General features: G+C 48.0%; 2 protein-coding genes across 2 annotated transcripts; one reads left to right on the top strand and one right to left on the bottom strand.

The window, feature by feature from the left end:
* Positions 1-4,704: 4,704 nt before the first annotated feature.
* PEX11A (peroxisomal biogenesis factor 11 alpha) lies at positions 4,705-15,208 on the bottom strand. The gene is made up of 3 exons (XM_048519623.1): positions 15,091-15,208; positions 11,113-11,228; positions 4,705-5,450 (listed from the first exon to the last, which is right to left on the bottom strand). Exons 1-3 carry the CDS (start codon positions 15,144-15,146, stop codon positions 4,882-4,884), a joined length of 741 nt encoding a protein of 246 aa, XP_048375580.1. The 5' UTR covers positions 15,147-15,208; the 3' UTR covers positions 4,705-4,881.
* Positions 15,209-15,306: 98 nt separating this feature from the next.
* WDR93 (WD repeat domain 93) lies at positions 15,307-48,851 on the top strand. The gene is given in 20 exon segments (XM_048481644.1): positions 15,307-15,375; positions 17,118-17,456; positions 19,324-19,519; positions 20,220-20,284; positions 28,510-28,592; positions 30,567-30,714; positions 33,601-33,657; positions 34,614-34,695; positions 35,747-35,930; positions 36,419-36,489; positions 37,126-37,212; positions 38,598-38,729; positions 39,347-39,548; positions 41,171-41,231; positions 43,005-43,040; positions 43,042-43,114; positions 44,464-44,553; positions 45,284-45,455; positions 47,316-47,437; positions 48,559-48,851. Coding segments are annotated over 18 exon segments (2,106 nt in total). The 5' UTR covers positions 15,307-15,375; positions 17,118-17,189; the 3' UTR covers positions 47,416-47,437; positions 48,559-48,851.
* The last annotated feature ends 16,407 nt before the right edge of the window (positions 48,852-65,258 follow it).

Below are 65,258 nucleotides of genomic sequence, written 5' to 3'. Positions count from 1 at the left end.
CTGAATGAACAGGGGTAGAATTGCAATATAAAGCACCACGTATCTCCAGGCTACGGTAACAGCATAAACCGACTTCCCTGTGCAGGTTAGGTTAAAAGTCTCCAGTTGGTGAGCTTTTGAGCTATGGAGAGACAAACAGCGCCCCTCCAATACGTCACCTCTTGGTGATGGAAAGTGTCATCCAGTCACAGCTGACCTATGGTGACCTCTGGGGATGTTCAAGGAAAGAGATATTCTGAGGTGGTTTGCCACTGCCCGCCTTCCTGAGGGCTGAGAGAGTTCTGAGAGAACGGTCACCAAGAAGACTTCACATGGAGAAGTGGGGAATCAAACCTGGTTATCCAAACTAGAGTCCACCACTCTTAACCACTCCCAGCATGGTGTAGTGGTTAAGAACAGGTAGATTCTAATCGGGAGAACCGGGTTTGATTCCTCCACCTGAGTGGCAGAGGCTTATCTGGTGAAACAGATGCATTTCCACACTTCTACATTCCCGCTGGGTGACCTTGGGTTCGTCACAGTCCTTCAGAACTCTCTCAGCCCCACCTGCCTCCCAAGGTGTCTGTTGTGGGGAGAGGGAGGGAAGGAGCTTGTAAGCCACCTTGAGCCTCCTTACAGGAGAGATCCAAAGTCTTCTTATACCTTCACTCAAAACCACTCTCTGCAAGGCCTGGTTTCTTTCTGTTGTGCTCCTCACCCAATTATTCACACACATGTGGGTGAAAAGCAACACAGCTGTAAGCCTGGGGGAAATGTCTTTGCTAAGCCTGAGAATGAATCACTCCTTTCTCCAGACAGAAGTCCAAAGGGCAGCTGGAGCCCAAAACAGCTGCTTGGGTACTTAGCAACCAGCTGGCACTTGGCACTGAATGCAGTTAATTACAAAAAGCCACAGCACAAACTCGTCGTCCAAGAAGGAAGAGGGGTTAAAGAGCACCACCAACTGCAGACCAGCAATAGGCAGGGGCAGAAATACCCCAATAACTCTGCTTGGCTGCCCCTTGTAAGCAGCCATGTTGGCCATTTGCCATTTTGCTGTTCCCATTTGGTTCCATCCCCCTTTGTTCCTGACTCCGGTTCTTTCTCCTCCAGCACTGCTGTGTCAGTCTTGTTCAAGCCCCGCGGAGGCGCTGGCACTGTGTTCGGATCCTCAGATGTAGCTGAGGGAGGCCTAGTCTTAGAGCCAGCGTGGTATAGTGGTTAAGAGCAGGTGCACTCTAATCTGGAGAACCGGGTTCGATTCCCTACTCTGCTACTTGAGCTGTGGAGGCTTATCTGGGGAACTAGATTAGCTTGTGCACTCCAACATATGCCAGCTGGGCGATCTTGGGCTAGTCACAGTTCTCTCCACTCTCTTTCAACCCCACCTGCCTCACAAGGTGTCTCTTGTGGGGAGAGGAAGGGAAAGGAGTTTGCAAGCCTTCTTGAGTCTCCTTACAGGAGAGAAAAGCAGGGTATAAATCTGAACACGTCGTCGTCGTCATCGAGCTCAGCCTGTGTTGTGGTAGCAGCTGCTGTCCAAGCAACTTTCTAAAAAAAACTGCACAGCCAATCACAGCTCCTGTAGCAATTAGATTAAAACTCTTGTGGCACCAGTGGGGTCACTGGGTGCAATGGGACCCCCGGGTACCACATTGGACCCCTGACATAAGGGTTCCTCCCTTAACCATATAAAGTGCAATCCTGTGCCGTCATTTGACATTAGCCCTGCTGAACATATTGCTCTTTCCTGGTGAGAAATCCATACAGCATTTGGGACCATCGCTCCTCATGAGACATTAAACATGTTATCCAAGTGTTGTTCTGTAAACACATGTCTGATCTTTGACCTTGTAAGACAATATGGAAGAGAAGTTGCTCAGGGAAGGATCACTGTCGGCTGCAATGCCCAGATGTACCAGGACGTGCCAGTACCTTCCTGATCGGCTTCCAAGATTGTAAAGAGTCAACTCCATTGGGGCGAGACAGCAATTCGCTTTACAAAACAAGGGAGAATTATCTGGGAAACCTGTCTTCTTTCTTCCATTTTTGGACACGGACTTGACCAGAATCCACTTTCAATCCACTTCCACAATTGTTTGCAAGTGGATTTTGCTATTCCACATATTAAATCCAGCTGCAAAGTGCATTGAAAGTGGATTAAAAGTGCATTATTCTGCATGTGTGGAAAGGCCCCAAGACAGTTTTAAATATACAGAGTAGATTATAAAGCCCATAGCTCAACAATGGAGCATATATTCTGCATGCAAAAAGGTCCATCTTCAGTTAAAGACTGAATGGTGGGAAAGACATTCCTCTGAAGTGGCATACAATCTTCTTCCCTTCCGTTCCCCACAACAGACACCTTGTGAGGTAGGTGGGGCTGAGAGAGTTCAGTGAGAACTGTGACTAGTCCAAGGTCACCCAGCTGGCTTCATGTGGAGGGACAGGGGAAGCAAATCCAGTTCAGCAGATAAGAATCCACTAATGAGGTGGAAGAGTGGGGGAATCAAACGTGTTTCAATTGAGTCCACTGCTCTTAACCACCACCCCACACTAGAATACTAAGCTAGACAGTGTATGGCAGCTCCTTATAAAGGATTACATTCCATCGTTTTTAAAAAACAAACAAATACCCTTTAAAAAAATTTAAAGTAAAAAATGAATACATCGGCTATAAGATTGATAGGATGGTTTATTGCTGCATGAGCTCTTCTTTTGAAAGGAGAGAATTTGGGAAGATTCCCTTACAAGCCCCGTGCTCTGCAGGAAAGTAGAGCAGTTCTATAGGAAGGCCCAAGAAAGCCAAAGAGATTTTGGTACCCAAGGTAGAAAAGCCAGAACCCCTGAGAACTAACACACACACACACACACACACCCCACACGCAATAATTGGCAATTATTGATGGCTTTTTTTAACAGAATCATCCCATATCTGCTTCCTACTTTAGCCTGGTGTGGCTAGGATAGTACCCAAGTTAGGCAGATTATCCAACAGATGTGGATGAATAAACATCAGTGGGAACTGAGGAGGTAACACTGACTGGGAAGATATTCCCTGGGCATTGTAAGTGCTCATGGTGTGAATATAAGGCACAGTTGCATAAGAGAGAAAGAGCATTTTGTCCAGGTGAGCCACAAACGAACACAGCTCCTACGTTTCAAACACCACAGCACATAAAACATCTGAGTGGCTGAACAAGTTTTGTTCCATTCCCTCCAAAACGCAACAAAACCAATTTGGCCAGAGGTACCACTGTGACAAAAGGTGGCAGGAGATGGTAAATCTGTCGAGGGCTTTCACGGCCAGATTCAACTGGTTGTTGTGGGTTTTCCAGGCTGTGTGGCAGTGGTCTGGTAGATCTTGTTCCTAACATTTCGCCTGCATCTGTGGCTGGCATCTTCAGACACAGACTTTTCTCTGTGATACACCTCTGAAGATGTCAGTCACAGATGCAGGTGAAATGCTAGGCACAACATCTACCAGACCACGGCCACACAGCCCAGAAAACCCACAACCAGATGGTAAATCGGTTTTAAGAAAACTGGACCACAGCTTCACTTTCCTTGGCATTTTTGGCTGTCAAATCACTAGTTAGCTTACCCTGTAGGGTTTTTAAGGCGAGTTGTACTGAGGTGGTTTGTGTTGCCTGCTTCAGTGTAGCAAAACTGGACTTCCTTGGTGGTCTCCTACCCATGTCCAAACCAGGGAAAACCTTACTTAGCATCTGAGATCTGATGAGATCAAGCAAGTCTGCTAGCTCTTTGCCCCCATTATTACCTCTGGTCAAAAAGCTTTGCAGGTTTTGGACCATTACCAAACAGAAACAAAAAGCCTGCAGCACCTGTTGCAAAAATGGGAGGGGCATACAGGCCCCATGCAGAATTTTTGTCTTTCTGATCATCACCCACTGCTGCCCCACCAATACCACGATATCCTACGATGTTACACACCATCTCAACCGGGGGCAGGTTGTATAGTGTTTTGATCTGTCCATTGCATAGTTCAAAGAAGTTTTTACTCCATCTTTTACAAGCCACAGATGACTTCATCCTCTCTTCTGCTTGGGAACAAAACCCGCATTCATAAAGCCAAGAGGAAACATGGCAGAAAAATACAGCCTTCTCAGAACAAGCCCCACTGGTGGAGGGGAATCCCAATGTGTTTTGCAGTCATCCCTTCCCCATCGCCACTTCCCCCATCACACCTTTGATATATGGCAGGTCAGGATAAGGAATTAAATGGGAATTTTCAGGAAGTTTTGCAGAAGCTGCAGACAATGCACGACGGCCAGAAGACGACACAGAAACAGTTTAGAAAACTCAGAAATGCAGAAAAAAATATGTCTAATATTGTATAATATCAACATTTTTTCTCTTTTAATATCATAAATATACACCATTTCTTTTTCAAAGCTAAAAGAAAAGAAAAAAAATTCAAACTTATTCTCTGGTACAAAGGGAAGGCCAAAATTTTTCTACACGGATTTCCAGTTTGCGGAGGGCACCTTGGCCCTAATCACAGCAATGTGAGATGGATAACTGTATAGAGAGTTTGGATTTATATCCCCCCTTTCTCTCCCATAAAGAGATTCAAAGGGGCTTACAATCTTCTTTCTCTTCCCCCCATCCCCACAACAAACACCCTGTGAGATGGGTGGGGCTGAGAGAGCTCCAAAGAACTGTGATTAGCCCAAGGTCACCCAGCCGGCATGTGTTGGAGTGCACAAGCTAATTCAGTTCCCCAGATAAGCCTCCACAGCTCAAGTGTCAGAGCGGGGAATCAAACCCGGTTCTCCAGATTAGAGCGCACCTGCTCTTAACCACTAAACCACGCTGGCTCCCAACAAAGGGTTGCACTGGAAAGCGAGGAGGAAAGAGGCTATCCAGGGAACCCCGGAGTCAATGCTTCAGCCTCAGACTCGGACTGGCAATTGTCAGGATCCCGACCAGGGAGGAGATGATACCGCAAAGCCCGATGACTCCCTGGTTGGTCTTGTAGATTCCCAGCCGGTCCAAGGGGCTCGAGAGATCGCAAAGGTTCTTCAGGGTGTCGAGCAAGAGAGGGGGGTGCTTCCTCAAGGTGAGGCAGAGAAGGAAAAGGAAAGGCTGCAGCCCCCCTGTGAGATGGGAAAGGAAACTCCGGAGTCGCTGGCCACACGGCGGCAAGTCCTCCTGGTCCTTCTCTGTCCGTGCTGTCTGCTCCATGCAGCGGCAGAGCTCATACAAGTCCTCAGCCAGGTTCATCACCAGGGAGTAGTAATAACATTTGGTGGCCCGTTTGCGCCATTTCTTCTTGTTGATGTTCGGGAGGAGCCCCACGCTTCTCACCCACAGGAGCATGTCGCACACGAAGTACAAGGCCCGGTTCAGGTTGGAGACGGTCAGGCAGAAGCGGGGGACCAGCTCCGGCAACTGGTTGGACTGCCGGGCGGCCACGACGGCGTGCACCATGTTGCCGAGCCGGAATACTGCAAGAGAATTTGCAGAAGTTACAACCTGTTCGTCTTGGGCGACGGCTCCTCTCTGCCAGCCACTAGTTCCATGTAAAATTATTAGGTTTAATAGGCTGCCCCTCCCCTCTGGGCCTGGGGTGGCTTGCAACACAGATATAAATATACGTATAAATTAAAAATCTAAAAAAGTTAAAACATTCCAACAATATTTAATCAGTTGGTTGTTGTGGGTTTCCAGGCTGTGTGGCTGTGGTCTGGTAGATCACAGAGAGAAGTGTGTTATACACTGTGTCCAGTATGTGTTACACACTGTGTCCAGTGTATCACAGACAGAAGTAACACACTTCTCTCTGTGATACATCTCTGAAGATGCCACAGAAACTTTAGGAACAAGATCTACCAGACCACGGCCACACAGCCCGAAAAACCCACAACAACCAGTTCAATCTGGCTGTGAAAGCCTTCAACAATACAATATTCAATCAATTCAACTACTAATCTAAGAGGCAGATATAACAGTCTTATGGGGTGGGGGGTAACACAGTAATGTCCCGATAAGAGGAAGGAAAAAACAGGAAAAGAGAAGCAAGAAGGGTGTGGTGGGGGGAGAGGAAGGGGACGGGGTCGGATGACACCAAAACTGACTCAACCAGAATGCCTGGTGGAATTGCTCTGTTTTACAGGCCCTGCAGAATTGCATAACGTCCCATAGGGCCCTCTGGTCTCACTACACAGCGTGTTCCAGCAGGCTGGGGTCTGGGCTGAAAAAGCCCTGGCCACAAGCGAGGCCAACCAAACGTCTCTGGGGCCACAGACCACCAGAAGGCGACTATTTCCAAATCTAGGTGCTCTTTGGGGAATGTACCAGGAGAGACAGCCCCTAAGGTACGCAAGCCCCAAACCATTAAGGGTTTTGTACATGGGTACCTGATTCAGCGCTCTACCGGGAGTCAGTGCAGTTAGTTGAATATCAGAGCAGGGATTCCCACTTGTAAAGGCTGCAAGCACCGTTGTAAGTTTGAGCACCACCCCAAAATGGCTTCCATCAGAGGCGGACTCAAACCCAAAATGGAAGCCTCAGGAAGCGGAGCCAAACAGAATACCACCCTCCTCATACCTCCTGGAAAGAAGGGAATCCTGGAAGGGAGATAGAACCACACTCTGGCTAGCCAACCAGCCAACTAGCCCAAGGTCACCCAGCCGCCATGTGTTGGAGTGCACAAGCTAATCTAGTTCACTAGATAAGCCTCCACAACTCAAGTAGCACAGTGGGGAATCAAACCCGGTTCTCCAGATTAGAGTGCACCTGCTCTTAACTACTACAGCATGCTGGCTCTCCTTAGAAAACCAAGCAGGGTCTATATAAGGGGGAGCTCCCCCCCCCCCCCCCCCAATATACATATTTTGCCTTGCAGACTCAAAAGGGAAAGGAAATTATAAGCCCCTTTGAGTCTCCTTACAGGAGAGAATCCAAACTCTTCTTCTTCATTTTACACAAATCTATACTGATAAAATTTACGCAAAGAAGTAAGAGAGGGAGACTAGGGAGCTATGAATGAAAACACTCAACCCTCCCTTTGGAAATCTTTGCCAGCAACCCCTTCCTGCCTTCTGCAGACGTCCTCCTTCGCCAGTGAGGGAAGCCACTAGCAAGCCCTGCCTTACAATGGACGCCCCCACTGCTTTCGGAAAAATGTGGTGGGTGCCAAGCAAAAGACAAATAGGTGCCAGGAGTGCCCTGTAAGGATGAATATCCTCTGCTGACTTCTCCCCACCGAGACTCACCTGCATTCATTCCCCAAGATTTACGAATATCCAGATTGCAACCAACATGCAAAATATGAAGCAGAGTTATATTAAGAACATGAGAAAGAGCCTGCTGGATCAGACCAGAGTCCATCTAGTCCAGCACTCTGCTACTAGCAGTGGCCCACCAGGTGCCTTTGGGAGCTCACATGGAGAATGTGAAAGCAATGAGCCTTCTGCTGCTGCTGCTCCCGAGCACCTGGTCTGCTCAGGCATTTGCAATCTCAGATCAAGGAGGATCAAGGTTGGTAGCCATAGATCGACTTCTCCTCCATAAATCTGTTCAAGCCCCTTTTAAAACTATCCAGGTTAGTGCCCATCACCACCTCCTGTGGCAGCATATTCCAAACTCCAGTCATGCGTTACGTGAAGAAATGTTTCCTTTTATTAGTCCTAATTCTTCCCCCCAGCATTTTCAATGGATGCCCCCTGGTTTCAGTATTGTGAGAAAGAGAGAAAAATTTCTCTCTGTCACCATTTTCTATCCCATGCATAATTTTATAGACTTCAATCATATCCCCCCTCAGACGTCTCCTCTCCAAACTAGAGAGTCCCAAACGCTGCAGCCTCTCACCGCCCTGAGCCCTCCGGGGGAGGGCAGTCTATAAACCCAATAAATAATGATAAAATAATAATAAAGGTGCTCCAGTTTGTTTGTGTGCCTCTACAAGATAACATCAGGGTGGAGAATACCTTTGTTTCTTCTTGAACAGGTGTTGCCATCCCAAGCACGTTTACCCAAGAAGTCGGCTCACTGAGCCTCTCAGCTCATCACTTCATCACTGTGTTGCAGCAAACGGGGGTTGGCAGATTAACAACCCAAAGTGAAAGATCTGTAATCATGCAGCTGTCTGGCAGCTTGGATTGGTTACTAAGGCAAGAGAGCGTTTCAGTCTGTCCTCCCAGGGAAAAGAAGAGGAACAGTTTAGATCATTTATACCCTGCTTTTCTCTTCTGTAAGGAGTCTCAAAGTGGCTTACAAACTCCTCTCGCTTCCTCTCCCCACAACAGAAACCTGGTGAGACCAGTGGGGCTGAGAGCGTTTGAAATGTGACTAGCCAAAGATGACCCAGCAGGAATGCAGGAGTGGGGAAACACATCTGGTTTGCCAAGAAAGAGTTCGCCACTCATGTCCAGGTATGGGGGATCAAACTTGGTTCTCCACGTAAGAGCCCACCTGCTCTTAATCACTACACCACAAAGGACACGCCAAAGCTGAAGATAGTTGAAGCTACAGAGAAAGACAAGACTAGGAGCTAGTGTCAGTCTTTTGAGAGCCAGTAGTATAGTGGTTAAGAGCAGATGGACTCTCATCTGGAGAATCGGGTTTGATTCTGCATTCCTCCACATGAGTGGCAGACTCTTATCTGGTGAACTGGATTTGTTTCCCCACTCCTCCACATGAAGAAGAAGAAGAAGAGTTTGGATTTATATCCCCCCTTTCTCTCCTGCAGGAGACTCAAAGGGGCTTACAAGCTCCTTGCCTTTCCCCACTCACAACAAACACCCTGTGAGGTAGGTGGGGCTGAGAGAGCTCCGAGAAGCTGTGACTAGCCCAAGGTCACCCAGCTGGCGTGTGTGGCTAATCTGAATTCCCCAGATAAGCCTCCACAGCTCAGGCGGCAGAGCTGGGAATCAAACTCGGTTTCTCCAGATTAGATACCTGAGCTCTTAACCTCCTACGCCACTGCTGCTGAGTGGCCTTGGCCTAGTCACAAATTTTCCGAACCCTCTCAGCCTCACCTACCTCACAATGTGTCTGTTGTGGGGAGGGGAAGGGAAGTCGCTTTGAGACTCCTTCCAGGCAGAGAAAAGCGAGGTATCAACACCAGTGGTGGGATCCAAAAATTTTAATAACAGGTTCCGATGGTGGTGGGATTCAAACAGTGGCGCCGCTGCACACACGCACCTCCAGTCCCTATTGGACAGGGAGGTTGCTTTAGTAACCCCTTCTTGGCACTCAGAAAAAAATAGTAACCACTTCTAGAGAAGTGGTGAGAACTGGTTGGATCCCACCTCTGATCAACACCCTCTCTTCTTCTTCTTCACATATTATAGGAGGGTCTCTCTGCCTGAGTCTATGTTCTGGCTTATTTGCCCCTTCTGCAAAATTCCTGGGTGCTTTATGCCATCAAGTCACGTCCTGCTTATGGAGGGGTTACCATAAATGAGCTGTGAGTGAGCCTACAGTACACATGTCCTCCCAAAACTGGTTGTTGTGGGTTTTCCGGGCTGTGGGGCCGTGGTCTGGTGGATCTTGTTCCTAACGTTTCGCCTGCACCTGTGGCTGGCATCTTCAGAGGTGTATCACAGAGAGAAGTCTGCTACATACTGTGTCCTCCCAAAAGTTCTCCCGTTAACAGCCTTGCAAACTGAAGACCATGGCTTCATTGACTGAGTCAATCCATCTCAGATTACTCCACTGAGTTCAGCGTTTCCTAGCATTATCATCATTTCTAGTGAGTCTTTTCTTGAGCACGTTACAATCTGTCCCCCCTTCTCCTCAATCCCAGTGTGGTAAAATTGAAAACTAATTTAAATTGGGGGTGGGGGGAACATTGCTTTTATAGGAGGACCAACAGTGGAGCCTCAGAAATTTTTAAATTGTCGGTGGCCATCACCGGCCAGATGATTAATTACATTTTTAATTGAGATGGTTAGTGATTATTTTATGTTGAACTGTGTTACTGTACATTTTAATTATGTGAGTAAGCTGTTCTGAGCCCGGCCTTTGACTGGGAGGAGCAAGGTACCAAACTTAATAAAATAAATAAAATTGTAATTGTCGGTTGCCATCACTGACCACATGATTAATTAAATGTTTAATTGAGATGGTTAATTGACATTTTATGTTGAACTGTGCTACTGTATATTTTAATTATGTGTATACGCTGCTCTGAGCCTGCACTTTGGCTGGGAAGAGCAAGGTACCAAATTTAATAACATAAATAAAGTAAAAGTGAGTTTTATTTTTATAATTTGTTTTCCTGAAAGCGAGAAAGGAGACTTCCACCAGCTCGCACAGCTGGTCGCGGAAATGCTGTCTGTTGTTCAATTGTTCAAACAAAGGAAGCATTGCAAAGAAGAAGAAGAAAGAAGAAGAGTAGGATTTATATCCCCCTTTCTCTCATAAAAGGAGACTCAAGGGGGCTTACAAACTCCTTTCTTTTTCCCCCGTCACAACAAACACCCTGTGAGGTAGGTGGGGCTGAGAGAGTTCTAAAGAACTGTGACTAGCTCAAGGTCACCCAGCTGCCATGTGTTGGAGTACACAAGCTAATCTAGTTCACTAGATAAGCCTCCACAGCTCAAGTGGCACAGCGGGGAATCAAACTCGGTTCTCCAGTTTAGAGTGCACCTGCTCTTAATCACTACACCATGCTGGCTCTCCATAGAAAACCAAGCAGGGTTTATGAAAAAAGGAGCTCCCCCCCCCCCCCCCCCCCATACATATTTTGCCTTGAAAATTCAAAAGGGAAAGGAGATTATAAGCCCCTTTGAGTCTCCTTACAGGAGAGAAAGGGGGGTATAAATCCAAACTCTTCTTCTTCATTTTACACAAATCTATACCGATAAAATTTACGCAAAGAAGTAAGAGTGGGAGACTAGGGAGCTATGAATGAAAACGCTCAACCCTCCCTTTGGAACTCTTCGCCAGCAACCCCTTCCTGGCTTCTGCAATTTCAGCAGGCACCCACCTCCAGGCATACCTTTGCAGACATAAGGACTAGTAACTTGGGGTGGGTGGCACGTTAAAGCCAAGCTGGCCGCCTCAACAGTTGCAGACGAGTTTAGACGGAAGAAAAACGACGAGGAGGGCAAGGAGGAGAGAGAGCGCACGCACACACTTCTCAGACGGTGACATACTTACGCTTGCGGCCAGAACTCATGCTAGTTTCCAGGTGTTTGAGCTTCATTACCACCTCTTCTCTGCCACGCTTATTCTCTAACACATAGCTAAGCAGCATGCACGAATACTGAGTTGCACTAGAACAGGGGAAAATATTCATATCACAGGTAAGGCAGGCAATTGGCAAAAGACAAGGAACGCCTCTTTGCAGGCAAAGCAGAAACAAAGGCACCCAGGGGTGAAACCTCTAGCAAGTGTGGGACGCCAAGTTATTGTTGCCTAACTATAAAAAGCACCCCGGTCAATTTTAAAATCCAAGCTGGTTTTTAAAATTACAAGCAAGCGCCCCGGAGAGAGAAGGAAGGCCTCATTGATCCCGGAATGCATCAGTCAAGACTTATAGATTCCTTCCTAATAAGCAGTTTCTTAATCTCTTGGAATCCACACGTTCACTGATGCCAAAACAAGATACTCTCCCTATGAATCTTAGTTGTGCCAGTGGCTACGCAGAAATAATGGCAGTTCAATCGCTACACTGTCCTGGCAGCTAATAAATTAATGATTTTAAGGCATTTAATAAATATAACTTGCGCTGATTAATAAAATAAATGTCTCTGTGGGTGCACGTGCGCAAAGCATCACCAGGTCGCAGCCGATTTTTGGCAACTCAGTCGCAAACTGCTCCAGAATTAGAAAAGCTGAATCTGCTCCCAGGTTTTGCCCAGGGCTTGAGCTGCGGGGGTGGCTCTCTTTTTCCACGCTTGGAGCTGGCTCTGCGCGTGGGAAACATGGATGGATCTAGATCTACAGCCAGGGTGGTGTAGTGCTTAAGAGCAGGTAGATTCTAATCTGGAGAACCGGGTTTGATTCCCCCTCCTGCACCTAAGTGGCAGAAGCTTATCTGGTGAACCAGATGTGTTTCCACATTCCTACATTCCTGCTGGGTGACCTTGGGCTATTCACAGTTCTCTCTGAACTCTCTCAGCCCCACCTACCTCCCAGAGTGTTTGTTGCGGGGAGAGGGAGGGAAAGGATATTGTAAGCCACCTTGAATTTCTTTACCGAAGATAAAGATGGGGTAGAAATCCAAACTCTTCTCAGTTTAATAGCTAAGAGGCAGCATGGTGAAGTTGTTGAGAGCAGGTGGACTCTTATCTGCTGAACTGGATTTGTTTCCCCACTCCTACACATGAAGCTTGCTGGGTGACCTTGGGCTAGTCACAGTTCTCTCAGAACTCTCTCAGCCCATCTACCTCACAATGTATCTGCTGTGGGGAGAGGAAGGGAAGGAGTTTTTTTGAGACTCCTTACAGGAGAGAAAGGGGGGGTATAAATCTAAACGTCTTCATCATCGTCTCTCAGAGTTCATCCAGCTCTACCAACTCACAAAGATTCCCAAGTTATCTTGTTCCATATGAGGCCAAGACATCCTATCATCTACTAGATCAGTGGGATGCTGTGAAGATGGCAGCCACAGATGCAGGCGAAACATCAGGAGAGAATGCTGCTAGAACACGGCCATACAGCCCGGAAACCACACAGCACCCCAGTGATTCCAGCCGTGAAAGCCTTCAAGAATACATCTACTAGATCAATTTAAGACCTGGCGTGGTGTAGAGTTTAGGAGCAGTGGACCTTAATCTGGAGAACCGGGTTCAAGTCTCCATGGTGAATGTGTTTCTCTCTGTGACATGCCTCTGAAGATGCCAGCCATAGATGCGGGCAAAACATTAGGAGCAAAAACTACCGGACCAGGGCCACACAGCCTGGAAAACCCGCAACAGCCAGTTGATGCCGGCTGTGAAAGCCCCACACCAGTCTGAAAAGCCTCACACAGCTTTACTAAGACTGAGTTGGGTGTATGAGCACATACATGGATCTATGGGAAATGGCCTACATTTTGGCCAAGTACAAAATCCAGAGTTTGCTAAGCACTGCGTCAAAATCCTTGTTTTCACTGTGTCTGCTGAACAACTTGTTTTGTCCTTGAAAGTGCTGGAATTCGAGTCTATCCCAGTGAGTCAATCCTTTGCATGCACATAAATGACTCAATGGAATCCAAATCCCGCATGCCTCTGTTTCCTTTGATAGCATTTCAGTGATTGTTTGAGCTTCAGCCCGTTCCACTTAGAAAACACACTGCCGATTCACCTGCCCAGGTTACCTGTCCCACAAGCATTTCAACATCATGGTGTTAACTGATGCATACCCAAGATGGTTCCTCCCACTGAGGAGGATGCCAGATGTACCTGTGCAAATCAGAAGTATAGGTCACCATTTTTCCAGGGTGCTGCATGCACAGCCACATTGATCATCGCAGGCGGAACATGCCACATAACAGCACTAAGCACACTGTTACATTCTTGCCTTGAAGATAGGCAGAATTTTAACTCACATGCATCAAAGATGCAAAACAGCGTTTGCCGTTGCTTACTGATAACTTACTTATAATTACCCTGTTTCTCCGAAAATAAGACCTACACTGAAAATAAACCCTAGCGTGATTTTTTGGGATTTTTGGAGGATGCTTGAAATATAAGCCCTACTCCAAAAAAAAAAAAACCCTAGTTACAGATTCCCTGGCGCAGTTGATCTGGTCACATGGGGGGCGCAAGAAATAAGACATTCCCTGAAAATAAGCCCTAACGCATCTTTTGGAGCAAAAATTAATATAGCACCCTATGTTATTTTCAGGAAAACAGGGTATATTATTTTTTTAAAAATTATTAGGAGGCCCTCTCAGCTGCAAGTCTGCACCATGGTCCACTATAAATCCGGCACTGGAAAAAAAAACTCTATGGGGCCCTCTTAAGTCGGGGCCCCAAGTACGTGCTTCTTTTGCTTAAGGGTTAATAATAATAATAATAATAATAATAATAATAATAATAATAATAATAATAATTAATTGGATTTAATATACCGCCCTATCCCAGAAGGGATAGGTTGCTCCGTACCGCCGCAGTGACTCAGGAAGAGTTGTGTCAGGCCCCCTCTTCAGTTATTTCATCGGAGTTATTTCAGCCATTGATTCATTCGATTTTACATTATTACGGCCCAGAGAAGAGTTTGCGAAAGGGTGCCCGAGAGGGCAGGATTTTGATGCGAAGCAAAGCAAATGTGAATTCCGCACAGCACACTGATCAGAGTCATCTGTGCCAGCGGAACTACACAGGCAGTGCTTCAGGAAGGAACTACAGATTAAAGACACTGGGCCCACTTGACGACCCTGCAGCACCTGCTTGAACAGGAGAAGATGAGGATTAGTCACTGGGGGAGGGGGTTATAAGAGGGCTAGTTGAGAGACAGGGAGATGTGGAGGCAAAATGCAACATTATTGGTGCCTTACTGACACCTACTTTGTTGGATCTGTGGAGGCTCTGACCCTGGAACAGACTAACCAGACCCTCACTATTAGCAGACTTTCAACACTATGGTGTCTTCCGCACATGCAGAATAGTATACTTTCAATCCTCTTTCACAAAGTGGATTTTGTTCTTCCACACAGTATCAGCTGCAAAGTGCACTGAAAGTGGATTGAAAGTGCATTATTCTGGGTGTGTGGAAGAAGCCCTTGCTTTTTGGATTCTCCGTTTTGACTTCTTCCTCCTTCCTCCTCTGATGCTCCAAACTTTCTCAGCCTCCAAGAAGTCAGCTGTCTGGCTCTGTTTCTCTCAGCTGATTAAAACTATGAAGCCTGCCAACAGATGCCTGCAGCCTGACTCAGTACAAAACAACTGGGAAAGAAACGCAGACATTTAGAAAACTTTAAAAACCAACTTTGCTACGGATGCCAAGGTGATGTTATTAGGCGAGTTCATTTATAACGACTGCCACTCGTTATAAATATGCTGTGCGGAAGCCACAAAAGAGAAGAGAAGTGAAGCAAAACCGAAGCAAAACTCAATCCCAGTCTGGCAATTATTGCTGGGGGGCAGCCCCTCTCCGCCCACCCCACCCCCCTTTTGGGCAGGAGACCCCGCGCCACCTGTTGCCCCTCACCGAAAGAGCCGCTCCCGACCCTGCGTCTGGTTGGAGAAACGCACAAAAGCCTCCATGGTCAGCGGTTCCCACCTGGCAGCCACCTGCGGGGACTCCGCGCGTGCGCACACGGCTCCTGGGAGAGCCAGGCGCTCGGGCGAGGAGGAGGGGCAGCGACGGCCACGCCCCCTCAGCCCAGCCGGCCACGCCCTACCCCGGCACGGGTTGCCGTAGCAACGGGGCGACTCGGGAACCGGTCCAACCTGGCCTTGCGGAGCCTGCAGAAAGGGAGTAAGCCAGAGCCAGGTTTGGAAACGAAGCAGTTAATCGCAGCATGCACATGAGGAGGGCTTTTAGGGGTGGTGGGAAGGGCTTGTTGCAAGGCTGGAGCAATCCAGGGCTCTCCCCTAGTTGCTGCACTACACAACAACCCTGCGAGGTCGTCTAGGCGACAGATTGGTGGCTGGCCAGGTGATTGTCAGTTAAATTGAGTTTACAGTGGTGGTTGCCAGCTTAGGGTGCGCCCCAGAGCGTTTCGGGGGTGCATTAAAAGAATTATATGGCAGGTTTGCTAAGATGGTGGTACCATTTTAGGGATGTGAGTTGCCCCAGGGTGGACGAGCAAAGAAGAAATGTTCAGGATTTTGATGAAAGCCAGTAGTGTTATATTACACTGGAAAGTGCTTTTTGCAATGGATGAGGTTCAGGAAAGTGTTTTTTCCCCAAAGGATGTGAACTCCACTGAATACATAAAGTTCTTGTGTGTGTATTAGGCTCATTCCGCACATGCAGAATAATGCACTTCCAAACTGCTTGCAGTGCTCTTTGAAGCTATGCGGAATGGCAAAATCCACTTGCAAACTGTTGTGAAAGTGGTTTGAAAACGCATTATTTTGCGTGTGCGGAAGGGGCCTTAGAGCCATCTCCTGTTGTTTTCTGCTTACATTGTCTGCACTACTTGGCAAACCACGTCTCCGAGGAAGGCAAACTATAAATTCAGTAAATAAACAAACACGGTAGAGTTCAAACGGTCATTTTCAGATACATTTATGTCACTTTTGCAATGTTTAAAACATCGAATACTTGCGATTTGCTTCTGCGTAGATTTCAGGTTGGTTCCAGATTTCTTCAATCCAAATTCCATATGTTTATTTTATGACTTTTTTTTTTTTTGCTGGGAAGAAGAGGCATCTCTGCAGACACGAATTCCCAATTTTGAGAACTGCAAAATTGGGAATCTACATAGAACTGCCCAAAATACTCTTACAGAAACCACTGGAAGAGCATGACATTGTGAATGGAATTTAATCACAAAGAAAGAAACATTGCATGACTATATGCCTCATGCGATGTAATTTAAAACTAATCCTTATTTTTAATGAGTAAATAACCTTTGAACTGTAATGTATCTTGAAACAGAAAACTATCTTTAGATAGATTTTTTTCCTCCAAAGCATTTTGTTTTAAAAACTCTGATTTAAATTTAAAAAAACCAGATTTTAAAATTATTTTAAATCATTGATTTCTATCCACCCTTATAAAAAAAAAAATTCAAGGCACTAAATTACAGCTCTCAGGCCCTTTCTGCACAAGCCAGAATTAAGCACTTTCAATCCACTTTCACAATTGTTTGCAAGTGGATTTTGCTACTCCACACAGTAAAATCCAGCTGCAGAGTGTATTGAAAGTGGATTGAAAGTGCATTATTCTGCATGTGCGGAAGGGGCCCTTAGTATTTCTCCTCCCAGGCTGAAAACAGGCTTTGAAAGTGGCTCCCATTTCCTTACTCTTTTGACGTGCTGCTAGAACAGAACAAAAACAAACATTACCTGTTCTGAAAGTATTACCTTAGAACCGATCATGCACTTTATTTGTAGCCATGCGCCGATTATGTCTAGCACACCTGCCCCTTGGGCAGTTAAAGAAAATGGGAAACACAGAAATGGGGTTAGCATAATAGCCACGAGGCAGATAATGGCCTCTTTAAACACAAGCAAGAACCCCTTTTTAAAAACTTGGTCAATAATTCATTTGCAATTTTCTTCCAGGACTTTTTTCGCATTTGTAATTTTCAAGCAAGCTCATCTGCCCTGCCCACATTTGCAGAATAACACCAAAAGATGCCTTTCTACCTCCGGAAGCAGCCCCTGGAGATCCCTCTCCCCACCGAAAAGGAGTGGATTAAAAAAGATGAAGGGGAGGCTTTCTTCCTGAACGATCCCGACCAAATAATCGATTATTTGCCCCAGCCTTTCCGGATGATCAACAAGCTGGTGACTGTCTTGTTTGAACAGGCCTGGGATATTATTGAGAATCGAGAGCAGCGCCATGTGTCGAAAAAACGACACCCTCCACCTGTATCATGCCAACCATTGGCCGAATTCCAGGTAGTCAGATCCCTCGCAGACCAGTGAGCGTCAATTTCTTGTAGTTTTCCCAGGGAGAGGAGCTGCCAGGGGTAAAGAAATGCCAAGTGAAGTGACGGTGTCAGCCTATTACAGCTAAACCCAGAGAGGAGATTTTCGTTAATTCCAAGGCCCCTTCCACACCTGCAGAATAATGCACATTCAATCCACTTTCAATTCACTTTGCCACTGGATTTTACTGTGCGGAATTGCAAAATCCACTTGCAAACAATTGTGAAAGTGGACTGAAAGTGCATTATTCTGCATGTGCGGAAGGGGCCCAAGACTGGTAGACTGCATGTAAAACAAGCATTCATCCAGTGTGTGAAGTGCAGCCTCATTTGGCAGATATTTATAGATATGGGCTTAGAGGAAAGGAATTGCAAACATTGGGTACCAAAAAGGCAATCAACTGTACAAGGGTATACAGTCTGTGGCGTCTCTTAGGGCATTTTGCACCTGCAGAATAATGCACTTTCAATGCACTTTGCTGTGCGGAATAGCAAAATCCACTTGCAAACAATTGTGAAAGTGGATTGAAAGTACATTATTCTGCATGTGCGGAAGTGCCCTAAGATGTATGCCAGGCAAGCCCATAAGGCAGTGGCAAACCATCCCATAAACAAAGTCTGCTTAGGAAATGTGACGTGCTGTCACCCCAAGGGCCTGTAATAACCTGGTGCTTTACCTAATCTGTGATTACCTTTACCTAATCTGTGATTACTAGCAGAGCTATCCTCAGCAGAGTTCTTTGGAGCCCTTTAAATTCAGTGGACTGGGGGGGGTGGAGTGTCTTCAAGTGGCAGCCGACTTGTAGCGATTTCCAGTCCTTTGTTTTTCTTTTTAAAAAGGTGCCAGTACTCATATAAAATTAGTCTGAGTCCCACCAATTTCACTGTTAGGATTTGGGAGACTAATAATTATTTGGGCTCCCTTGACATTCCATGGTATGATTATTAGCTTTATACATAATTCAGAAATAGGAGCTCTGTAGCAGTCATCAGTAAGCAGAACATAAGAACTAGCCTGCTGGATCAGACCAGAGTTCACCTAGTCCAGCACTCTGCTACTCGCAGTGCCCCACCAGATGCCTTTGGGAGCTCACGTGCAGGATGTGAAAGCAATGGCCTTCTGCTGCTGCTGCTGCTCCCAAGCACCTGGTCTGCTAAGGCATTTGCCATCTCAGATCAAAGAGGATCAAGATTGGTAGCCATAGATCGACTTCTCCTCCATAAATCTGAAATATACCCCGTTTGCCTCAATTAGGGCAGTTCTGCCTCTGTTTTGGAGAGAAGGAAGGTGAGACAAAGAAAAAAACTGTTAGGAAACAAAAGAGCAATAGAAGAAGAGTTTGGATTTATATCCCACCTTTCTGTCCTATAAGGAGACCCAAAGTGGCTTATAAACTCCTTTCCCTTCCTCCCTCCCCACAACAGACACCTGGTGAGGTAGGTGGGGCTGAGAGAGTTCTGAGAGAACTGTGGCTAGGTCACTCAGCAGATTCTAATCTGGAGAACTGATTTTGATGACTAGCTCCTCCACATGAAGTCTGATGGGTGACCTGGAGCCAGTCACAGTTCTCTCAGAACTCTCTCCGCCCCACCTACCTCACAATGTGTTTGTTGCGGGGAGAGGCCGGGAAGGAGTTTGTAAGCTGCTTTGAGACTCCTTTTGGGAGCAGAAAGTACAAAAAACAACTCTTCTTCAGGTTTTCTCCACACGGGGATCCGATCTTGATCGTGGTGCATAGGTGAGAGACATCAGCAGGTAGCATTGGGGGTGGGGGTCAGGTCTGTTGTTGAAATTGCTAAGCCGGGCATTGTTTTCTCTTCGTTTTAAATCTCCCCAGGTGGTAGGGAAAGCAAATTGCCTGGCAGCCTCGGGAGAATACATCTTCATCGGGCTCTCTACAGGACTTTCTGTTTTCAGCATTGACACCTGCGAGAGGGTCTGTGCTTGGGATGCAGCCAAGCTTGAAATGTGTACCCTCCGTATCTCAGATCTGGGTAATAACTCTGAAGTCCTTGGAACTGTGGATGAGATGGGTAAACATCACCTTAAATTCTCCTCGGGTTTTAGATTAGCTCGGCAAGTTTTTTTATTCGCCCTTCAAAATCAAAATCCAAAACATACGCAAAGAGAACAATTCACCCAATTATAAAGTACTTATTTCATAGAGACTTCCAGTATCTTCTGCACCCAGTATTAACCCTTGAACTCTAAACTTGCAGTGCTTGGCCATTAAGCATCAAGACAAAATTGAATCTTTAGCATTGTTATTAATAAAAAGATCTCACTTTTCTCTATTGGATCTTATTTGAACCATCCTTAACCTTCCACACTGCTAGTTATCCATTTTTTCCCATTTTGTCTTGATATTTTGTCAAGAGTTTTCAATTGTCCATGAACTTAAGTTCTTTTCTTTACATAACAAAGGTAATTTGGCTGTCTCGGCCAGCTCGAATCCCATCCCCCGCCATTCTTCAATTGTAGCCGAAGTTTCCCATTTCTGTGCAGATAGTATTTTTGCTGCTGCAAAAATATAAAACCAAAGTTCCATGTTTGCTTTCCAGAGATCTGAGCTTAGTATGTATTGGGAAATTATGTTAAATCTGCTGTATATGGTCATTGTTCTTATATACAATTGACCCCTCTTCTTTTCTCTTCTCTTCTCTTCTCTTCTCTTCTCTTCTCTTCTCTTCTCTTCTCGTCTCGTCTCGTCTCGTCTCGTCTCTTCTCTTCCAGGTTTTGCCCATCTCTTTTATTTTTCCAGGGAGATTCTCCTGCATGTAAAAGCCATAAATGAAGTGGTGAGTGATTTCTTTAGTCAAACAGAGCAGAACTGGGACGCTTTCTTTCTTGCTATCCAGACCTTGACTTTTCACCTAGTTGCCGGCATTCGTTTTGTGTTAACCCATCTTGTTGTCGTCCTAGATTAAAAACCACTTTCAGCGGGGTGTAGTGGCTGAGAGCAGGTGGACTCTAATCTGGAGAACCGGGTTTGATTCCCTGCTCCTCCACATGAGCGGCGGACTCTTGTCTAATGAACCAGATTTGTTTCCCCGCTCCTACTGTAAGGAATTCCATAGAAGCAGAAATAAAAGGCTCTTTGGTGTAAAAGACCGTTTATTCAGACATCTTAGAAAGCTCAAGTACACGCAGTGGCAGGAATAAGATCTCCCGCCAGAAACACAGGTTATAACTCTGTCCATCCCATCCCCCCTCCCGGATTCCCATGGGAACGGAGGTCTCATCTCCCTCGCAGAGATAAGGTCTCCGCCGGAGAAGCTGGCCCATTGCCCGGGCTGTGGAATGTAGTCAAGGCCAGGCGGCTGCCCCTCTCATCAACACCATTGAATCCTTTACACTCTGCCTCCCTTAAAGAAGACCCCTCCCCCCCAGGTTTGTGCGGAAAGGCGCGGTGGAAAGCAGAAATAAGGGCGGGGGCGTCAATATTTTCGGAATAAACCCATTGATTATACCCAGAGGAATACCCCACCCAAGAGACTAAATATTGTAAGCGTTTGCGATTAAAGCGAGAGTCCAGGATGACGCCAATTTCGTAATGCTTGTGGCCATCAATAATAGTCGGTGGGGGCCTCTCCCATTTGAATCGTAAGCAGGCATCGGAAACAGGAGCCTCCTTGAGTAAACTGGAATGGAAGACAGGATGAATGTTACTAAGAGAGTTAGGCAAATCCAATCGGGCAGTGACATCATTAATCACTTTAGTAATCTGAAAAGGTCCCACGAATCTTTTGCCTAGTTTAGAAAATTTATGCACGCCTCTGAGAGTTTTGGTAGACAAATACACCCAGAAGCCCACACGCAGAGGGAAATCCGAAGGTGCTTATCCGCTTGCAGCTTTTGGGAGTCTTTAGCCTGTTGTAAGGCAGTCTGGACCGTTCCACCTCGGCCAGAGATGAAATCCATTGTTGAAACTCTGGAGGATCCAATGCTTCCGCAGGTAGTTGCGGCAACGGTGGAAGGAGCGACCAGACACAATTTCGAAGGGGGTTTTTTTCGTACTGCTATGAACCGCATTGTTATAGGCGTACTCCGCAAACGGAATGAGCTCGCACCAATTGTCTTGGTGGTAGTTGGTGTAACAACGTAAATACTGCTCTAGGGTTCTGTTCGTTCTCTCCGACTCACCGTCACTTTGAACGTGGTAGGAGGAGGCAACCGGGCGGCCCCTAACAACCCTAGAAAAGCTTTCCAGAACTTTGAAATGAATTGGGGGCCGCGGTCGGGAGACCACCTTAACGGGGCGGAGTGTAGACGGTAGACATGCTGAATGAACAGACGAAGCTAACTTAGGAGCGGAGGGGATGGAAGCACATGGAATAAAATGGGCTTGTTTAGAACATTAGTCCCTCACCACCCACCAGACCGTGCTGCTATGACTTTCCTGCAAACCTGTACTAAAACCCACGGCGATGACTTCCCAGGGGCGGGAAGCCACCGGGAGAGGTTTCAACAGACCATGGGGCTTTCCCGGAACGGTCTTGGCTTCTGCACAAACAGAGCAACCTTTAATATACGCCTCAATGTCCTTGCGCATCGCTGCCACCAGAATTGACGGCGGGCCAAATGCAGAGTTTTAGAAAGCCAAAATGTCCAGCCGAAGGCATCATGGCAGGCCTCGAAACCTGCTTGCGGAGGGAGGCCGCGTACCAACAATCCCCCCGCCGCCAAACGCCATTCTCCAAACGCAATTGGGAGTCGCCTTCCTCCGCTGGAGGCTCGCGTCGCCCGCCTCCTCAAGTTCCCAGAGGAAAGGAGAGACCAGGCTGGGAATGGGCAGAGAAGGAGGAGAGGATGTCTGAGATCGGGTGACAGCCAGCCCTGTGGGAGAGAACAGTGCGCTGAATGTCCCGTAAGCTGGCTCCACCCCTCCCCGGGTAGGCGAGGCATCAGCCAGTTTATTGGTTTCTTCCGGGAAAAATGGACCGTGAAAGAGAAACGAGAAAGAAATCGGCCCAACGAAGTTGCTTCGCGGACATCTTGAGGGGGGTGGAGAGGGCCGCCAAGTTCTTGGTGATCCGACCAAACTTGAAAGGGTGTTTAGCCCCCTCCAGCCAGTCGCCAAGTGGAGAGTGCTACTTTAATGGCCGCAGTCTCTTTATCCCCTACAGTCCAGTTGAGTTCAGCACCGGAGAATTTCTTTGATAAATAAGCACACGGAACCAGCCTATCATCTTTATTTCTCTGCAACAGGGCTGCCCCAAGCGCTTTGTCCGAGGCATCCACGTGAACCACAAACGGGAGATCTGGGTCGGGGTGCTTTAGGATAGGTTCGGTGGTAAAAGCAGACTTTAAAAGCTGAAAGGCTGTCTGACATTCTTCGGACCAGGAAAGGGGGGCCCCGGGCTTGGCGGACAGTGGATCTTTACCCTTAGTGCGTAAGAGGTCTGTGAGAGGGAGAGTCAGTTCAGCGAATTGGGGTATAAAGTCACGATAGAAATTAGCAAAGCCTAGAAAAGATTGGAGTTCTTTTCGGTTGGTGGGGGCCGGCCATTGGAGGACCGCATCAATCTTAGCAGGATCCATTTTTAGGCCCTCGGGCGAGATCCGGTAACCCAAATAGTCAATAGAGGTTTGGTGGAAACAGCACTTGGAAAGTTTGGCAAAGAGGGAGTTGTTGAGCAGGCGTTTCAATACTTCCCGAACCAATGCTTCATGCTCCTCCATGGTTTGTGAATAAATTAAAACGTCATCTAAGTACACCACTACTCCCTTGTACAATAAATCATGGAGAACTTCGTTGATAAGGGCCATAAAAGCTCCGGGGGCCCCACTTAACCCAAATGGCATTATTAAGTATTCAAACTGTCCAAACTTTGTGTTAAATGCAGTCAAGTGTTCATAGCCTTCAGCAATTCTGACCCTGTAGTAAGCTTCTCTCAAGTCCAACTTAGTAAAGATGCGTCCTTTGCCCATGCGTCTAAAAGGTCCTTGATCAAAGGCAAAGGGTATTTATTGGACAGGGAGACTGCATTGAGATCTCGGTTATCTGTGCAGAGCCGTGAAAGACCCATCTTTCTTTTTACAAACAATACAGGAGCAGCATGTGTGTGTTTGGTAGCCAACCCGTATGAACCCGCGGCGAGGTTCTTGTCTAAGAAGGCACGAAGTTCCTTCTCCTCATTGGGACTCATACGGTAGATTCTACCTTTGGGCAGTTAAGCCTCTGGCTGTATTACGATTTTGCAGTCAGTGTCTCTATGGGTGGCAACTGATCGCATTCTTGCTCCTGAAATACTCTGGCTAGATCTTTGGTACGCCCGATTGGGATGCCGGTAGAATCGGGAGCAATCGCTGATGAAGCCAGGGGGGGTGTGTGTGGGAGAAGTCGAGTTTCCCAATTCATGTGTTCCCCGCAGGGAGGGTCAGTGAATTCCAAGATCCTTTCTTTCCAAAGGAATTTTGGTTCATGTAACAACAACCATGGCATGCCCAGAACTATGGAGTGTTTGGCCACTGGCGCCAGAATAAAACTAATTTTCTCCCCAATGGTCGGGCGAGCGGAGGAGAACCGGTTGCGTTTTGAACTGGGCCGGTCCTTCGCTCCCGAGAGGACTGCCGTCCATTTGGGTGAACGGTATGGGCTAGCCAGGGGACTTGGTCTAGACCTAGCTCCTCCGCCACCTGGGGCCGCATTAAACAATGGGAGCAGCCAGAATCCACAAGGGCTGAGGCTATAATACCACGTATGCTTAGCGGGGTTGGCCAGAAACGCTTGGATTGTAATGGGAGCGCTGCCTTCACTCACCGCGTCTGGAGTCGAACCCATGTCCATTGGGGCTGAAGAAAGGCAAACAGCTGCTTCCCCCTCCTCCGGGTCGCCTTCGATGACTGCTTTAGACGAGCCCGTTGGGCGGCCCTGATTCGGCGTGGTGGCTTGGCAGATGGGGTGCGCGCCGCCGGAGTGGTTGGCTTCTGTTTTTTTTTTCGGGCAGTTGGCGGCTAGATGACCGGGACCTCCGCGAGTAAAGACACAATCCCAGTCGGCGACGGCGCCGGAGGTGGTCTCGGTAGGGGCGGCTGGGCTTGGCTTGGTGGACGCAGTGGCCGGCTTCGAGCTGTGGGCGGCCTCGACACGAGCCGTGCTCCAAGCGAGACGCCACTTGGGATCCCAATTCAATCCAATCAGCAATAATGCGGGGACCAATTAAAAACACCGCTTCACGCAGCTTGCCGCCGACAGCATCCGAGAAGTATTCGCATTTCATGCATTCAGGCCACTCAGGAGGGAGTCGAGCAGCCGCCGCGAGACGAAATTCACGGGCAAATTCTGCAAACGAAGCGGTTGCCTTTGCTGAATAGTTTTGATGGTGCGGATAGCTTCATTTTCCGGCACCTGGATCTTGGAAGCGAGCCCTCAAGGCTTGGAGGAATGCGGGTACCGTAAGCGAGTATCTTCATCTTGCAGGTTCAAAAGAGTCACAAACCAGTCGGCTGCTGCCCCATCCAGGACTGAGCCGATGTCCCGTATTTTTTCGCGCTCAGACCGGTATAAATCATCATAGTCCTCCATGTGGGCATCGAGTTGCAAAATGAAGTAGGGAAGTTTGGAAGCGGTCCCATCGAAACGGGCAGGTATTGGAGGTCTGTAGTAACCCCTCTCCACGGCCCTTGGCGCCCGCAGAGGGGCGGCGGTTGCGCTGGTTGAGCGGGTTGAGGCAGCGGTTGCGCTGGGGCGGAATCGGTGGAGGTATCAACGCCGGTGCCGCTGGTGTTCGGGGGGGAGCCGGTCCTTGGAAGGTGGCTGGACCCAGCAGCGTCGCCCCTCTGGCGCCGGCTGTACCTGTGACAGCGTAGACTCCAACTTGGGCTGTCCTGGTCTGCTGCTTCTTCAGTTCCCTCTCCAAGGCAGCCAGCTCTCTCTCCATGCGAGTCAATGCATCGTGATGCGCATGCGAAAGCTGCTTTCTCCCGCTCCAATTTAGCCAGTTCGTCCCGTTGAACAGCTGCAGTAAGTTCACTTTGTGTACGCAAGGCCTGAACACTTTCGTGTTGACGCTGTAAGTTCAGTTTGGAGTGTTCCAGGACTTTATCATGGACTGATAGATTCTGCGCATATTGCCGTTGGAGCGCCTCTTTGGCACGGTCCAACTCGAAGTGGGCTTCTTTGCGCTGCTGCTCCCGGTCTCTCTGCAGGTTTTCACGCTCTTGCTGCAGCTGTTCCCGTTCCTCTTCCCATAGCTGGCGTTCACGGGCCCATGCTTCTTGGGCATCTCGCAGTCGGCCCACTTCCTCATCCCAGCTCTCTTTCGATGGGAGAGGGAACAGATCCGGCTGGAGTGCAGGCTTTCTCCGGACTCGCAAAATCGTCGTCTGGACGCGAGGCATCGTCTCCCACCGGTGGCTCCAGGGGCATCTCAGGTGCAGCCGCTGGTCCGGGATCAGGGGTCCGGATCGGAAGACGGTACGGATACCTCCCAATCCTGGTATAGTCCCAGTGTCACCGGTGGTCTTCGGACGGGCCCCAGTGCTGTGCCACGGTGGTTCTTTGGGAGCATCACCAAAATACGAGTCCAGGAATCGTTCAATGGACTCCTGGGTTGCCGCATGAAAGGTGGTGTCAGGCCCGCGTCTCCTCCATGACAGGTTGCATCTGAGGTTTGTAATCCATACGAAAACGGGTAGATATCCGATCCACAGGCGCTCGATCCATAGACAGCGCCCCAAACGACTCATGTAAGTCCCCATGGTCGTCTTCACGTCCCTCGTTCCAACGGAGTAAAGGAAGACTCGTGCTGATACGAGGACGGGAAAGAGTCACCAGCGAGACCCGTTCTCCCGCCGGTTTCTCCAGAGCCAGAAGGGAAAGGTCGGAGCCCTCTTTGGGGGCTACCGCACCTTCCCCAGAAACATCCAACCTCTCCATGCCGAGGCACCAGAGGTCCACTGCACTAGGAATATAGATGAATTAGGATTCCTGCCACAATGTAAGGAATTCCATAGAAGCAGAAATAAAAGGCTCTTTGGTGTAAAAGACCGTTTATTCAGACATCTTAGAAAGCTCAAGTACACGCAGTGGCAGGAATAAGATCTCCCGCCAGAAACACAGGTTATAACTCTGTCCATCCCATCCCCCCTCCCGGATTCCCATGGGAACGGAGGTCTCATCTCCCTCGCAGAGATAAGGTCTCCGCCGGAGAAGCTGGCCCATCGCCCGGGCTGTGGAATGTAGTCAAGGCCAGGCGGCTGCCCCTCTCATCAACACCATTGAATCCTTTACACCTACATTGCTGCTGGGTGCCTTTAGGCTGGGTGCCTTTAGTTCTGAGGAACTCTCTGAGCTCCACCTGTTCACAAGGTGTCTGTTGTGGCGAGGACGTTGATTCATCAGGCCGCCCTGAGTCGGAAGCAACTTGACGGCACTTAGCACTTGTACGCACAATGGTGGTTGTAAAGATTATGAGGAAATTATTATTATTGATGTCAGTGGAGCTCTCTGACAGCTTGGAAGTGTTATTCTTTTGTTTGTTCTTTTGTTCAATTTTTATCCCACCCTTTTTCGACAAGTGGGCTCAGGGCGGCTTCCAGTAAAAATAAACACAACCTGGTGGAGCACTCTGCCCATGAAACCCAAGCCCTGGGGACCTGAGGTAGTTCTATAGGGCATATACATATGAGCTGCTCCACCAGGCATATGATTGAGGCAGTTATGGGCTTTTATCCATCTTAGCCTCCCCCTCCACCATCTTTTTCCATGCTCTTTCCTTGAGTGGTTTTAGTGTTGTGTTTTAATGAACTGCTGCCATTGATGGCCCACCAGATACCTTTGGGAGCTCACATGCAGGATGTGAAAGCAAGGGCCTTCTGCTGCTGCTGCTTCCAAGCACCTGGTCTGCTAAGGCATTTGCAATCTCAGATCAAGGAGGATCAAGATTGGTAGCCATAGATCGACCTCCATAAATCTGTCCAAGCCCCTTTTAAAGCTATCCAGGTTAGTGGCCATCACCACCTTCTGCGGCAGCATATTCCAAACACCAATCATGCGTTGCGTGAAGAAATGTTTCCTTTTATTAGTCCTAATTCTTCCCCCCAGCATTTTCAATGTATGCCCCCTGGTTTTAGTATTGTGAGAAAGAGAGAAAAATTTCGCTCTGTTAACATTTTCTATCCCGTGCATAATTTTATAGACTTCAATCATATCCCCCCTCAGACATCTTCTCTACAAACTAAAGAGTCCCAAACACTGCAGCCTCTCCTAATAAGGAAGGTGCTCCATTCCCTCAATCATCCTCGTTGCCCTTCTCTGCACTTTTTCTATCTCTTCGGTATCCTTTTTGAGATGTGGCAACCAGAACTGAACACAGTACTCCAAGTGCGGTCGCACCACGGCTTTATATAAGGGCATGACAATCTTTGCAACCTTATTATCAATTCCTTTCCTAATTAAACCCCTCATAGAGTTTGCCTTTTTCACAGCTGCCATGCATTGAGTTGACATTCCCATGGAACTATCAACTAAGACGCCCATATCCCTTTCCTGGTCTGTGACTGATAGCACTGACCCCTGTAGCGTGTATGTGAAGTTTGGATTTTTTGCCCCTATGTGCATCACTTTACATTTTGCTACATTGAACTGCATTTGCCATTTCCTAGCCCACTCACCTAATTTATGAAGGTCCGCTTGGAGCTCTTCGCAATCCTTTGCGGTTCTCACTACCCTACATAATTTGGTATCATCTGCAAATTGGCCACCACGCTACCCACCCCTACTTCCAGGTCATTTATGAATAGGTTAAAGAACACCAGTCCCAAAACGGACCCTTGGGGGACAACAAGTAAATGCTGAAAGCTGCCCCAAGAGGAAGGGCAGCATAGAAAATGAATGAAATAAATGAAATAAGTACAACAATTTGATATATAAAATGCCTTAAAATCCCAACTAATCCTGAGGGATTGCTGGGTAGCGAAGCCTGGAATGAGATTCCCTGATTCGTTGCCCCTGTTCAGCAAGCTCAGCTTTGCTCTCAGGTTATCGTGGACTTATTTGATGTCTGTTATTTATTGTCAGGAAGACGTCAGCAAGCGAAACACATGCGTCGCGCTGGAACTGTCTCCCAGGGGCGATTATGCCGGTTTCCTACTCCAAGGCAAGTTGCGGAAGAAACTGCCAGTTCTGGTCGGGCTGTTGGCTCGACTTGTTCAGACGTGTACAAATTATTAGGACAGTTTTGCTTTAAAAAACAAAACAGCGCAACCGAAAACCCCTGGAGGCTTGATAGAAAAACCTTCCTCCCGTCAGCCTCTCTCGTTTGCTGACTACACATTTCCCACCTGCTCATGCTAATCTCCCAAATAAAAGAGAGCCAGTGTGATATAGTGGTTGGCATCAGCCTAGGATGTGGGAGGTCCAGGTTCGAATCCTCACTTTGCCATGGAAGCTTGCTGGGTGACCTCAGGCTAGTCTTTCAATCTCACCTACCTCACAGGGTGATTGTGAGGATTTTTTAAAAGGAGGGGACAATATTTCTGGAAGTTGCTTTGGGTCTTCTTTGGAGAGAAGTGCAGGGAATAAATATCTGAGTGTATGCTAGATGAAGAGAAGAAGAGGTAGGTAGGGCTGAGAGAGTTCTGGGAGAACTGTGACTAGCCCAAGGTCACCCAGCAGGAATGTAGTACACTACACTACACATTTATTTATGGTTCCTCACAAGTAAGTACATAACCCAACCTAAATAAAATCCAGACAAGCAGAACAGGAAATTTGCAGGATTAATTCATTGAGAATACAATGCATCGTTGGTCCTTAAGTAATATTTCACAATATTTTGCAACGTGGACCATAATTGGGGAGTTATCTCGCTTAAGAAACTTCTTAATCAACTCCTTGTAACCGCTAATATGCGTTCTTCCAAAGGCTCTATAATCTTCGAGTGAGCTGTGTTATTAAAAAAAAAATCTGCACCTTCTAAATCCATTTGAAATCAGCAGGCTTTCGAAGGTGTAACCATGTCTAGCCCTGACCTGAATAACCCAGGATAGCTCAATCTCATGTGCTGTTGGAAACTAACCAGGGTTAGTACTTGTGTGAGAGACTGCTGAGGAAGTCCATAGTTGCTTCTCAGCAACAGACTGCGCAAACCTCCCTGAACCTCTCTTGTCTTGTAGGAAAAAAACCGTGTTTAGCATTGCACCATCGTACATGAGAATTTACAAAATTCAGATGTGGGTGGTGAGGAATCGAACTTTTAATCACAAAACTTCCAGTTCAGTGGCAGATTTCCTGGCAGCTTTGGGTCAAAAGTCAAGCTGGCTGGAGATATTTTTTTCAAATGATTTTTCTTGCTCTTTCCCAAAGTAGATTAAACAGTACGGACAATATTTTTAAAACAAGAAAACAGACAAAAAACCACTAAAAAGAAATTAAGAACAAAGTATGGAGACATACACCCACAGTTGTGTTCAGTACACATTACGTAGTGGATCCCATTATGGCCCCTTCCGCACATGGAGAATAATGCATTTTCAATCCACTTTCAAAGCACTTTGGAGCTGGATTTTACTGTGCGGAATGCAAAATCCACTTGCAAACAATGGTGAAAGTGGATTGAAAGTGCATTATTCTGCATGTGTGGAAGGAGCCTATGTTTTTACATGGTCAGATCAGATTCATATGAAAAGTAGAGCCCCCATTCTAATCGAATTCATGTTTTGAATGTCGATTTATAAAATTAGTTAATTTAACCCTTGTAGCGTATTCTCTAATTTTATGCAGGGGATATTTGGTGAGTAAGGCCATTTCAGATTTGGAGAAACAGTGAACGTATGTCAGATTCTGATTGCAAGCCCTTCTCTCGTACTTTTGAACGTCTGTTTCTTATGCTCAGAGTACTTATTATGCCAACACATTCCCTGACAGACTATAAGCAAGCAATTTGTTTATGGCTGAAAGCCACCAAGTGTGAATTGCAGTGTATGAGATTTCACTTGTTTGCTGGCGTGGCAAAGGTAATAGCAAGCTGACTCGCGCGTTTTAGAGCACTCGGCGAGTGGTTCCGCCTCCAAGAGACCTTTCTTCTTCTTCCCAGTTGCATAACTTGCCTTCTTCTGATTTCTCAACCTAGGCAGCTCGGAGGCTTGGCTCGAGGTCTACCGGTTGCCAAAGGATTCTTGGCAGAAGGAGATAGAACATGTACAAACGGTTTCCCTTGCCCCTCCGGTTCTCAGTTCGACTCCAGCGTCTGCCAAGGACAGGAAATTCAGCGTAGCTTCCACGGTGCAATATACATATATATTTGTTCTTGTATTCCCTGGTGATGAATTCTCCGCCAACTCCTCTGTCTCATTTCCTCTTGTACATACGTTGTTGCCACACAGGGCTAGGGTTGGAGTTGGGAGAAGGGTGGCCAGTCCCCCGGAGGTAGCCGAGATCTGCGGGGTTTAGAGGTGATCTCCAGGTTGATGGAGATTGATTCCCCCCTGGAGGAAATAGCCAATCTGGAAGGTGTTCAATCAGTCAATCACTCAATCACCTTTGTTAGGCATAAATTAAAAATTTAACACAGGAATAACCAAAATAAGATCAGGGCCAAAGTGGCTAATGTGATCCTCTGAAGATGCCAGCCACAGAGGCAGGCGAAACATCAGGAGAAAATGCTACTAGAACACGGCCAGACAGCCCGGAAACCACACGACACTCCAAAGTGACTAATGTTTTAACAAAGCCAGAACTAAGAACTTTGCTACATCTTCAGTCAGTTTAGGGCAGAGATCGTTAAGAAGTGTCTGAGTCTCAGCCCTATCGGAGGGGGCAAGATTTAAATTGACATGAGGCTGAATAAGTTGTTTATGCAAATCAAGATGGCAGACGCAGTGCAATAGAACATGTTCTGTTGTTTCAGTTAGAGTCGAGGAGCAAGAGCAAAGCCTTTCATGTGAGGGGAGGAAGGTGTTGAAGCAGGACCTGGGAAACCCAGGTTGAAATCTCCACTCAGCCGTAGAGGCTTGCCGGATGAAAAATGCAGAGAAGGGAGAAATACAGGGGGGAAATATTTTATTGGACTGCAGATTTGCAAATAGGTTGGCCGTGTTGGCCTCTCACTTGTTTTTTCCTGCTCTGCAGTTTGGGATGATGCTCTCAGCCAGTGACCCCCAGCCTTTTCGCAGCAGTGAGTCACAAGTCCAAATTTACTCAGCGTGGTGACCCACTTACGAAGAAGGGCACGGACGCATCAATAACACTGCAAGAGTCTGCAACCCACTTCCATGGACTTCACGGCCAGCTTTTGGGTCGTGTCCCACAAGTCAGGAAATGTTGCTGGTCAGGCCACATCGTCATCCTTCGTGTGCTGATAATGCAAACCCGAACGCATCCCACGCATCCTCAACAGTGATGAGCCAGATCTTTTTATGGGAAGGTTGATCACCCTAATTAAAACACCTGGGTTGCCCAGGAGGGTTGGAAAACTAAATCGAAGAGCTCTGCAAAAGCTTGCGTGTTAACGCTGGCAGAGGAACAAAAAGACTGTAGGGATTGCCTGAGAGAGCTCTTTTCACATGCATAGGGGCACGTATGTCTTTTTCCTTTCAAGGAAGTTCAGTGGCGTTGGTGTGACAGTACTGAGCTCTTCCTTTTTGTGAAGATGTAGTTTTCCTCATTGTGACAGGCAGGCACCATCTGGGAAAAAGTAGTCGAGCAGGCCTGCTCGGATAAAATTAACATGAATGGTTACAGAAATATGGCTGCATATTTCCTTTAAAGAGTGGGAAGGTGGCACACTGTATCCAACTTTTGTCAAATCTCAGAAGCTAAGCTGGGTCGGGACTTGGAAGAGAGACCACCAAGGAAGACTCTGCAGAGAAAGGCAATAGTCGACTACCTCTGCTTCTCCCTTGCCTTGAAAGCCCCTTGCTGGGGTCGCTCTAAGTTGGAAGCTAAGTTCAGTCAGTACTTGGAAGGGAGACCACCAACAAAGGCTGTACAGAGGAAGGCAAGAACAAACCACCTCTGTTTTTCACTTCTCTTGAAAGCCCCTTGCTGGACTCACCGTAAACCTTGGATGGGAGACCACCAAGGAAGACTGCAGAAGAAGGCAATGACAAATCACATCTGCTTCTCACTTGCCTTGATTGTCCCTTCTGGGGTTACCATAAACCAGTGGTGGTGAACCTTTGGCACTCCAGATGTTATGGACTACAATTCCCATCAGCCCCTGCCAGCATGGCCAATTGGCCATGCTGACAGGGGCTGATGGGAATTGTAGTCCATAACATCTGGAGTGCCAAAGGTTCGCCACCACGGCCATAAACCTTGGATGGGAGACCACCAAAGAAAACTCTGCAGAGGAAGTGTAAGGAACCTGGAAGGACTAGAAATTAAGTAACTTTCAAGAGTTCTTTATTTCTTAAACTTCATGATACACAGTACACGGAATGCAGATTCTGACCTTCCCCCCCAGCGTTCGTCGCTTTTACAGACAATTCTATTCCCGCCCACAGTTCCCAGCACAGGTTCCCACGATAGAGAAAGGCAAGCTTCAAACATATATGATAAGCGCAGACAACAAGGTTAATGAATGCAGCCATCCCGGGCACGCAGCCCAGTTCACGGAATGTTACCAAGGCCAGGCTGGCTGAGACAGAAAACAAGAATCAAACCACAACCTTACAGGAAGCCAATGACAAACCACCTCTGCTTCTCACTTGCCTCAAAATCCCCTTGCTGGGGTTGCCGTAAGTCAGTCGTGACTTGACAGCACTTTTCAATCAATCAGTCTTCATTATGGTCACAGACAACTATAAGGTATTTCTGTATGTATTCCTATTGAATACGGAATCTCCATGTTTTCTTCCTCTTGTGCTGAAAACAGGAACTGAAGTGTCTAGAAAGATTTACTGATGTGAAGCAACCCTGTAGAGATACAGTCTTAGGTCCCTTCCGCACATGCAGAATAACCCACTTTCAATGCACTTTGCACCTGGATTTTACTGTGCGGAATAGCCAAATCCACTTGTGAACAATTGTGAAAGTGGACTAAAGTGCGTTATTCTGCATGTGTGGAAGGGGCCAGAGATGGAAACTGGGTACCCTGCGTGTTGACTTTGTAAATAGGCAAGGATGTAGTTTGTGGATTGTAAATGATGCCTTCCTTGATTTCCTTAGCCAAAGAATGTGGATTTCCGGGGCTTGGACACCCCAGGAGAAGTCACAGAAGAACAGGTAATAGCACCCACATTTTAACTACTTACACCCACTGAAAATTCTATCTGGAGTCCCCTTGGTCAACAGCTAGTTTTCCCAAAGGGCCAGTTTGGGAAGAAATCGGGGAGAAACAGGTCAGGACGCCTTCACATTCCCAGAGGAATCTCTCTCCCTGTTGCTAAAGGTGCCACAATCTTTTCGATTCTTGGTTCACAATTTTGGGGTACAGCCAGTCCTCGCCATCCCTTAAAGGACCAGATCAAATTGTCAATACTAGTTTGTTCGTTTGTTACTTATTTATTTCTATTATTTATAGTCCGCCTTCTTCACTTGGACTCAAGCAGATTACGCAGAGTGCAATAGAACATGTTGTGCGGAACAAAAGCACATGCAGAATAATGCAATTTCAATCCACTTTCACAATTGTTTGCAAGTGGATTTTGCTGTTCCGCACAGCTGCAAAGTGCATTGAAAGTGGATTATTCTGCATCTATGGAAGGGGCCAGAGCGAATCGATGTAATTGCCTGTTGTGCTCTGCTTTCAAGCTGGAGGAATTCTGGGAATGTCAGGCACTTTCATTGTTTTGGCTGTACATTCTGTTAATTGCAACTCCAAAGAGGTCCATTGGTCATAATATCACTTGTTAGTTGGGCAGTCTAAAGAAGAGAGGAGAATAATGCAAGTAAGCAGGGGTGTATCACCTGCTCTGCGAAAGGAAGATCTCCAGTTCAGTCCCTTGTCGTGAAGAGTTTCATGTAGTTGGTGTTTGCAAGGAACTTTCCCTTCTGAAACTCTTATATAGCTGCTTCCTATCAAACAGCAAAACCCTCTAACTCAGTCTAAAGCAACTTCATGTAGATCAAGTATTTCTCTCTTAGCTCTGGAAATCCTGTTGGGTTACACAGAGCAGTAGAGGTCAAATAAAAGACCCTGGGAATTTGTTTGCATAAAATCACTCGCTGTTCCTTTACAGGATTTGCAACAGCTTCTCAACCAATGTAAGCTGAGTCCCCCTGCTCTGCTGATGAAGATCAGATCTCCCAAGCCTGTGGCAGGTTCGAATTCTGTTTAACCTTCCCTGTTCCTAATATTTCTGTTGCAGCATGATGAGAGTGGGAAGGAAAAAAGCATGGTGATAGAAGATGAGTTGGGATTTATACTTTGCCTTTCTCTCCTGTAAGGAGACTCAAGGCGACTTACGAACTTCTTTCCCTTCCTTTCCCCACAACAGACACCTTGAGAGGTAGGTGGGGATGAGAGAGTTCAGAGAGAACTGTGACTAACCCAAGGTCACCCGACAGGAATGTAGGAGTGCAGAAACACATCTGGTCCACCAGATAAGCCTCTGCCACTCACATGGAGCGGTGGAGAATCAAACTCAGTTCTCCAGACTAGAGTCTACCTACTCTTAACCACTCCACCACGCTGGTGTAGCTTGATCTCGTCAGATCTTAGAAGTTAAGCAGGGTTGGTACATGGAAAGGAGACCACCAAGGAAGGCTCTGCAGAGAAAGGCCACGGCAAACCACCTCTGATTCTCCCTTGTCTTGAAAACCCCTTGCGGGGGTCGCCATAAGCCTTGAATGGGAGACCACCAAGGAAGGCTCTGCAGAGGAAGGCCATGGCAAACCACCTCTGATTCTCCCTTGTCTTGAAAACCCCTTGCGGGGGTCGCCATAAGCCTTGAATGGGAGACCACCAAGGAAGGCTCTGCAGAGGAAGGCCATGGCAAACCACCTCTGATTCTCCCTTGTTTTGAAAACCCCTTGCGGGGGTCGCCATAAGCCTTGAATGGGAGACCACCAAGGAAGGCTTTGCAGAGGAAGGCCACGGCAAACCACCTCTGATTCTCACGTGCCTTGAAAGCCCCTTGTGGGGGTCCCACAAGTTGGGTGCAACCTGACGGCACTTTATATACATGCACATTTATTTCAGCATGAGCGTTTGTGAGTTGGAGCTAGCGTCTGCTGACATGTCTGAAAAAGTGAGATCTGACTCATCAAAGCTCGCACCCAAACAAACGCCATTGGTCTTCAAGAGGCTACCAGGCCTTGTTCTGTTTGTTTATTTGTATTGTCACACAGCCTTGCATGTCTTCAAATTCAGGCAGTCCGTTTAAGAATCCTTACGAAGCTTTAATGAAGTGCGATGATGGCACCACGGTTGGCTTGGGGCAGAACCACCTGATCAGGGACTGCCAGTGGGAACGGCTGGATTCCCTTTTTAACAGCACTTTCCGACAATTTCTGGACTTAAAGGATGAGCTCGAGATCAAGGAGGAGAAACTCAGGTAAAGGGGAAGGAACGTTCTTGCTAGACACTTCCTTCCAGTTTCCATCCATGGAGCACGGAGGAAAGCGATGAACGACAAGAAGAAGAGTTTGGATTTATACCCCACCTTTCTCTCCTGTCAGGAGACTCAAAGGGGCTGACAATCTCCTTTCCCTTCCCCGCTTACAACAAATACCCTGTGAGGTGGGTGGGGTTGAGAGAGCTCCAAAGAACTGTGACTAGCCCAAGGTCACCCAGCAGGCATGTGTTGGAGTGCACAAGCTAATCTGGCTCACCAGATAAGCCTCCACAGCTCAAGTGACAGAGTGGGGAATCAAACCCGGTTCCTCCAGATTAGAGTGCACCTGCTCTTAACTACTACACCACACTGGCTCTGTCACACACACACACCCTTCCAGAAACTTTGGCCTGCTGATGAGCAGAATGTTGTAGCTGATAGGCATATTTGTATCTCTTGTCATTAATTATGATTTCCCCCTCTGTTAGCCAAGGCATGTTCCATTTCCACGGTCCTGGCCGCACCTTGCCCATTGGAACGGAAAACAGAACCGAGCCAGGTAATTTCAGACTGCCAGGTGGGGTGCCTTCTGCGGATCTCATTTCTACCGGCTTCTGGTTTTGAGTGTCAGAAATTGCAGAGTAAAATAAAGGGTGGGCAGGTGCTGAGACCTGTATTGTAGGTTGACTTTCTACTCACAGAAGAGTAGAAAGTGAGTGGTGGCGTCTCCTTCTTTGGAGGTTTTTAAGCAGAGGCTGGATGGCCATCTGTCAGGAGTGCTTTGACTGTGTGTTCCTGCATGGCAGAAGGCTGGACTTGATGGCCCTTGGGGTCTCTTCCAACTCTATGGTTCTGTGAAGAGGGGAGGGACATTTTTGCCCATTCTCCCGTCTCACTGCTGCTGCTTCTGCTGACTCACAGGGGAATATCCTCAGGAGGCATCAATGTCTGCAGTGGGGGAGAGAGGGAAGGAAAATTACGACGTATGCATCCCAGGCGCATTTGCGCTGCATCGGATTCACATCTAAGACTGTGCCTGGTTTATGCCCCTCGTGACTAGGAAACCGACATTGCCTTGGTTGTTTTTTCCCTCCCTGTTTCCTTGAGGTTTTGCTCTGCTTTGCTGTCTTGGTCAGGAGGGGACAGTGTCTCTCTCATGAGCCTGCCTTGAATCTCCTCTGTTTCCCTTTCCCAGACGCTCCCGTGGCACTCAGCGTTCACTGGAGCACAAGCCACCACCTATGCTTCTACCTGCTGAGTCGTCCTCCGAAGGAGAAAACAGGCAAGACGAGTGTTTGCTTTCGGGCACCCTGAAATCTCACTCAAGAAGAATTCCTGCACAGATTCAAGTTGGTTGGCCCTCTTGGAAATTGTCACTCCTTTGGTTTTATAGCACCCCTTTTGTGAATGCAGAAACGATTACTCGGGGGTTACAATCAGGGCAGGGCATCGTAAAGTAATTTCAGTTTAGTTCTCACTCTGTTATCTGCTCTCTGGACAAAACAGGCCCAGATGGCGCTGCTCTGCTTAGTGAAGCTGGCCAGCTTTCCCCATCCTAAGAAGTCTTGCTCCAATTGAAGTAGTTTTTTTTCTGACAGAAAAGTCGGAGGAAGGCTCCGTAGCCCTGCGCTTTCACTTTTGCTGGGCTGAATGCAAGTCGGAGGTTTGCCGCTTCTAAATATGGCCCTGCCTGCTTCTGAGTCCTGCCCCTGGTATCCCTTGAAGGTCTACCAAACAGAACAAAACACTGTCTAATAGCCAATATTCTCAGTTGCTTTTTATCGATGAGTTTACTAACTACAAAGGAAGATAAAATAAGAAATCCTTTCTTTGCTGTTACACATCTACATTACTGTAAGTTTGGTTACATCTTGGTACCCATCTACTGTCTCACTTGATGTCGTCCACCTCATGTCTCCTCTCTGGGGCCAAGTCTGCTCAAACAAAGAAACAGAGGGCGATTTCCCACTGGCGATTAATTCTGGGATAGTCACCCGAAATATTCAGGTTTCCTCACGATCTTCCCACTGCCGAACCACAAAACAAAGATCAGTCCCATTTCTGGCGCCCCCACCCCCCCCATCACAGGATTTTTTGGGGAAAAACCCACTCCAATGGGAGCTAATAGGAGATGGGGACAACACATTTGAGGGTCCATAACTTCAGCCCCCATGAAACAAACTTCACCAAACCTGGGTGGTATCATCAGGAGGGCCTCCTAAAGATACTCTGAAATGTTGGTGCTGCTAGCTTAGCAATTGCACCCCTGACAGCAGGTACCCCCCGCCCCCCCCCCCCCAGGGGCAGGCTTAGATGTCTTCACTAGAAACATGCTGCAGGGAGGATGTTGGAACCTGGATGAAAAGGTGCCGATTCTTTTGAAACTTGGTTGTATCTAGATTCAGTTTTCAGTGGGAATTCGGCCAGAGTTAACTTTATAACTTCAGATGTCCGTGCTCACTAACATGTAAGCGATGGCTGTCTGACTGACCAATAGACCAGGTCCTCAACAGTGACTTCAGCAACTGGTTTACATGCAAACAGTTAACACTTTTATGACTGAGTTGTGACGGAAACCTGCAAAACCCCAACAAAAATCCCAGACTCTTCACCTTTGCCTCAAAGTAAAGGGGCTCCTTTCCTTTGATCGCTGTCTGTTCCCTCTAGACTCTGATCCAAAACCGGACATTGTTTGGCCCTGTGCTGCTCCAGTTGTGCTGTCTGCGGTCACCCCTTGCTTTTCCCATCTGGCGCTTGTTTGTGAAGATGGAGCCATTACTGTTTGGGACAAATCTCTAGGTGAGCCAACGCATTATTACCAGTGCTTCAGATTAGAATCCACCTGCTCTTAACCACTACAAGAGGCCACAACCTCACAGAAATGGAGGAATGACACAGCCATGTTGGGTCGATGCAGCATTCTTTTTGTGGAGCCAGTGTGGTGTAGTGGTTAAGAGCAGGTGGATTCTAATTTGGAGAACCGAGTTTGATTCCCTGCTCCTCCACCTGAATGGCAGAGGCTTATCTGGTGAACCAGATGTGTTTCTGCACTCCTACATTCCTGCTGGGTGACCTTGGGTTAGTCACAGTTCTCTCTGAACTCTCTCCGCCCCACCTGCCTCACAAGGTGTCTGTTGTGGGGAGAGGGAGGGAAAGGCGCTTGTGAGCCACCTTGAGTCTCCTTACAGGAGAGAAAGAGGGGTATAAATCCAAACCCTTCTTCTTCTTAGGCGTTCCCAAGTAGGAGGATTCCTTGAAGGAAACCACTGCCATGGCAGTAATTCTCCAGTGAACTTTCAGAGTGTGGCAGAATTGTCAAATCCAGCCAAATGAACAGGATCTGGCCTTAGCATATTGTTTGGGAGGGCTGTGCAGGATTTCTGTCCTCACTTTGCCATTCTGAAACCATCCCACAGGGTTTGCCTTGTTTGTGACCGTGCTCCCAGAAGGGTACGTCGTCCGCAGTATTCAGTTCATGCCACTTTCCAGCAAGACAGTTTCTCACAGCAAGGACTCCGCCACTAGAAAAGTTCAGCTTCTCGTGTTGTGTACCGACGGCTCTCTTCACCTGCTGACCTCGGAGACCAAGGAATTCAGCACCAAGGTTCTGGTATACAAGTAAGACATGCCTGGAGAAAGGGTTTTAGTGGCTTACAATCTCCTTTCCCTTCCCACCCCCACAACAAACACCCTGTGAGATGGGTGGGGCTCAGAGAGCTCCGAAGAACTGTGACTAGCCCAAGGCCACCCAACTGGCATGTGTTGGAGTGCACAAGCTAATCTGGTTCCCCAGATAAGCCTCCACAGCTCAAGTGGCAGAGCTGGAAATCAAACCCGGTTCTCCATATTAGAGTGCACCTGTTCAGAGGTGTAGCTAGGAAAAATGGAGCCCGGTGCAAACTCTGAGTTTTGCGGGGGGGGGGGGGGGGTTCATTTGTGTTTTTTGTATTTTTAAAATGTTTTTCCAGTTTTTGGCCTGCAGGGGGCACAGTTTTTAGGCTAGCAGCACCAACATTTCAGGGTATCAGTAAGAGACTCTCCTGATGAAACCACTTAGGTTTGGTAAAGTTTGGTTCAGGAGGTCCAAAGTTATGGACCCTCAAAAGTGTAGCCCCATCTCCTATTAGCTCCCATTTGAAACAATGGGGGATGGGGGCACCCCCTTTGGGAGTTCATACCTTTGGACCCCCTAAACCAAACCTCACCAAACCTGGGTGGTATCATCAAGAGAGTCTCCTAAAGATACCCTGAAATTTCGGTGCTGCTAACCTGCAGGCCCAAAATTGAAAAACACTAAAAAATACAAAAAACACAAACCTGAATTTTTGCATGTGCCCGGTGCAACATGCATCCCCTGGCCGCCTTGTAGCTTTGCCTCTGCACCTACTGTTAACCCCTACGCCATTGCTGCTCCTGTTGAGGGGAGAGGAAGGGAAGGAATGTATAAGCCTCTTTGAGACTTCCAAGAAGAAAAGGAGAAGGAGTTTGAATTTATAGCCCCCCCTTTCTTTCAAGTAAGAAGACTCAAAGGGGCTTATAATCTCCTTTCCCTTCCCCCCCCCCCCACATAACAAACACCCTGTGAGGATGGAGCTGAGAGAGCTCTGAAGAACTGTGACTAGCTCATGGCCACACAGCTGGCATGAGTTGGAGTGCACAAGCTAATCTAGTTCACCAGATAAGCCACCACAGCTTAAGTAGCAAAGCGGGGAATCAAACCCGGTTCTCCAGATTAGAGTGCACTTGCTCTTAACCACTGCACCATGCTGGCCCTACAGGAGAGAAAGGTGTGGTATAAATCCAAACTCCTCCTCTTCTTCCCTTATGTGTAGATTAATGATCTCCAAAATGTGTTATCAAACTCAGGTCTTGCAAAGCACTTGAAGTACCATCCCTAGAGGGTTTGCCTCTGCCGCTGTAAGGACTAGCAATATAATCTTTTGAAAATGAAAATGAAGCATTCTTAGGCCCTTTAATGATAGGAGGGCTGGAATTTGATGCAGAATCTGGAACTCCGAGAAGCTTTATTTTCTTCTGAATTGTTAAACAGCTTTCAGAGTTTGTATTTTTTTTAATCTGCAAAAGGCAATGAGAAATTCGGCCTCTGTTCCTTTTGCCAAGTTTGTCGTTCTGCATCGAAAGCAAACTGTTACATCAACCCTCCTTTCTGCTCCTGTTGATATGAGTCTTTTTGGAATCAATGCTACAAGCAAGACTGCAAACCTGGGTTTCTTTTACAGGCCGGAGCATCCAAGCCAAGCCATCAGTGCCATGGCAACCGTACCATCTTTAACCAATGCAGTAAGTGTCTCAAGTGGGCTTCCTTGGAGATCTGGGGTCACTCCTGGAAGGCAGAACTGCGAAAAGGTGTCTTGGGTTATCGGGTGGATGAAATGAAAGCAGAGGAAGTCGAGTCATATGGCCAGGACTCCCCACACTTGTGGGTGTAGCGTGGATGCTTCTGAGAGGAAGCGTGGGGGAAGTCAAGACACGTTTAAACTGAAAACAGGAACCGAAAGATGTTACAGTCTGAAAACACACCAGCTCACGGTGTTGTGGATCGTGGCTTTTGTCAAATGCTGAGCTGAAGTGGCCAATTCCAGTCCTGTTAGACCACAGCTCCAGGGTCCCCAACCTTTTTGCGCTTATGGGCACATTTGGGATTCTGATCCGGCGTTGTAGGCACAGCAACAGAATGGCTGCCACTGGAAGCGGGGCTGGCCAGCCACCCAACGGTTGAAGCAGCTTAACTTGAGTCACACAATAGAGATCCTTGCGCTGTGGGGGCAGCTGCTGCCAAAGCAGTATTGGTTTTAAAAAATCTGCATGGCCAATCAGAAGCCTTGCTGGGCAAAAGCCCTTCCTGGTCCCACCCACTTCCAGAAAACACGGGCACCATGTTCAGAATCCAGCTCTAGCTAGATAGCAGCGTCATGTTCACACAGAGGTGTGTCTAGCTCAGTGTAGCTCAGTGCAAAATGTAGCTTGGTGCAAAATGTAGCTCGGTGCAAAATCTGAATTTTCCGCCCCGCATCCTCCACCACGACCAAACAACTTTTTTTGCACCAGGAATTGAAGTCAGTGTATGGGCCTGGGGGGAAGGAGGAGGGGTGTGGGGGGCAATTTTCCGCCCCCCCCCCATGTGACTAAATGGCCACAGCCCGGGGACATTTGACCCCATATGTCCCCTGGCTGGTACGCCCCTGTGTTCACAGGCAGGGTAGGTGGCAGCATACCTAAGGTGGGGCAGCTGCCAGGGCATCTGGTGGGTCCACTGATGCTGCCCCCCCCACAAACACCCTGTCACCTTCCCTTCTACCTGTCTATACCTGTGTCATTGTGGGAGGACAAGGAGGCAGAGCACAGTGGTGGCAATCCAGTGACCATGGCAGCAATTGTCCCTGCTCCAGGCACTGGCCATTACTGTTGGGGAAAGGGTGTGCGGGTGGCACAGGCAACTGGCCACAGGGCAGGGCAAGCACTGCAAGAGGGAGAAGGATGCAGAGGCAGCGGGCAGACGTGCAGGTGGAAAGGAGGCCACGGGCGCAGATGGGAGCTCCTTGGTGCTGTCAGCCCCGGCCTCTCAAAACCTGGAACCATCCCTGTTCAGAAGCAGCATAGCTCTGAATGCTAGCAACTTGAAGGGTGGGTCACTGTACACCTGTGGTGTGGTGGTTAAGAGCAGGTGGATTCTAATCTGGGGAACCAGGTTGGATTCCCCACTCTTCCTCCTGAGAGGCAGAGGCATATCTGGTGAACCAGATGTGTTTCCGCACTCCTACATTCCCCGCTGGGTGACTCTTGGGCTAGTCCAGTTCTCTCAGAAGTCCTCTCAGCCCCACTCCTTACCTCACAAGGTGTCTGTTGTGGGAGAGGAAAGGAAAGGATTGGTCAGCCAATCTTGAGTCTCCTTACAGGAGAGAAAGGTGGGGTATAAATCCAAACTCCTTCCAAAAAATATAACCCTGATCCCTCTAGAGAGCTCTCAAGACCCATATACATCAGCCAGCACCCATGTGAGCTAAGATCAGCTGTTGGGGCAGATGAGTTCTGGGTCTCCCCTTGCTGTTCCAGGTGCTGACTTGCTCCTGGGATGGCACGGTCAGTCTGGATAGACACAGCGACGGAAGCGACTGTGTGCCACTTCATCACGCCTCCTCCTTACAGAGTCCACTTGGCACCCTGTTTTCACTGTGGATAGCAACGCCGCCAATACTTCTGATCCTCCAAGGTTGGACATAATTCTGAGCGCAAGGAAGGGCAGAGTGGAAAGGAAGCATCTGGAATGTCTTACCCAGCCTCTTTGGTTCTTCCACATATGCAGAATAATGCACTTTCAAGCCACTTTCAATCCACTTCGCAGCTGCAGAACAACAAAATCCACTTGCAAACAATTGTGAAAGTGGGATTGAAAGTGCATTATTCTGCACAAAAAGGAAGGCCTTTGTCTCAGAGTCATTCCTTGCTCTCCTTCCCATATCCAGTGAGACTGCCAGATCTGGTTACCCTTTCTGTTCTGCCCTCCTTCTGAAATGCAGAGAACTGCATGTGGCTCTTCTTTGGCTGTCGCCACTTGACGGGTGACCCTGTGAGCTTTTCAAAGCAAGAGTCGCAGAAGGTGGTTTGTCGCTGCTTCGCCTCTGCATCAGAACCTGCTGGATGTCTCCTGTCCAAACACTATCCAGGACTGAGAATGAGGTCATGGTCAAGTGGTGTAGTGGTTAAGAGCAGGTGGATTCTAATCCAGAGAACCGGTTTGATTCCCCACCTCCACCTGAGGGGTAGAGGCTTATCTTTGGTGAACCAGATGTGTTCGCAGTCCTACATTCCTGCTGGGTGTCCTTGGGGCTAGTCACAGTTCTCTCCGAACTCTCTCAGCCCCACCTGCCTCACAAGGTGTGTCTGTTGTGGGAGATGAAGGGAAGGAGCTTGTCAGCCACTCCTTGAGCCCCCACAGGAGGCAAAGGTGGGGTATAAATCCAAACTTTCTTCTTCAAGATCAACACCCAGCCATTTCCACAGTGTGAATTTCCCTCATCCTAGTCCAACTGCTTAACTGCTACATTGCACAGGATCTTGTAAGTTTCATGTATTCCAGGAATAACTTGATTAATAGTGGGGCACTTCTAAGGCCACTCCCTCTCTAGAGTGTTCTCTTTCCTGTTTTTGATCAGTTCCTTTTAATACCCAACACCTTCCAGAATTAAAACAGGGCTGTTCTGAGATAAAGCCAGCCGAGGTGTTCCAGGAACAGCACACTGGAAAGCCAGGCTTCTGTGGAATCTCCCAAGGGCCTCTCCAGATGGCATTTGCTCGGGGAGGAGAGTTTCCTGTTTCAAGGACAATCTTGTTCAGGGTGTTTTTCCATATGAAGACCAACCTGTGGGGCTGCCCCCAGGACTGACACAGTTGCCAGCTCAGCACAACACAAAGGGGCTTCCCATGGCAGGGAAGGCTCTCGCCCTCACTCCTCTGCCCACCAGCAGGCTTCTATTTCTTTTTTTAAACTGCAGCTGACATATCCTTTTTTCAGCCATCAATGCAGCAGAGATTTCACGCAGCCTCTGGTGGGGTGTTCAAAGCAAGCAGATGTTTCTGATTGTCCTCTGCAGCACAACTCCTGGTAGTGTATGTGAGGGAGGTTATAAGAGCTCGTAGGTCTAATCTGAAGGAACCGGGTTTGATTCCCCCCACTCTGCCGCCTGAGCTGTGTGGAGGCTTATCTGGGAATTCAGATTAGCCTGTACACTCCCACACACGCCAGCTGGGTGACCTTGGCTAGTCACAGCTTCTGAGTTTCCTCTGAGCCCCACCCACCACAGGGTGTTTGTTGTGAGGAAGGGCAAGGATTGTAAGCCCCTTTGAATCTCCTGCAGGAGAGAAAGGGGGATATAAATCCAAACTCTTCTTCTTCTCTCCAGTGTGGTGTAGTGGTTGCAAGGTGCACTCTAATCTGGAGAAGTGGGTTTTGATTCCCCACTTGAACTGTGGAGGCTTATCTGGTGAACTAGATTAGCTCGTGCACTCCAACACACGCCATCTGGGTAACCTTGGGCTAGTCACAGTTCTTCGGAGCTTTCTCAGCCCCACCCACCTCACAGGGTGTTTGTTGGGGTGGGAAGGGAAAGCAGATTTTAGGCCCTTTGAGTCTCCAGGAGAGAAAGGGAGGGATGTAAATCCACTCCTCCTCCTGCTGCTGCTGCTGCTCCTGCTTCTTCTTCTTCTTCTCAATGTGAAAGTAATCTTCCTGAGTCCCTGAGAGCCAGTCCAAGTAGATAAAACTGGCCTCTCTAAGTGGGATCAAAGGTCTATTTTCCTGCAAGGTACTATGCTCCCCGCCCTCCTCCTTTCAGGATATGAGCCATCTGGAAGCATTAAAGCAGAGAGCGGAAGTGACCAAAACACCATCTTTCTGTTTGATGTCACACCCTGCCCAGAGACTTTCTCGCAGCCAGACGAGTGCCCACCTGACACTCTGGAACACCTGCCTTGGGACAGGCGATGTGATGTTTTCCTAAAGAACAGGTAAGCCTCTTGAATGACAGAGGGTCCAGAGCTTGCAGAGCTCTCCTGATAAGGGATGCGGAATAACATCTGGAAACATCTGGGGAGAGGGACCCCAGTGTGGGAAGGTTTGGACTCCGTGCCATGCATGTAGGCAACCCCAGGGCATCTGGTTGGCCCCGTTCAAAATGGGGACTAGATGGACCATTGGTCGGATCCTGCTGAGCTGCTTGAGAGCCGGCATGGTGTAGTGGTTAAGAGCAGATGCACTCTAATCTGGAGAACTGGGTTTGATGTCAGCTTGAGCAGTAGAGGCTTATCTGGTGAACCAGATTAGCTTGTGCACTCCAACACATGCCAACTGGGTGGCCTTGGGCTAGTCACAGTTCTTTGGAGCTCTCTCAGCCACTTCACAGGGTGTTTGTTGTAAGTGGGGGAAGGGAAAGAAGATTGTAAGCCCCTTTGAGTCTCCTTACAGGAGAGAAAGGAGGGATATAAATCCTTCTTACTTCATCGTTATTTCCCTGATTGATCCCCAGCACCATCTCAGTCTTCCAGCATTAAAATCAACCTTGTCGTTGGCACATTAGGAAAACATAAAGTCTGGTCCACAAACGTGTTGCCATTATTAGCTGTGTTACTCCGCATATCCCAAAAGTCCTCAGAGGTCCATATTATGCGCTTCCAACCCCCAATTACAGGGAAGGTTATACTTTAATATCGTGTTTATCCAGCTGTTTGTTCTGGGCAGGTGCAATTCCTCCACATGATCACTAAACGGCACTGTGACATGAGCTTTGCCGCTTTGAAGGCCTGCTGTGGATAATCCATTTCTTGTTGTTTATACAAAAGGCTTTCGTGTTTAGGTAGTCAAAATGTTGTCCTGTTAAACCGCCACCCCCATAAAAATATTTTTAAAAAGGAAACCTGTATAATTCATCCTTCCCCTCTGATCCTAGGCAGATGCATCCTGGCATTTAACTTTTCCCCTGGAAGCTGTTTTCTTTACATCCAAACCACGCAGGCATGCCTGGTAGCAGTTTTGCTCCCCAAACATTTGTGTGTATGTTCTGCCAATCAGGAGAGAAAAGCAGGGTATAAATCCAAACGCTTCCTCTTCAGATCTCTCTTGGCAAGTTAGCACCCAGTTCCCGGGGGCAACAGATGAGGAATTTTTTCCCAGATCTCCTGGTTTTGCCCTGACATTTCGCAGCTCTTGAGAGACGAAGCACTTGGAAGCGCTGCATAAATACAGAGCAGTGCTAAGGACCAGGCCGTGGAGCCCTGTTTCGAGTAACTCATGCCACCATCCAGGGAAGAGTGAATGAGGCTTGGCGGAGGAGGCTGTGTCTGAAAACCCAGCTGGTAAAAATAACCATCTTTGTCACCAAAGATGACAGATGACAGCATGGTGTCACTACACCATGCTGTCATCTGTCATCTTTGGTGACAAAGATGGTTTATCTTTGGTTTATCCAGATATCGAAATAGCCATAACAGAGAATGTTGGGAAATAACAAGCCTCTCTGTCCTCCGGCGGCAGCAGCAGAAGGTGGTGGGAGGGGGAGAGAATATCAGCTATAGCACAGTGTTAAGAGCAAGTGGATTCTAATCTGGAGAACTAGGTTGTTTCCCCACTCCTCCACTTGAGTGGCAGGGGTTTATCTGGTCAACCAGATGTGTTTCTGCACTCCTACATTCCTGCTGGGTGACCTTGGGTTAGTCACAGTTCTCTCTGAACTCTCTCAGCCCCACCTGCCTCACAATGTGTCTGTTGTGAGGAGAGGAAGGGAAAGGAGCTTGTTGGCCACCTTGAGTCTCCTTATAGGAGAGAAAGGTGGGATATAAATCCAGACTTTTCTTCTTCTTCTTTGCCATCAGCTATCAGCAGCTATCAACCATTAGCCAGCAGATACCAGAGAGTTGGAGCCTGCTGAAGATGTATGCAGCAACCTTGCAAGGGATGGGCCACGAAAAGTGATGGGGCCGTGGCAGAAGTGTCGGTGAGATTTTCGTTCCCAGAGGGAGAGGTTGGGGTAGGATTGCTTTGCCTAGCACCAATGGGAACCTCGAATGCTTTCCCAATCCCTATTGGGTGGGGTCCTCACTTGGATGGTGCAAACTATCTTGACCTCATCTCATCTTTGAAGCTAACCAGAGTCGGTCCTGCTTGATGCTTAGATGGGAGACTTTAAGGAATACTGAGGTCACTATGCAGAGACAAGCAATGGCAAACCACCTTCAAGTGAAAGAAAAGAATCTCACTCACACAGGCTTAGCCAAAACACAACAACCTCTGCATTCTGTTGGTTTATCCAGATATCGAAATAGCCATAACAGAGAATGTTGGGAAATAACAAGCCTCTCTGTCCTCCGGCGACTGCAGCAGAGAGTGGTGGGAGGGGGAGAGAATATCAGCTATAGCACAGTGTTCCCTTCTTGAGCAGCATGTGGAATTGCTTTGCTCTTTCTTTGGGGGGGGATTATATTTGGAACAGTAATAGCAATTACAGTTCAGGTGAAAGTCTAAGCCAGGAATCTTGACTACCGATAATGAGATCTGTGCCTTTAAGAACCTTTAAGATATGTGCTTTAAGATATGTGCTTTTGAGAATAAGTTGATGGGCAGACATAAGAGAACCAGGCTGAGAGAGTTCTCTGCAGAAAAACTGCACACCAAGGAGGAAGTACCTCCTCACATGTAAACAAATAAATGCAAGGAGAGCCCGCTGTGTAGAGAAGAGCCCTGGGGTAAGCATTCAATGCATAATGATCCTTCTGCTATTTTTTCTGTCCCCTCTTATTTTTTTTACAACCTAGCATGATGGGGAAAAATCATTAAATAACAGAGGTCACCACAATACCTTTATTTAAAAATGTAATTTTTACATTTTACACGCAAACAATCTACACAGGAGAGTGAGAGAATATGGTAAATATCTCTTCTGGTTCCAGCACCTTTTAAGGATGGAGATCTGATTCCTCAGTCTCTGGTGATGACTTCTAGCCTTTTCCAAAGCACTGTGGCCTGCTCTCCCACGGTCTTTGGGGATCAGAGTAACCGTGCTAGATTCTGAAGCCTCTTTTAAAACCACGTTTTGTGGGGGTCTTTTTTCCTCAGCAGATGTACCTTCTCGGGCTGAGGCATCACTCGCTGGGATCCAGAGTGTGTTTTTGTGAGTCCTGGCAGTCACGGAGAGCCTGGTTGCTGTTTTGCTGGCAAACTGTTACAATCGCCTGCTGTCCACCAGAGAGCAGCCAAGGGCCGTAGCCAACGCTGGCAGCTCCCGCGGAAGACCGCAGTCCTTTCTCCGAAGCGTCTGGAGTCAGAAGCACAATAAACCACCAGCGACTTTCTCTTTTCTGTTGAACTGGGCGTGCTCCTAATAAATCTCCCGGAGGTTTCATGAGCCATCAGCTGTCGGATGCTGATCTCCCTTCTCTTTTCATGGTTTTCTTGTTACAATGTTTATTTACTTTAACTATGCATAAAATCCTAATGCTCAAAAAGAAATTCTGAGGCCATTTACAAGATTAATTAAAATGAGAAAACGAACAAGGAGAGACTCAGGGAGCTGGGGATGTTTAGTTTGGTGAAGAGGTGACGTGGTAGCCATGTTTAGATATTGGAAGGGATGTCATGTTGGTGAGGGAGCAAGCTTGTTTTCTGCTGCTCCAGAGACTAGGACCAGGAGCAATGGGTTCAAGGTGAAAGAAAAGAGATTCCACCTAAACATCGGGAAAAGCTTCCTGACAGTCAGGGCTGTTTGACAGTGGAATGCACTACCTCGGAGTGTGGTGGAGTCTCCTTCTTTGGAGGTTTTTAAAGAGAGGCTGGGTGGCCATCTGTCAGGAGTGCTTTGATTGTGTGTTTTTGCATTGCAAGGGGTTGGATTTGATGGCCCTTGGGGTCTCTTCCAACTCTACGATTCTATGATATGCACACAAGCACACATACAGCATTATCTTTATTGTTCCGCCCTGTTTACTTTCGCATCCTTTCTAAAACAACATCCCTTACTCGAGCACAGTAAAGAACCTTTGGGAGATGGGCTTTGACTGAACCTGAGATAGGACAACATCCAAATCACAAAGAGATGGTGGGATATATATCTGGATAGCTCAGGATGTCAGGGAAGTCCAAATTGCCACACAAAGAGAGGCGACAGCAAGCCACCTCTCTTCTTCTCTTGCCTCTAGTGCTGTGGGATTGCCATAAGTCAGCTGTGATATGAACAGGCCGGGTGCCAGCACTCTGCCAAGCTCACAGCTGCTGCCCTTCAAGAAATAGGCAAGAGGTTGAGGGCACCCTTTCCCCCCGCCCCTCCCTGGGGGGCAATTTGGGGGAGGCAATTTTAGTACTTGCCCTGGGCGCCATTTTCTGCAGGTACACCACTGGTACTTCTGCCTGCATGCTTCTTCTCAGATCCCTGTTTGTCCTGTGGTCTGGTAGATTTTATGCAGGCCACTGTAGGCTGTTCTGGAGGGGGAAGCGCCTCTTTGTGACCCTGGTGACAGCACGACCTCTTTTTAAAGTTCATCAGTTCATGCATGACTTGTTCCCAGGACGCAGGTGCTCGCACTTGACCTGCAGCTCAGCCCTACTCTCTGTCCAAGGAGGTGCTTCCAGTCGGAAGCAGGCTTAGCACTTTACTAATTGGCAAGGATGACTCAGGGTGCCAGCGTGGTGTAGTCGTTAAGAGCAGGTGGATTCTAATCTGGAGAATTGGGTTTGATTCCCCCACTCTTCCACCTGAGTGGCAGAGACTTATCAGGTGAACCAGATGCGTTTCCGCACTCCTACATTCCTTCTGGGTGACCTTGGGCTAGTCACAGTTCTCTCAGAACTCTCTCAGCCCCACCTACCTCACAAGGTGTCTGTTGTGGCAAGAGGAAGGGAAAGGCGCTTGTAAGCCACCTTGAGTCTCCTTACAGGAGAGAAAGGTCTTCTCCTTCTTCCAGCGGTCTTGGGCTGGAAGGAGTTAACTTGGGACTCCTCGAAGCTCAGCCCTGGCCCTTTCGGCACAAATATCCTAAAGCATTTGTAGAACATTTTCAATCCCTACCTTTACAGCAATATATGTTTGCACTCACCCCCTTGAAATGACTTCTGGCTGCCATTACGTGACAACCCCCTGCAAATAAGCAGGCAAGAGGGGACCAATGGAACTGAGGAGAAAGTTCAGGGAAGCAAAAAGGGCGGGAAATGGAATCAACAGCAACTGAAGACGTTTTCAAAACATTTCAGCCAGAGAATCGTTTTAAAAGGGGATTCATTGAAAACGTCTTGAGGCTGGAAATAAAACTTCTTGGGGTACAAGCCATGTGGAACTCCACGGAGGAAATGTTTTATTTCTGGCCTCAAAATATTTAAATGAATCGCGTGCTTGAAAAAAACCCTGTTAGGCATGACTTCCTTTTGCCGAAGTTTGGTTTTATTTTCTTCCTTGTTCGGGAAGATGGATACGATTTAAATCCGCTTCCCAATATAACAGTTCTCCGACCTGTCTAGGCAGGGATGATTACCTGTGTGAATGCCCTGCTCTGTACTGAACAATATTGTGGCTTTATTAAACAAGAGGAAGGGCTATTACAATATTATCCGCGACCACAAAACTCCTCACTCTGAGCCGCAATGCTAATTAAAACTGCCAATGTTTTTCCCATGTGGGATGCTTGGGTTTTTGTGCCATTCTTGGACAGAGCATCAAAAAACAGAGGCATGACCTCGCTTTCATTGCGGGTTTTGAAGGGGACAGAGCGGGACAAACCGGCCATCTGGCAAGGACAAGATATTAATTATTCCAAAATGACACAGCCAATATGGCAGCTTGCTTACTGGAGGGAATGGCCACGGGCTATTCTCTGAACAGGGGGAAAATATAGCTTTTAACGCCCGTTGTTGTCTGGGCTGTTTTTTTTTTTTTTCTCCAGAGCATCCAAGTAATGCCACAGTATTTATTAGTTTTTGAGATGTAGGCCTGAGATTTTTTTTATTTTGTAATGTGTTTTAAAGGCAGTCCTGAAAATGTCAGGCGTAAACAAAATGAACGTATGCTGTCACACAGGGGACTTCATCGGAGGGCCAAAACGGCCCGTTAAGGAGTGCGAATATGAATTTGGCGCCGTGTAACCCATGGAAAAGCCTTCAGGCTCTGTTGACTTTGCATCAACGAAGCCAGACTCGGCATTTCTATCAGCGTCCCCCCACCCCCTTCAAATGGTGTTAAATCTCTGCAGTTGCCATAAGAAATGTATTCATTGTTCCCCTTGAAGCACAAGACAGGTTAATCTATGTTGCTCGAAAAGGCCGTGCGGTAGCATTTCGGGAGCTGATGAGATCCCGGAGCTCATGCGGAACACGAGTAATAAAATCATTCCATTTCGCTCAGGAGCTGGCGCGGAAGTGGTAGCGCTGGAAGTCGCGGGGCAAGGAGCTTCCGAGAGAAATAATGCCATCGGTTTGTCACTCTTGTCTGGGAGTGGGGGGAAATGCAATCTATTCCCCATTAGTTTCCATAGACTTCTTTGTCCTGGAGCCTTTGAAAAGCAAAAGTTGTATGCCGGGGAAACAGGGAAGGAATGGCTGCGGTACCATCACCGAAATAGGCTTCAAACTGCACCATCTGCCTAGACAGGTTGGTGTTTGTACCCTCATCGTCCTTAATATTGCGTCTGCTGAGGCTGCCTCTGTTTCTCTTGCTGTCTTGCTCAGTAGCTCAACTCAGCAAGGATTTCCAGAACACCTTTGAATGCGCCGCACAGAGCAGGCTGAATCAGCAAGAGGAGATGCCGCAGCAGCGGCTGTAAGGAGGACAAATGTGATTTTTCATAATCACAGGAACCAGAGCCTCCTTTTTTGTTTTTGCCATCAAGTCACAGCCACTTGGTGACCCTGTAGGGTTTTCAAGGCAAGAGACATTCAGAGGTGGTTTGCCATGAGCTGCCTCCATGGCACGCCCCTGGTATTCTCTGGAGATCTCCCATCCAAATATTCACCAGGGTCAGAGCTGAGAAGAAGAGGAGTCTGGATTTATACTTCACCTTTCTCTCCTGTAAGGAGACTCAAGGTGGTTTACAAGCACCTTTTCCTCTCCTTCCCCACAACAGACCCCTTGTGAGGCAGGTGGGGCTGAGAGAGTTCAGAGAGAACTGTGAGTAGCCCAAGGTCACCCAGATGGCATGTTTGACCCAGTTCTCCCTGCTCTCTGAAGCCGCTGTTGACAGGGTCCTGGCTGCTGTTAGACCAACTACCTGTCCTCTGGATCCGTGCCCCTCCTGGCTTATTAAAGCCTGCCAGGCGGAGCTATGACCCCACCTGTTGAACATCATCAATAGCTCCCTTGAGCAAGGAGTTTTTCCAGGTGGGTTGAAGGAGGCAGTGGTCCGCCCACTCTTAAAAAGACCGCCGTTAGATCCTGGTGATCCGGCCAATTAACGCCCCGTCTCGAATCTTTCGTTTCTGGGGAAGGTAATTGAGAGAGTGGTGTTGGAGCAGCTTCAGGGCTTTCTGGAGGACTCAGCGGCTTTCGATCCCTTCCAGTCCGGCTTCCATGCTGGGCATGGGACGGAGACTGTTCTCGTCGTCGTCACAGATACGCTCCGTATGCAGCTTGACCAAGGCGGATCGGCGCTGCTGGTGTTATTAGATCTTACCGCAGCGTTTGATGTGGTCGATCACGACCTTTTGACCCACCGCCTGGCGCCTTCTGGGTGCGGGGCACTGTCCTTCAATGGATTGCCCTCGTTTCTCCCGAGGCGAGTCAGCAAGTGTGGTGTGGGGACCAAGCTCCCGGAGGTGCCGCTTCATTGCGGTGTGTGCCTCAGGGCTGCTGTCCCCGCTGTTATTTAACATCTGGCTACGCGACCCCTTGCTCAGCTGGTATGGAGCTTTGGGCTGGTGTGCCATCAGTATGCTGATGACACTCAGCTCATTCTGTCGATGGAGGAGCAGCCACCGCCCCTGCAGCTCTCCAGCATTGTTTGGAGGCGGTTGCTGGTTGGTTGAAACAGAGCAGGCTGAAACTGAATCCCACAAAGACAGAGATCTCCTCTGGCTGGGCCGGGGCGGGGAATTTCAGTCACCCGGTGTGGGAGGGGTCACATTGGCACCGACTCTTCCGTTCGCAGCCTGGGGCTCCACCTGGATTCGTCTCTTTCAATGGAGACCCAGGTGGCCCATGTAACCTGGTTAAATTCTTCCATCTATTGCCAGTCTCGCCTGGCCCTTCCTCTCCCAGGCGGATCTGGCCACTGTGATCCATGCAACGGTCACCTCCAGATTGGACTATTGCACCTCGGGCTTACGCTGGCCTCATGGCTGATCCGGGAAACTTAAACTGGTCCAGCATGCGCAGCTCGCCTGCTTCACGGGTAGTGCTGCTAGAGAGATCATATCCTACCTGTGCTGCGCCGCTTGCACTGGCTTCCGCTGAATTCGGATCGCTTACAAGGTGTTGGTTTTAACCTTTAAGGCCTTACAGCGGTCTGGGATCCTCGGCACCTGCAGGACCGTCTGGCCCCATACAAGTCCCATTTCGACCTCTGCGGTCAGCAGAGGCCAGCTTGCTGGTGACCCCTGGCCCGTCTATGATGTGGCTGGCCTCCCACTCGGCCAGGGCCTTTACAGCCCTGGCCCTGCCTGGTGGAATGCTCTCCCTCCAGCCTCGGCCCTCTGCGGACCTTAATGAATTCCGCAGGGCCTGTAAGACTGAGCTTTTCCACCGGGCTTTTGGAGAGACCAGCTGCTGATTGGTGCCCCCTCCTCCTCTCCTCTCCCCTTTTTAATTTAACAATTTGGGGCTTTGTTGTTCCCTTTTAGAGGGAGTTCTGATTATTGGATGCCATCCATTTTTCTGAGCTGCTGCCGTTGTCTATTTTTATGATTGTATATTGTATTTTAAAGTGTATTATTATTTTCCATGTTGTAAACCGTCCTGAGCCCTTAGGGGGAGGGCAGTGTATAAATTTAATAATAAATAAATAAATGTGTTGGAGTGCACAAGCTAATGTGGTTCACCAGATAAGCCTGTGCCACTCAGGTGGATGAGTGGGGAATCAAACCCAGTTCTCCAGATTAGAATCCACCTGCTTTTAACCACTACACCACGCTGGAGCTGAGAGTGTGTGACTGGCCCAAGCCCCCCCAGCAAGCTTCGGTAGCATCAGTGGGGATTCAAACCTGGGTTTCCCAAATCCTAGTTAGAACAGCTTTTTTAAAAGCAGGGGTGGGAGGAAGTCCCACACAGCGGGATCACTGGCCAATTTACTCTCAACTCTCAATTTTGTTTCGTTAGAAAAATATGATTAGAACCCCCTTACAGAGGGGTAACCTAGTCATGTAAATCCGTCAGCACAAAGAACCTGGAGACCACAAATGCTGGCTGTAATCCTCAAAGTTGCAAAGAAGGGGAAGGGAAAAACATAGCAGTTGGGCACTGCCCTGGAGCAGTTGCTGACGAAAGGTGAAGAAGGATCGTGAGGACTTGGAATCATAGAGTTGGAAGAGGCCACAAGGGCCATCCAGTCCCAACCCCTGCCATGCAGGAACACACAAACAAAGCACCCCCAATGGTAAAAAACTTGGTAAAAAACCTCCACCACCCTCCAAGGAAGCATATTCCACTGTGGAACAGCCCTGACAGAAAGTTCTTTCTAATGTTTAGGTGGAATCCCTTTTCCTGTCATGTGAATCCATTGCTCCTTGTCATAGCCTCTGGAGCAGCAGAAAACAAGCTTACTCCCTCACCAACGTAACATCGCTCCAAATATTTAAACACAGCTGTCATGTCACCCTTTAATCTTCTCTTCTCTAAACTAAACATACCCAGCTCCCTACATCTCTCTTCATAAGGCATGGATTCCAGACCTTTTTACCATTTTGGCCACCCTCCTCTGAACATGCTCTAGCTTGTCAATATCCTTCTTGGATTGTGATACCCAGAACTGGACACAGTATTCCAGGTGAGGTCTTACCACACAGAACAGAGAGGTACTATTACTTCCCTTGATCTAGACCATAGGTGTCAAACTCGTGGCCCTCCAGATGTTATGGACTACAGTTCCCATCATCCCCTGCCATCATCGTGCTGGCAGGGAATGATGGGAACTGTAGTCCATAACAACTGGAGGGCCATGAGTTTGACACCTGTGATCTAGACTCTATCCTTCTATGCAGCTCAGAATCACATTGGCTTTCTTAGCTGTTATATCACACTGTTAGCTCATGTTCAGCTTGTGGTCTACCAAGACTCCCAGACTTTGTCCCTGGCATCTCCAGCAGGTCACTTGTGACCTGCCAGTAGCTTGACAGCTGCTGCAGAATCCTTTGTGCATCCTCCAAAAGGCCCAGGAATAGATAGCAAAAAGATTGGCTTTTATTTGTATCTTATTTCTACTTCATGGCTTCAGCGGCGTTTGGCTGACAGCTTCTCTTCTGGTCTATAATCTTTTTCTGGGGCAGAACAAAACTTGGGAACAAATAACAAAGTTGTTCAGGATACTTTTAATTACTCAGAAGAAGCTCTTATTAAAGGAAGGGCTAAAACTCTGCTGTATTCAGGATCATTGGGAAGTGGAATTGCCCCCTGTTTGAGGTGGGGCAAGCTGACAGAACCACGGACAGAGCACAGAACTGCAGGAAATGCTGACAAGGCAGAAAACCTAGTATGGTCAATTGGACTCCATGGGGCTAAGGCCCCTTCTGCACATGCAGAATGATGCACTTTCAATCCACTTTCAATGCACTTTGCAGCTGGATTTTCCTGTGCGGGATAGCAAACCCCACTTGTAAACAATTGTGAAAATGGATTGGAAGTGCATTATTCTGCATGTGCGGAAGGGGCCTTAGCCCCATGGAGTCCAATTGACCATACTAGGTTTTCTTGTGCATGTATGAAGGAAGGGGCGGATCAGCACTCTCCTTCCTGAGGAAAGACCATCCCTCTGTTAATATGGCTTCACTTTTAGCTTTCAGTTGTGCATAAGTCAGGTCAATCTTGATAATGATCATAGACCAGCATAAGGTAAGTAAAGGAAAGGATGAAACATCAAAACAATAGATATGACTCTAAAGGGAAACAAATGCAAAACCTATTGGTAAAAGGAAGTTGAAGACACAAACAATTTTGGTCATGAGTACAAGAGTTTGGATTTATTCCCCCCCCTCCTGTAGGAGACTCAAAGCGCTGACTTAAGCAATCTCTCCTTCCCTCCCCACCCCCACAACAAACACCCTGTGAGATGGGTATGGCTGAGAGAGCTCTGAAGAACTGTGACTAGCCCAAGGTCACCCAGCTGGCATGTGTTGGAGTGCACAATCCAATCAGGTTCACCAGATAGGTGTGCGGGTGGCACAGGCAACTGGCCACAGGGCAGGGCAAGCACTGCAAGAGGGAGAAGGGATGCAGAGGCAGCGGCAGGCGTGCAGGTGGAAAGGAGGCCACGGGCAGATGGGAGCTCCTTGGTGCTGTCAGCCCGGCCTCTCAAAACCTGGAACCATCCCTTGTTCAGTATCGGCATATCTTTCAATGCTAGCAACTTGAAGTGTGGGTCACTTTACTCTTGTGGTTTTGTTGTTAAGGGCAGTTGGATTCTAATCTAAATCAGGTTGGATTCCCCACTCTTCCTCCTGAGAGGCAGAGGCATATCTGGTGAACCAGATGTGTTTCCTCAAGTGATTCTACATTCCCCCGCTGGGTGACCTTCGGCTATTCCCAGTTCTCTCAGAACTCTCTCATCCCCACCTACCTCACAAAGGTGTCTGTTGTGGGGAGAAGAAGGGAAAGGAGCTGGTCAGCCACCTTGAGTCTCCTTACAGGAGAGAAAGGTGGGGTATAAAGCCAAACTCTTCTTCCAAAATACAACCCGGATCCCCCCAGAGAGCTCTCGCCAAGACCCATATACATCAGCCAGCACCCATGTGAGCTAAGATCAGCTGTTGGGGCAGATGAGTTCTGGGTCTCCTTTGCTGTTCCAGGTGCTGACTTGCTCCTGGGATGGCACGGTCAATCTGACAGACACAGCGGCGGAAGACTGTGTGCCACTTCATCCACGCCTCCTCCTTACAGAGTAACCACGCCCTGGCACCCTGTTTTCACTGTGGATAGCAACGGCCAATACTTGATCCTCCAAGGTTGGACATAATTCTGAGCGCAAGGGAAGGGGCAGAGTGGAAAGGAAGCATCTGGAATGTCTTACCCAGCCTCTTTGGCTCCTTCCACATATGCAGAATAATGCACTTTCAAGCCACTTTCAATCCACTTCGCAGCTGTGCAGAACAACAAAATCCACTTGCAAACAATTGTGAAAGTGGATTGAAAGTGCATTATTCTGCATGTGCGGAAGGGGCCTTTGTCTCAGAGTCATTCCTTGCTCTCCCTTCCCATATCCAGTGAGACTGCCAGATCTGGTTACCCTTTCTGTTCTGCCCCTCCTTCTGAAATGAGAACCGTATGTGGCTCTTCTTTGGCTGTCGTCACTTGACGGTGACCCTGTGAGCTTTTCAAAGCAAGAGTCGTTAGAAGGTGGTTTGCCGTTGCTTGCCTCTGCATCAGGAACCTGGATGTCTTTCTGGAGGACTCAGCGGCTTTCGATCCCTTCCAGTCCGGCTTCCATGCTGGGCATGGGACGGAGACTGTTCTCGTCGTCGTCACAGATACGCTCCGTATGCAGCTTGACCAAGGCGGATCGGCGCTGCTGGTGTTATTAGATCTTACCGCAGCGTTTGATGTGGTCGATCACGACCTTTTGACCCACCGCCTGGCCGCTTCTGGGGTGCGGGGCACTGTCCTTCAATGGATTGCCTCGTTTCTCCGGAGGCGGAGTCAGCAAGTGTGGTGTGGGGACCAAGCCTCCCGGAGGTGCCCGCTTCATTGCCCAGGGCGCCTCGAAGCTGTCCCCGCTGTTATTTAACATCTACATGCGACCCCTTGCTCAGCTGGTATGGAGCTTTGGGCTGGTGTGCCATCAGTATGCTGATGACACTCAGCTCATTCTGTCGATGGAGGGAGCAGCCACCGCCCCTGCAGCTCTCCAGCATTGTTTGGAGGCGGTTGCTGGTTGGTTGAAACAGAGCAGGTTGAAACTGAATCCCACAAAGACGGAGATCCTCTGGGCTGGGGCGGGGGAATTTCAGCGGCCCGGTGTGGGGAGGGGTCACATTGGCACCTCACCCTTCCGTTCGCAGCCTGGGGGTCCACCTGGATTCGTCTCTTTCAATGGAGACCCAGGTGGCTCATGTAACCCGGGTTGCGTTCTTCCATCTACGTCAGGCCCGGCGTCTGGCCCTTCCTCTCCTCCCAGGCGGATCTGGCCACTGTGATCCATGCAATGGTCACCTCCAGATTGGACTATTGCAACTTCGCTCTCTACGCGGAGCCTTCCCTTAGCGGCTGATCCGGAAACTTAAACTGGTCCAGCATCGCGGCAGCTTCGTCTGCTTACGGGTAGTGCTGCTAGAGATCATATCCTACCTGTGCTGCGCGCTTACGCACAGCTTCGGTTGAATTCGGATCGTCTACAAGGTGTTGGTTTTAACCTTTAAGGCCTTCTGCGGTCTGGGATCCCTCATTACCCTCGCGGGACCGTCTGGCCCCATATGTCCCATCTCGGCTTCTGCGGTCAGCAGAGGCCAACTTGCTGGTGACCCCTGGCCCTCTATGATCGCGGCTGGTTCTCCCACTTTCGGGCCAGGGCCTTTACTGCCCTGGCCCCTGCCTGGTGGAATGCTCTCCCTCCAGCTTTCCGGGCCCTGCGGGACCTTAATGAATTCGCAGGGCCTGTAAGACTGAGCTTTCCACGGGCTTTTGGAGAGACCAGCTGCTGATTGGTGCCCTCCTCCTCCTCTCCGCTCCCGTTTTAATTTAACAATTTGGGGCTTTGTTGTTGTCTTTTAGAGGGAGATCTGGTTATTGGATGCCATCCATTTTTCTGAGCTTCTGCCGTTGTCTATTTTTATGATTGTATATTGTATTTTAAAGTGTATTATTATTTTCCATGTTGTAAACAGTCTTGAGCCCTTAGGGAGGGGGCAGTGTATAAATTTAATAATAAATAAATAAATGTGTTGGAGTGCACAAGCTAATGTGGTTCACCAGATAAGCCTGTGCCACTCAGGTGGATGAGTGGGGAATCAAACCCAGTTCTCCAGATTAGAATCCACCTGCTTTTAACCACTACACCACGCTGGAGCTGAGAGTGTGTGACTGGCCCAAGCCCCCCCAGCAAGCTTCGGTAGCATCAGTGGGGATTCAAACCTGGGTTTCCCAAATCCTAGTTAGAACAGCTTTTTTAAAAGCAGGGGTGGGAGGAAGTCCCACACAGCGGGATCACTGGCCAATTTACTCTCAACTCTCAATTTTGTTTCGTTAGAAAAATATGATTAGAACCCCCTTACAGAGGGGTAACCTAGTCATGTAAATCCACTGCCGCACAAAGAACCTGGAGACCACAAATGCTGGCTGTAATCCTCAAAGTTGCAAAGAAGGGGAAGGGAAAAACATAGCAGTTGGGCACTGCCCTGGAGCAGTTGCTGACGAAAGGTGAAGAAGGATCGTGAGGACTTGGAATCATAGAGTTGGAAGAGGCCACAAGGGCCATCCAGTCCCAACCCCTGCCATGCAGGAACACACAAACAAAGCACCCCCAATGGTAAAAAACTTGGTAAAAAACCTCCACCACCCTCCAAGGAAGCATATTCCACTGTGGAACAGCCCTGACAGAAAGTTCTTTCTAATGTTTAGGTGGAATCCCTTTTCCTGTCATGTGAATCCATTGCTCCTTGTCATAGCCTCTGGAGCAGCAGAAAACAAGCTTACTCCCTCACCAACGTAACATCGCTCCAAATATTTAAACACAGCTGTCATGTCACCCTTTAATCTTCTCTTCTCTAAACTAAACATACCCAGCTCCCTACATCTCTCTTCATAAGGCATGGATTCCAGACCTTTTTACCATTTGTACCCTCCTCTGAACATGCTCTAGCTTGTCAATATCCTTCTTGGATTGTGATACCCAGAACTGGACACAGTATTCCAGGTGAGGTCTTACCACACAGAACAGAGAGGTACTATTACTTCCCTTGATCTAGACCATAGGTGTCAAACTCGTGGCCCTCCAGATGTTATGGACTACAGTTCCCATCATCCCCTGCCATCATCGTGCTGGCAGGGAATGATGGGAACTGTAGTCCATAACAACTGGAGGGCCATGAGTTTGACACCTGTGATCTAGACTCTATCCTTCTATGCAGCTCAGAATCACATTGGCTTTCTTAGCTGTTATATCACACTGTTAGCTCATGTTCAGCTTGTGGTCTACCAAGACTCCCAGACTTTGTCCCTGGCATCTCCAGCAGGTCACTTGTGACCTGCCAGTAGCTTGACAGCTGCTGCAGAATCCTTTGTGCATCCTCCAAAAGGCCCAGGAATAGATAGCAAAAAGATTGGCTTTTATTTGTATCTTATTTCTACTTCATGGCTTCAGCGGCGTTTGGCTGACAGCTTCTCTTCTGGTCTATAATCTTTTTCTGGGGCAGAACAAAACTTGGGAACAAATAACAAAGTTGTTCAGGATACTTTTAATTACTCAGAAGAAGCTCTTATTAAAGGAAGGGCTGGCAACCCCTGCTGTATTCAGGATCATTGGGAAGTGGAATTGCCCCCTGTTTGAGGTGGGGCAAGCTGACAGAACCACGGACAGAGCACAGAACTGCAGGAAATGCTGACAAGGCAGAAAACCTAGTATGGTCAATTGGACTCCATGGGGCTAAGGCCCCTTCTGCACATGCAGAATGATGCACTTTCAATCCACTTTCAATGCACTTTGCAGCTGGATTTTCCTGTGCGGGATAGCAAACCCCACTTGTAAACAATTGTGAAAATGGATTGGAAGTGCATTATTCTGCATGTGCGGAAGGGGCCTTAGCCCCATGGAGTCCAATTGACCATACTAGGTTTTCTTGTGCATGTGCGGAAGGGGCCATAGACCGAGCACTCTCCTTCCTGAGGAAAGACCATCCCTCTGTTAATATGGCTTCACTTTTAGCTTTCAGTTGTGCATAAGTCAGGTCAATCTTGATAATGATCATAGACCAGCATAAGGTAAGTAAAGGAAAGGATGAAACATCAAAACAATAGATATGACTCTAAAGGGAAACAAATGCAAAACCTATTGGTAAAAGGAAGTTGAAGACACAAACAATTTTGGTCATGAGTACAAGAGTTTGGATTTATCCCCCCCCCCCTTTCTCTCCTGTAGGAGACTCAAAGCGGCTTACAATCTCCTTTCCCTCCCCACCCCCACAACAAACACCCTGTGAGATGGGTATGGCTGAGAGAGCTCTGAAGAACTGTGACTAGCCCAAGGTCACCCAGCTGGCATGTGTTGGAGTGCACAATCCAATCAGGTTCACCAGATAAGCCTCCACAGCTCAAGTAGCAGAACGGGGAATCAAACCCAGTTCTTCAGATTAGAGTGCACCTGCTCTTAACCACTACACCACTGTTGCTCCTTGTGAGATTGCATCCACCCATATATTCCTGCCTGGGTGTCAGAGTCCTGATCAATTACTTCTCACCCAAGTACTTTCTGCTATTAACCATCTAAGCCCTTTCACAGTTTCAGCTACTAAATGCCTAATTCGGTGACAGTTTATTGCTGCCTCCTGTCGAGGATTTGGCACCCACATGCCCGATCACGTCAGAAATGACATCATTCAGTTTGCAGCCATTTGACTCTAATCTATAGCTGGCCTCACTTCTCAGACTCATCCAGCCCCCAGAGTCAACATTTTAATGTCCGCACTCCAGTCTCTCTTTCCTTCTTTTCTTTTTTTTTCAGTTATTGATCCTGCAAATGATACCCATGAATGATGTCATAGAAATGTTGCTACTTGCACCTCCTTATCGGCACACCATCTTCCATGCTTTGACAAATAATCTTACGGATGATTTTCACCCCAATTTAAAAACATATGCACAAATAAACCGGGAAAGGATATGAAGATGCAGTGATGAAGATGAATGAGACGATTACCCTCCCCCCCCCACACACACACACACTGTAACCCACTTTCTTCCATTGTTGTCGTTAGCCATGTTTTCAATTTTAAATACAGACTGGCTGCCAAAACAATTTTTTTTTGTTAATGGGTATGTGTGTGTAAATCAGATTTATGGATAAGGTGGATTCAATATATCATGATGTCAGATACTGGCTCTTGTCTACAGCTGCAGTTCTACCCACACGCCATGTAAACTCAGCGGTGGAACCAGAGTTTCCTGCTGGGTTGAGAACCAAATCAGAGTCTTAATGCTTATGCTTTTATCCTAGGAGAACAAGAAGAGTTTGGATTTATACCCCACCTTTCTCTCCTGTAAGGAGGCTCAAGGTGGCCTTTCCCTTCCTCTCCCCACAACAGACACTTTGTGAGGTTAGTGGGGCTGAGAGAGCTCTGAGAGAACTGTGACTAGCCCAAGGTCACCCAGCAGGAATGTAGGAGTGCGGAAACACATTTGGTTCACCAAATAAGCCTCTGCCACTCAGGTGGAGGAGTGGGGAATCAAACCCAGTTCCCCACATTAGAATCCACCTGCTCTTGACCACTACACAACGCTGGCTCTCATTGTTTCCTATTGTTTGAAATGTCATTTTAAAAAATATATGTTTACAATTTTTAAAATTTAATCTTGTAGTAATATTTTATTTACCTTATGCTGGTCTGTGCTGGCCTACGACCGTAATAAAGATTGATTGGTCTGACGAAGAACCTGTTATGACTTTTGGAGGAGGAGTCTTAAGAAATTGGAGACAGAAAAAAATATGGGAGCAAATAAACCAATAGGATACAAGTATAAAAAGGGCACTAAGGCTTAAGAAAAAAACTATTAAAAGGACTATAAAGAACATAAAAACGTAAGGAAGAGCTTGCTGGATCAGACTAGAGTCCATCTAGTCCAGCACTCTGCTACTCGCAGTGGCCCACCAGATGCCTTTGGGAGCTCACAGGCAGGATGTGAAAGCAATGGCCTTCTGCTGCTGCTCCCAAGCACCTGGTCTGCTCAGGCATTTGCAATCTCAGATCAAGGAGGATCAAGACTGGTAGCCATAGATCGACTATAAAAGGGATGATAGGCATAGGAGAGCAATGAAATTGATAAATTAAAAGGTAAATAAAAGAAATAGCTGTCAGGTCTTTAATCCTGCGAAGTAACGTAGACCATCCTGCAACATATCTCAATGGCTGCCACAACCGTGGGGCAAAACAAGCTTCCTTCTGTTTCTAGGATTATGGCAGTAGATAAAGCATTCATTGGCATTCCCACGACTGGATCCCCCCCCCCCCGCCCCCATCCAGCTATCTAGTCCTACTTCTGTTGGCCTTTTTGAAATTAATCTTTATAAGTGCACTATGTGCATTTATTTTTTCCATTTTTCACCTCAGTGAATCAAATGAATGTGCAAACAATTCAAAACCACTCCAGGAACAGGGCAGAGGAAAATGGCATGTAATGTCACAGCGCCAGCTGGTCGATGACTTCTGGTCACGATCTGGCCTGTCTCAGCCCAATCCTGTCATGTCTCTCGGCTGGGATGTGGGATCCTCTCGCTGAGACCTCTTTCTCTTGCTTCCTCATTAGTTTCACTTCGGCCTCTTCCGCACACGCAGAATAATGCACGCTCAATCCACTTTCAATGCACTTTGCAGCTGGATTTTACTGTGCAGAATAGCAAAATCCACCAGTAAACAATTGTGAAAGTGGATTGAAAGTGCATTATTCTGCCTATGTGGAAGGGACCTTTTAGGTGCGGGCTAATCTATTCCTTAGGGACCTGCTGACTTTTGCAGTTCGAAGCACTGGGGAGAATTGTGTTGCTCTAGTGAAGGTCGTGCCTTCTCCTTCCCGTGGGAATGGAGCGGGGCACTTCCTCCCTTGGGAACTGGTGCCATAGGCAAGTGTCAAGTGATGTAGAAGGGGTGGGGGAAATGAAAAGGGGGAATAATGGAAGCTGTTTTGGCGCTTCATCCTTAGTTCTTTCAGTGGAAGTTTGCCTGCTCAAACTTGATGCTGTTTTCAAGAAAGCATATCATTTGAACACGAGGTCTCATTACAGGACAGTCTAGGGCAGGGGTGGGGAACCTGCGGCTCTCCAGATGTTCAGGAACTACAATTCCCATCAGCCCCTACCAGCATGGCCAATTGGCCATGCTGACAGAGGCTGATGGGAATTGTAGTTCCTGAACATCTGGAGAGCCGCAGGTTCCCTACCCCTGGTCTAGGGGCATGACAATTCCACAGGTCTCCCTGAAATCGCTCAAACCTGCAGAGCTGACTTTGAGTCTTATCAGATCTGAAAGCACCTGTGTTTCCAGAGCTGCAAAATTTGTCTCAGCTGCTGTCAAAATTTGTCTCAGCTACTCTCGGCTACCCTTTAGGCTGACAGCTCTTGAAATTAAAGTCTGGTGCCTGGGAACAGCCTAGAGCTGATCCCAAGGGACGGCCTACCCTGGCTCAAAGTGAATCCAACCTATCAATTATGTATTTCCTCAGTCCCTTGCCCTCAAACAATAATGTCCAGGCCCAATATCTGACACCATCACTACTCTAGATCACGACAGAACACGGCTGTACCACCGACGGAAAGCACGAATTAACTTGAATGTGTGCACATCATTCCCACAGACGAAGCACAGTCAAGGTCAGCATACAACACAAACGCTTCCCGCCTTTTTGGACCTGTGGGTACATTTGGAATTCTGACAGGGCACGGTGGGCCCAGCAACAAAATGGCTGCCACAGGAGGTGGAGCCAGTCACAAAATGGT

The sequence above is a fragment of the Sphaerodactylus townsendi genome, linkage group LG17, assembly GCF_021028975.2.
Source record: "Sphaerodactylus townsendi isolate TG3544 linkage group LG17, MPM_Stown_v2.3, whole genome shotgun sequence".
Classification (NCBI taxonomy): Eukaryota; Metazoa; Chordata; class Lepidosauria; order Squamata; family Sphaerodactylidae; genus Sphaerodactylus; species Sphaerodactylus townsendi.
This window is presented reverse-complemented; position numbering and strand designations above follow the sequence as displayed.

Bases quoted from the DNA above. Each gene is read 5' to 3' on its own strand.
- PEX11A (XM_048519623.1), bottom strand. From the start codon at position 15,146: ATGGAGGCTTTTGTGCGTTTCTCCAACCAGACGCAGGGTCGGGAGCGG. The intron at 11,229-15,090 runs GTGAGGGGCAAC...CCCCTGTTCTAG, and splicing joins GGTCGGGAGCGGCTCTTTCG to TGCAACTCAGTATTCGTGCA. The intron at 5,451-11,112 runs GTAAGTATGTCA...ATTCTCTTGCAG, and splicing joins CATGAGTTCTGGCCGCAAGC to TATTCCGGCTCGGCAACATG.